The sequence below is a fragment of the Grampus griseus genome, assembly GCF_964374135.1.
Source record: "Grampus griseus genome assembly, chromosome: 1".
Lineage (NCBI taxonomy): Eukaryota > Metazoa > Chordata > Mammalia > Artiodactyla > Delphinidae > Grampus > Grampus griseus.
Window position 1 is genome coordinate 107,525,127 of NC_139017.1, and position 72,089 is coordinate 107,597,215.

General features: G+C 37.6%; 2 protein-coding genes across 2 annotated transcripts; one reads left to right on the forward strand and one right to left on the reverse strand.

Annotated features, from left to right (window-relative positions):
- Positions 1-9,657: 9,657 nt before the first annotated feature.
- LOC309829448 (HIG1 domain family member 1A, mitochondrial-like) lies at positions 9,658-9,951 on the forward strand (the record flags this gene model as incomplete). Its single annotated transcript, XM_082665346.1, has 1 exon — positions 9,658-9,951. Exon 1 carries the CDS (start codon positions 9,670-9,672, stop codon positions 9,949-9,951), a length of 282 nt encoding a protein of 93 aa, XP_082521472.1. The 5' UTR covers positions 9,658-9,669.
- A 20,451-nt stretch (positions 9,952-30,402) lies between these two features.
- On the reverse strand, positions 30,403-56,510 carry LOC309838251 (calcium-activated chloride channel regulator 4-like; the record flags this gene model as incomplete). Its single annotated transcript, XM_082679294.1, has 14 exons — positions 56,346-56,510; positions 53,284-53,424; positions 52,996-53,143; positions 49,553-49,661; positions 47,609-47,786; positions 47,042-47,260; positions 44,770-44,997; positions 41,291-41,468; positions 39,904-40,010; positions 36,913-37,128; positions 36,053-36,320; positions 32,391-32,561; positions 31,223-31,459; positions 30,403-30,800 (listed from the first exon to the last, which is right to left on the reverse strand). The coding sequence occupies exons 1-14, from the start codon at positions 56,502-56,504 to the stop codon at positions 30,403-30,405; spliced, it is 2,757 nt and encodes a 918-aa protein (XP_082535420.1). The 5' UTR covers positions 56,505-56,510.
- Positions 56,511-72,089: the final 15,579 nt, after the last annotated feature.

Genomic DNA, 72,089 nt, shown 5'->3' on the forward strand with positions numbered 1-72,089 from the left:
TCCTTTTTATGTGTTTTTGAATTGGGTTTGCTAATATTTTGGGAATTTTTGCAATCTATATTAATCAGGGATATTGGTCTGTAGTTTTCATTCCTTGTGGTGTCCTTATCTGTCTTTGGTGTCAGCATAATGCTGGCCTCATAGAGTGAGTTTGGAAGTATTCCCTCTTCCTCAATTTTTTGGAAGAATTTGAGAAGGATTGGTGTTAATTCTTCTTTGAATGTTTGGAAGAATTAATAAGTGAAGCCATCTGGTCCTGGAGTTTTCTGTGTTGGGAGGTTGATTACTGATTTAATCTCTTTACTAGTTATCATTCTGTTCAAATTTTCTATTTCTTCCTGATTCAGTCTTGGCAGGTTATGTGCTTTTAGAATTTTATCTAATTTGGTGGCATATAATTGTTCATAATAGTCTCTTTGAGCCTATGAATTTCTATAGTATCAGTTTTCATGTTTTCTTTTTCATTTCTAATTTTATATGTGTTTTCTCTCTCTTTTTTTCTCAGTCTAGCTAAAGGTTTGTCAATTTTATCTTTTTGAAGAACAAGCTCTTGCTTTTATTAATCCTTTCTATTGTTTTACTGGTCTCTATTTCATTTATTTCCATTCTGATCTTTATGACTTCCTTTTTTTCTGCTAATGTTGGGCTTAATTTGTTCTTCTTTTTCTTGTTCCTTGAAGTGTAAAGTTAGGTTGTTTATTTGAGATCTTTCTAATTCTTAATATTATATGTATTTATTGCTATAAACTTTCCTTTCAGAATTGCTTTTGCTGCATCTCATAATTTTGATATGTTTTATTTCCATTTTCATTTGTTTTGAGATAATTTTTTATTTCTCTATTGATTTCTTCTTTTACCCATTGGTTGTTCAGAAGGGTATTGTTTAATTTCCACATATTTGTGGGTTTTCCAGCTTTCCTCTTGTTGATAACTTCTAGTTTCATACCATTGTGGTCAGAAAATATAGTTGGTATGATTTCAGTCTTCTTAAATTTGCAAAGATTTGTTTTGTGTTCTATCACATGTTCTATCTTGACAATGTTCTGTGTGCATTCAAGGAGAATGTATCAATATATTCTACTGCTGTTGGGTGGAATGTTCTATATATGTCTGTTAAGTCCATTTGTTCTGGAGTATGGTTCAATTTCAATGTTTCTTTGTTCATTTTCTGTTTGGATGGTCTATTCACTGCTGACAGTGGGGTTTTGAAGTGTCCTACTATTGTATTGTCCTATTATTGTATTGTTGTCTCTTTCTCCCTTTAGATCTGTTAGTATTTTCTTAATATCTTTTAGTACTCTGATACTGGGTGCATATATATTTACAATTCTTGTATTTCATGATGTTTTGACCCTTTTATTATTGTATAATGACCTTCTTTGTTTCTTATTACCATTTTTGTCTTGAAGTCTATTTTGTCTGATATAACTTTGGCTATACTCACCTTCATTTTGCTTGCACTTTAAAAGATATCCTCTTTAATCTCTTCACTTTAAGCCTATAAGTATCTTTAGAGCTGAAATGAGTCTCTTGGAGGCAGCATATAGTTGGTCTTATTTTTTTATGCATCCAGCCACTCTGTGCCTTTTGATTGGTGAATTCAATCCACTTATATTTAGAGTGATTATTGATATGTAAGGACTTACTACTGTGATTATGTTGCTTGCTTCTGATTTTGTAAAATTGTGATATATCATGATGATTTAAAATATGTATGTTTTGTGAAAGAATTCCCCTCATCTAGTTAGTTAACACATCCATTACCTCATATACTTATCTTTTTGTGTGTGAGAAATTTATTGTACACTCTTAGCAAATTCCAATTACACAACAGTGTTATTTATTATATTTATAATGTTATATATTAGATCCTCAGACCCTATTCATTTTATAGCTGAAAATTTGTACCCTTCTACCTGCCTTTCCATATTTACCACACTTCCCACCCCCCCACCAGCTCCTGGCAACCACTTTTCTACTCTCTGTTTCTATGACTTTGACTTTTAAAAATTTAGATTCCATATATAAGTAATACCATGCAGTATTTGTCTTTCTCTGGCTGGCTTATTTCACTTAGCATAATGCCCTCAGGATCCATCTGTGTTGTCACAAATGACAGCATTTCATCCTTTCTCATGACTGAATAATATCCATTGTACATACCTTCCACATCTTCTTTATCCATTCATCTGTTGACACACACGTTGTTTATATATCTTGGTTATTATGAATAATGCTGCAATGAACATGGTGGTACATATATCTTTTTGAGTTAATGTTTTCATTTCCTTTGGATAAATACCCAGAAGTGGAATTGCTGGATCATATGACAATTCTATATTTAATTTTTTGAGGAAAATCCATACTGGTTCCATAGTGTCTGCACCACCCTCAACAGTTCACAAGGGCTCCCTTTTATCCATATCACTGCCAACACTTCTTATCCCTTGTCTTTTTGATGATAGCATTCTAACAGGTATGGGATGTTACCTTATTGTGGTTTTGATTTGCATTTCCCTGGTAGTTAGTGATGTTGAGCACTTTTTCACATACCTGTTGGTCATTCTTATGTCTTCTTTTGAAAATGTCTATTCAGTTCCTCTACTCATTTTTAAATTGAATTTTTTCTATTGATCTATATGGCTTATTTATATATTTATATATTTTGGATGTTAACCCCTTATCAAATATACGATTTACAAATATTTTCTCCCACTCAGTAGTTTTTTTTTGTTTTTTTCCACTCAGTTTGACCTTTCATTTTGCTGATGGTTTCCTTTGCTCTGCAGAGACTTTTTGGTTTGACATAGTTCCACTTGTTTATTTTTGCTTTTGCTGCCTTTGCTTTTGGTGTCAAATCCAAAATGTCACTACAAATACCAATATTAAAGAACTTCCTATATTTTATTCTGGTTTTATAGTTTCAAGTCTTAATTTAAGTCTTTAATTTATTTTGTGTTGATTTTTATGTATGGTGAAAGATAGTCATCCAGTTTCATTCTTTTGCATGTGGCTGTCCAGTTTTCCCAACACCATTTATTGAAGAGACTATCCTCTCCCCATTTTATATTCTTGGCCTCATTGTCATAAATTAATTGAACATATATCCATGGGTTTATTTGGGGTCCTTCTATTCATTGCTTTGATCTATGTGTCTGTTTTTATGCCAATGCCAAACTGTTTTGATTACTATAGCTTTGAATGTAGTTTGAAGTCAGAAAATGTGATGTCTCCAGATTTGTTCTTCTTTCTCAAGATTGCTTTGGTTATTTGGGGTCTTTTTGTGGTTCATACAAATTTTAGAGCTTTCCCCTCCTATTTCTGGTAAAAAAAAAATGCCACTGGAATTTTGATAGGGATTGTACTGAATTGCTTTGGGTAGTATGAACATTTTAACTATATTAATTCTTCCAGTCCATTAGCATGGAATATTTTTCCATTTATTTGTGTCTTCTTCAATTTCATCAATGTCTTATAGTTTTCAGTCTACTGTTGTTTTATATTGTAGTAGGTCTTGAAATCAGACAATGTGAGTCCTCCAACTTTCTTATTTTTCAGAAAAAAGAAATTGGTTACTCTAGTTACTTGCAATTTCCACATAAGTTTTAGGATTGTCTTCTCACTTTCTACCAAAAAACCTGGTGAGATTTTGTCAAACTTACTGGTAATTTTTAGGAAAATTATCATCTTAGCAATGTTGAGTCTTCTGGCATAAATATGATTTAGTGCTCTATTTATTTAGGTCTTCTCTAACTTCTCGTAGCATGTTTTGTAGTTTGCAGTGTACAAGTTTTTTTTACAGTTATATTATTTCTGTATTTCATATTTTGATATTGTTATAAATGGCATTTTAAAAATTTTTCAATTTTTTTGCTAGTGTATAGAAGTATGATTGATATTTTTGAAAATTGTTATTGTATAATGCAACCTTGCTAAAATCACATATTAGTTTTATAGCTGTTTTGTAGAAGAGGTTGGATTTTCCACATAGATGATCATGTCACTTGCAAACAAGGAGACTTTTACTTCTTTTCTAGTCTCAATGACTTTTATTTCTTTTCTCAGGTTATTGCACTACTGGAATCTCCAGAGGAATATTGAATAGAAGAGGGAAGGTTGATTTGAATTGCCAAATCAACATTACTATAAGTGAAAATCCATACTGATGTTTTTATAAACCTTCCAGATGATTTTAATATTTACCCAGTATGGAGATATATTAACATACACAAAATTTCATTACTGTTGAGATATACTAATCTGCTTCACTGTCTCCTCATGCACTTAGTTTCAGTTCCTTGGACATGCCAAGTTTATTACCATATTAGAAATAGGGGTAATGTTTGATATAAGGAGCCACAAGATGAGCAGGAATCACGCTCTGTTTCTTGCTTTTGTTTCTGTCATCATGTTAGCATCCATCTTCCAGACTGACCTTCCACAAATCAAGAACCTTGGCTGCTGACAGTTCTAGGCTCATGTCTTTCCAGCTTCACCACCTGAGAAAAAAAACTTATTATCACCTACCTCAGCTTAAACAAACATGGCAAGGGACTCCGGTTGCATTGGCTTAAGCCATGTGCTCACCCGCTGAACCAATCTGTGTGGCCAGGGTGTTAGGACTTTGTGACTGGCATGTCCAGTGTTAGGTGCCATGGCAAGGGAGGAAAGGTCCTAAATCACTTGTTTAGGCTACATGTTAGAGTAGGGAATGAGGCAAGAGGAGCAATGGTGCTCCATAAGGAAAGTGAGTGATAACAACATGGCCAAGTGTTAAATCACTGGGAACTTAGGCATTTCCTTGGTTTATGTCTTATACAGTTCTCAAGAGGTTCTTTCATGATGTTTCATGTATGAGATGTTAATACTTATTATTTTGAGGATATGAAGTAGAATAAGCTCAAAAGAAGTGTTATACTGTTCAGTACTCAGTCATGTCCATCCCTGCCAGGCCTTTCTTGTCAGCTTAACACACCTTCCTTGGTTGAGTGTACTGGCACTGCTGGACCTCTGCTGATGGTCTCTCTTTTAGCATCTTTTATAGGTTTCCCTACTCATGGAGGGCTAAGAACTTTGCTTCCACACAAGGAATATTTGAAATGTTAGATTCCGGAGGATATGCACACAATAGCACTTAATAAATATTTGTCGTATTGAATTGAACCTGAAGAAATGAATTTACCAATGGGAAGTAGATAATGAAGGAGGGGAAGAGGGAGTCCAAGGTAAGCCATAGGGGAGCTTTGCACAGGCAGGTAAGCTTGAACACAGTGTTCTAAAAATCACTTCAAGTAAATAGCTGCTTTAAACCTGCATGAACCTGCAAGAGATTTTCTATGACAGCAACCAGGTGAAGAGTTTATTAGCATCTCCCCTTCACTGGGCCACATTCTGTTGCCAAGAATACTGATGCTACCCTCCACTTGAACTGTAGTAAACAACAATTTACCACTCATATTTTAGGAATGTGAATGTTGCAACAACAAAATACTCATTGACAGACATTAATCACTTTCTGAGCCAAGAAGGATAAAACTACACAGAAATGGGCTTCCCTGGTGGCGCAGTGGTTGAGAATCCACCTGCCGATGCAGGGGACACGGGTTTGTGCCCCGGTCCGGGAAGATCCCACATGCCGCGGAGTGGCTGGGCCCGTGAGCCATGGCCGCTGAGCCCGCGCGTCCGGAGCCTGTACTCCGCAACGGGAGAGGCCACAACAGTGAGAGGCCCACGTACCATAAAAAAAAAACCCAAAAAACAAAACAAAAAAAAACTACACAGAAACAATAGAACCCAAATGACAGATGGGACTGAGGGGTGTTCAGGACCTCATTGAGACACCTGTGATCATGCTGTAGACAGGCTTTCCTAATTAATTTCTCAAAGTAAACTAAAGCAAGCACGTATAACCTTTGTATTCCCAGTGCCTAACACTGCATTGGCAGAGTTAAAAGCTGATTTGGTAATGAAGGCTTTCTTCTTACCTTCTGATTGTAATTAAATGACTAATTTGTCTTTTCCTTAACACCAGATTATAAATTCTGTGAGGGCCGGGATGACATTTGACTTGTTTACCCTCATTGCTCAAGATCCAGTGCACATAAGTAGATGCTTAGCAAATATTGTTGACATGAAAATGAAATGATAGGAAATCAGGAGAGAACAGAATGATTGAGCTTCTACTGTGTGCCACGCATTTTGATAGGTGCTTATGCATTACAGTAGGTACCTCACTTTTATTCCCCATGACAACTCTGGTAGATATAAATTAATATCATAATTTTACAGTTAAAACTGGGAAGGACAGGGCTTCCCTGGTGGCGCAGTGGTTGGGAGTCCGCCTGCGGATGCAGGGGGCGCGGGTTCGTGTCCCGGTCCGGGGGGATCCCGTGTGCCGCAGAGGGGCTGGGCCCGTGGGCCGTGGCCGTTGGGCCTGCGCGTCCGGAGCCTGTGCTCCGCAGTGGGAGAGGCTGCAGCGGTGAGAGGCCCGCGTACAGAAAAAAAAAAAAAAACTGGGAAGGACAACTTAGAGTGTTGAGTATTAACTATTTGCTGGGCCCTACGCTAGGAAATTTACATATATTATCCATATGTAGATCTTCAAAATACCCTGGAGTATTTTTCTCCATATCTTACAAATTTACAGAAAAAAACTGGCATGTAGTTAATAAAAATGATGCTAATATTTAGATCCATATCTTCTGATTACAAATTGAGTACAAATAATTAAATGTTCACTGAATGAATTAAGGGATTAGTAGTTCTTTTTAATTAATTTATTGATTCATAGATATTTATTTGCCCATAAAACTCTTATGAAAAGCAACTTTGCCAGTAGCACTTATTGTAAACAAAAATAATTTTAAGATCATTTTTCACCTGAAAAATCAAATTTGTGCTTGAAAATCTCTTCTAAAATTTACTTCATCCTCTACTTACAGCTTGTATCACATTTAAATTATCTCTGACATAATTATTAAATCATAATCCAAGAAAACTCTTCATAAGATCTTTAAGTAATACACTCAAGTATTTAAGAAGTCTCATTTTTATATATATCTTGTTGAAACTCATTTTATCTCCTTTTTTAATGGTAAATGCAATAAAAAGATTTTTAATATCTTATCCCTTATTTTACTGAATAGAATCCTGCCTTTATGTTCAGTGTTATTCTGTAAATAAATCTGGACTTTTAAAGACTAATTTTAATAGCAACAATACTATTTGTAACATACTTTTTCTTTTCTTGGCCTTAGGAAAATATTCTAATAATTTAACTATGAAATTACATACCCTTTCATTTCCCAGATCCACACCCTAAAGCCTTCCTTATTTTTTATTTATCTCACCAGTTAGCCTCCTTTAGTGACATTTACTGACAGCTCATTCCTTTTCCTACTTTTCTGTTATAAGATCTTACTTTTCAGTGGAGGTCACAGTTTTGAAAGCTGTGGCCACAAATGCTTTTATGGTCCTTTGGATGAGCTAAATCAAAAGGGCAATGAAAGGGACACATTTTGCAACCAGATGGCTCTGTAATACACAATTAATTTTCTAATTTCTGCATGAAAATTAAAAATATATAGTTTGATTACAGAATGTATTTCATATATATGCAAGCACTTAAAACCTTTCTAATTATGTATGCAAGGCCTAAACAAATCTCAAGAATTAATGTCAGATTCAGAGCAGAATCTTAAAATATTGCTAATCCATTTTAAAATGTAAATGAATTAGTCATTTGGAGAATGCAAATTAAAATGGCAAAATACCACTACATACCCATTAAAATAACTCAGTGAAACAGACAATTTTCTAGGAAAATACAAATTATCACAATAGAATCAGTCATAGGAAACCTGAATAGACCAAGAATTAACTTTTACTCAATTAATCAATAAGAAAAAGGTACTCCACTTGAGAAAATGAGTTAATGACATACTTTTTTGTCAGGTTGACAAAAATTTTAAAAGGACAGTAATATCTACTTTTGGTGATAGCTTAGGGAGGCAAATACTGTCATATATAGTTGATAATAAAAAGAGTTGCTAATACTTTCTTATGAATAAATTGCCAATGTTAATCAAAAAAGGGAAAATGTTTTTTCTTTTGGTCTCTGAAAATTTTCTTTTAGAAATTCTTCCTAACCAACTAAAGATGTAAATTAAGATTTTTCTATAGGCGTGTTAATCATAAAGAACATTATTTTAAAAGAGTGAAAAATTGGAAAGATTCTAGATTTCCTTGTATAAATTTTATTACATGAATATATGATCATAAAAATGAACTGATATTTCAATATGTTAATGATAGAGTGTTGAACTTAAAAGCTCTTATTATACTCTAAGGAATCAACAAAATACAACTACACACAACAATATAGAGGGTTCTCACAAAGATATTTCACTAAAAGAAGTCAATCACAAAAAAATATGTATTATATTATTCCACCTATATAAAGTACATAAACAGGTAAAAACAATTTATGCTGTTAGAAATCAAGATAATGTTTAACTTTTGGGGAGATAATGACTGGAGGAGAACAGAAAGGGGTCCCTGGGGATGATAGTAATGTTCTTTTCTGAATATTGGTCCTGATTGCATGGGTGTGTTGTGAAAATTCTTCTAGCAAATGACAGAAGCCAAGGTTTTCATGTACTAAGCTCTAAAGAGGAGCCAGAAAAGATATAAATAAGATATTATGTAACATAAATACTTTAAATAACCCTCCTTGGCCTGATTCTAAATCCTCATACAAAAGGATATTGATAAAATAACCAGTTCATTCTTCCCTTATCTCTTCATTCATTCAACAGTTAATTATTGAGAATTTCCTGTGTGCCAAGTCTGCTTCTAGTTAATAAAGTGAGGAAAACCATTAGGTCACTGGTCTCATGGAATTTATATTCCAGCTGGGAAGATAAACAATAAACATTGTAATATTCCATTGAAAATTAATATGTATCACTTAGTGTTAAAAGCTATACAGAGATTAATCCTTTGTCAGTTGCTTCATTTGCAAATATTTTCTCCCATTTTGAGGGTTGTCTTTTCATCTTGATTATGGTTTCCTTGGCTGTATAAAAGCTTTTAAGTTTCATTACGTCCATTTGTTTATTTTTATTTTTATTTTTATTTCCATTACGAGGTGGGTCAGAAAGGATCTTGCTGTGATTTATGTCATAAAGTGTTCTGCCTATGTTTTCCTCTCAGAGTTTTATAGTGTCTGGCCTTACATTTAGGTCTTTAATCCATTTTGAGTTTATTTTTGTGTATGGTGTTAGGGAATGTCCTAATTTCATTCTTTTACATGTAGCTGCCCAGTTTTCCCAGCACCACTTATTGAAGAGGCTGTCTTTTCTCCATTGTATGTTCTTGCCTCCTTTGTAAAGCAGCCCATGCAGCTCTTTATCAAAAAAAACCAAACAACCCAATCCGAAAATGGGCAGAAGATCTAAATAGACATTTCTCCAAAGAAGACATACAGATGGCCAAACAAATACATGAAAAGATGCTCAACATCACTAATCATTAGAGAAATGCAAATCAAAACCGTAATGAGGTATCACCTCACACCAATCAAAATGGCCATCATCAAAAAATCTAGAAAAGCAGAAGCCGGTTGGAACCTGCGACGTCTTGTAGTTGTCTGAAGATCCTTCAATCACTATGTCAAGCGACACAGATGATTCTCTTTCTTCATATGATGAAGATCACGGATTTGAACTTATCCGAAAAGCTAGAGAGGCATCATTTGTCCCCACTGGAATGGCAGGTTTTGCAACAATCGTTGCATATAGATTATATAAATTGAAGAGCAGGGGAAATACTAAAATGTCTGTTCACCTGATCCACATGTGCATGGCAGCCCAAGGCTTTGTTGTGGGAACAATGACTCTTGGTATGGGCGATTCCATGTATCGAGAATTCTGGGCAAAACCTAAACCTTAGAAGAGGAGACGTTGTCTTGGTCTCATTGGTGGTGCTTGCTTTAGTTAGACATCTCATATTGAGGTTATATGTTTATGTTGAAAATAAATTCTTTGGGTCGGGCAATAACATGGTAATTTGAATACTGGCTTCTTTTCTTGCAGGCTTGATTTGCCTGGTGACCAGGTTACTGGTGACTAGTTCACTAGCTAGGTCATTCAGGGGAGGCAGATTAGCACAAAAACATGTCATTTTTAAATGCTCTTGATAGTGGTACAATGTCCACCTTCTTAAACTCTTCTGATGAAATTAGTTTTAAAGAGGACAACATGCCAATCCTGATAATGCTCCCAGTTGCTGCAGAATATCATATGCTTTTGATGTAATATAGGAATCCTATTTACCCCAGTTAATTTAACTCTTTCTGACTGCCTTGTGGACTGAGTACTGTTTTAAGGGCTGGTTGGCTCTAGAGGAACCCTTTCAAAACAGTGCACAGAATACAACATTATAAACCTCCTGGCAACTATATGTGTGTTTTTAAGCCAAACCGAAAAAGCTGGTAAGAGAGCTGCTTTGAAGTAGTATTTATTTCAGAATCATAGTTGTAAACATGAGAATAACTTAACTGTAGATCCCCATTTAGCTCGTTTGTAATTGCAGAATTATATTTTGCTGCTGTTATATTAGAATAATTTTGTGTCATTTTGAAATAGAAATATGAATTTTAAGTGCTAATGCAAGGGTAAACGAAAAACACTTTTTAAATGTGTGCAGTATGTTTATTTTCTCTATAAGAATCATAAATGTTTAACTAAATAAATTGCCTATAATGGAAGTGATTTATGAGCAAGCTGGTTTGGTCAGACGTTATACAAACTTTGGTATACTACAGAATGCTTTGTTGTACTTGTGAAATTCTCTTGTCTAACCTGAGTTTACATTCCATGATGATAACATGGTAAATGTAGTGTTATTAAAGTAAGTGAACACATCAAAAAAAAATCTAGAAACAATAAATGCTGGAGAGGTTGTGGAGAAAAGGGGACCCTCCTGCACTGTTGGTGGGAATGTAAATTGATACAGCCACTATGGAGAACAGTATGGAGGTTCCTTAAAAAACTAAAAATAGAACTACCATATGACCCAACAATCCCACTACTGGGCATATACCCTGAGAAAACCATAATTCATAAAAGAGTCATGCACCCCATTGTTCATTGCAGCACTATTTACAATAGCGAGGACATGGAAGCAACCTAAGTGCCCATCGACAGATGAATGGATAAAGAAGATGTGGCACATATATACAATGGAATATTACTCAGCCATAAAAAGGAACAAAATTGAGTTATTTGTAGTGAGGTGGTAGGACCTAGAGTATGTCATACGGAGTGAAGTAAGTCAGAAAGAGAAAAACAAATACTGTGTGCTAACGCATATATATGGAATCTAAAAAATAAGCACTGATGAACCTAGTGGCAGGGCAGGAATAAAGACACAGATGTAGAGAATGGACTTGAGGACACGGGGCGGGGGGAGGGGAAGCTGGGATGAAGTGACAGAGTAGCACTGACATATATACACTACCAAATGTAAAATGGATGGCTAGTGGGAAGCTGCTGCATAGCACAGGCAGATCAGCTCCATGCTTTGTGACGATTTAGAGGAATGGGATAGGGAGGGTGGGAGGGAGACTCAATAGGGAAGGGATAAGGGGATATGTGTATACATATAGCTGATTCAATTTGTTGTACAGCAGAAACTAACACAACATTGTAAAGCAATTATACTCCAATAAAGATGTTAAAAAAAAGATTTGGTACAAAAATGAAGAAAATAAGTAAAAGCTATACAGAGAATTTTAAAATGAAAGATAGGATGGTGACTGAGTTGCTGCTTAGGACTGGGTTGAGAGAGATGGCCTAGCCAAAGAGATATTTAAACAGAGATGTGCAAAGAAAGAGCCAGTGATGAGAAATCAGGTATAAGGAACAGCATTTCAAAGAAAAAATGACTTCTGCATTTGACCTCAGGCAGCTGGGTGGGTCAGTGTTGCTGTTTATGTAGGAGTATGGGAAGGGCGGCCAGCTGATATAGGAGAGTGGAGAGGGGCTGCATTTCTCAAGTGTGAAATACGTTTTTTGCTACTTTTGAATGAGTCTGGGCCTTAAAATATTTGAAATTAATTTGAAGGACTAAAGTAAAATCCTGGTCAGGTGTAAACAGGGTCATAAAAGCAGCTGGGGTTGGAGGAAGGTATTAGGCAGAACTATATTTATATCAACAATTTGAATGAACCTAAATAGAAGATGAAGGCTAGTTGGGAGATTCATTAAGAGAAAATGTTAAGTCAAAGTTTGTTATTCCATTAACAATGAGGATATAATTCAAGATACTTTTATTAGATGGGGTGACTTAGCATTACTGTCCAGAGGTATAACATTGTCTTCCTATAGTGTAAACTTATAGAGTAAGGTGGTTACTGGTTTCTCTTATTGTACTTTTGTCAGCTCTGGGATTGATTCATTACAACTGATACTCTGGATAAGACAGATTCCATGCTTTCCTTTAACAAATATTTTCTGAGCATAGTGATAGGTATAGAGGATATAATGTTAATAAGAGATTGTTTTCTGCCCTCAAAACGATCACCATCTGGAAAGAAATAAGGGAGAATTAAATTGTCAATTAAGACATAAAATGTTAAGTGTTATCCCGGGGGCGAGAATGAGGTGATGTGAGAGGAATTTAACCCAGTCAGAAGGGGGATTGGAGAAGTTAGGGAATGCTTCCCAGGGGAGTGATATCTATTCTAAGACTCATCAGATGAGCATGAGTCATTCATGTGACAGCAGAATGTGGAAGTGGATGGGTGATGGAGAGGGGGATGGAGATGTAGCCTGGGGATACAGAGAAGGTGGATGGAGCTCAGTATATAGAAGTACAGTGTGAGGTGTGAGAACTGTGACTGGAGTGGTAAACCAGAGGTGGAACATGAAAGACATTATCAATCATATAATGGGGCTTGAACTTCACACTGAGTACAAAGGAGAGTCGTTAGAAGGTTTTAAATAGGACAGTAAAAGCATCCGATTGGTACTTTAGAAAGACTCTGGCTCTTATGGTGAAGAATGGTTGAAACAGGGCTGCGTTGCTAGCACATATGTTGTGTGAATTAGAAAAACAACTTGTGAATTAGAAAAATGTGTTCCCTCTGGGCAGAGAAATGATCAAATAGTGCCCCCTCGACTTTAGTCTTGGGAGTTGAGTTTGGACTGTATTTCACCCCTACTCTCCTTGCCCCTGATGAGGCTGGGTGCTTTCAAACAGAGCACAACCTACACAATGGTTCACAGTGGCTCTGTTTGCAAAGGGTTACGTAGGAATCCAAGTGAGTGATGCTGGGGACATGAACTAAGGATAGAGACAGCTGGAGGACTTTTCGAGATGTTCAAAATTGACAGGATTTGGTAACTGGTTGCAAGAGGGTAAGGAAAGGGAGTGGAAGAGTTTCTGTATGTGTATGTGTGTTCAAATATTCATTACTTCATCCTTCCCTCACTTCTCTTTTTTTCTCTTCCCAGGATGCAGTCCTGTCTCCAAAGAACTCACTGTACAGTTGAGGGGTGTTAGGGAGGTGTATGTCAGATATGTAAAGAAGTAAATGCATTTGGAAGTTAGATTCTGTATGAAGAGTGGAGAGTTGGACACAAAAGAAAGAGTGCTCTATTCTGCTTGAGAGTGGGGGAGACAGTCAGGAAAGGCAGTAGGGGTGGGATTTTGAAAGGGGGGCATATGGTCAGAAGGCAGAAAAGGGAGGATGAATATGGTAGGATTAGAAATGGAGAAGGATGAAAGGGGTATGGTGTTCCTGATAAAGACCCAAAGACATAAAACAGTGTGTACTTTTGGGAAAACTGAAAGTCCTTGACTGATTAGATGTGTGACAACAGTGAGATGGTACAGTAAGAGATAGGGAAGTGGAAGCAAGGGCCTCAGGGTGGCAGGCCTGGCACTCATTCATTTGACACATATTTTGGTCCTTTTGTCCTTGGTGCCTGGAAAAAGTGATGTAGAGTCATAGTCTCTGCCTTTGTGGCATTAGTCTTTATTTTTAAAATAGTTTAAGAGCTATTTTTGTTTTACACATTACTTTGGGGGCAATGTGGCAGACATATTGGGGAGGGTAGAATGAAGACACAGAGTTTATTTTTGTGTATAGTGTTAAAGAATGTTCTAATTTCATTTTTTTACTTGTAGCTGTCCACTTTTCCCACCATTTATTGATGAGACTGTCTTTCCTCCATTGTATAGTCTTGCCTCCTTTGTTATAGACCAATTGACCATAGGTGTGTGGATTTATTTCTGGGTTTTCTATCCTGTTCCATTGATCTATATTTGTTTTAGGTTAACACCATACACAAAAACAAACTCAAAATGGATTAAAGACCTAAAAGTAGAACCAGACACTACAAAAATCTTAGAGGAAAACATAGGCAGAATATTCTTTGGCATAAATTGCAGCAATATCTTTTTCGAGCTGTCTCCTAGAGTAATGGAAATTAAAAAAACAAAACAAAACGGGACCTAATTAAACTCAAAAGCGTTTGCACAGTAAAGGAAACCATAAACAGAAAAAAGACAACCCACAGAATGGGAGAAAATATTTGCAAACAACGCAACTCACAATCAATTAATTCCAAAATTTACCAACAAACAGTTCATGCAGCTCAGTAGCAAAAAAGAACTCAATTTAAAAAAATGGGCAGAATGGGGGAGACCTTCAAGATGGCGGAGGAGTAAGACGTGGAGATCAACTTCCTCCCCACAAATACATCAGAAATACATCTACATGTGGAACACCTCCTACCGAACACCTACTGAACACTGGCAGAAGATCTCAGACTTCCCAAAAGGCAAGAAACTCCCCATGTACCTGGGTAGGGCAAAAGAAAGAAAAACCAGAGACAAAAGAATAGGGACAGGACCTGCACCTCTGGGAGGGAGCTGTGAAGGAGGAAAAGTTTCCACACACTAGGAAGCCCCTTCACAGGTGGATATGGGGGGTGGTGGGGTGAAACTTCAGAGCCACAGAGGAAAGCACAGCAACAAGGGTGCAGAGGGCAAAGCGGAGAGATTCCCACGCAGAGGATCAGTGCCGACCAGCACTCACCAGCCCAAGAGGCTTGTCTGCTCACCTGCCGGGGGGGGGGGGGGTGGGGGCTGGGAGCTGAGGCTCGGGCTTCGGAGGTCGGATCCCAGGGAGAGGACTGGGGTTGGCTGCGTGAACACAGCCTGAAGGGGGCTAGTGCACCACGGCTAGCTGGGAGGAGTCCGAGAGCAAGTCTGGACCTGCCTAAGAGGGAAGAGATATTTAGGGGTGTGCAAGGAGAGGGTATTCAGAGCACCACCCAAACGAGCTCCAGAGACGGGTGCGAGCCACGGCTATCAGCGCGGACGTCAGAGACGGGCCTGAAACGCTAAGGCTGCTGCTGCAGCCACCAAAAAGCCTGTGTGCAAGCACAGGTCACTATCCACACTTCCCGTCCCAGGAGGCTGTGCAGCCCTCCACTGCCAATGTCCTGTGATACAGGGACAACTTCCCCGGGAGAACACACGGCAGGGACTCAGGCGCTTGCAACGTCACACCGGCCTCTGCCGCTGCAGGCTCGCCCCACGTTCCGTACCTCTCCCTTCCCCCGGCCTGAGTGAGCTGGAGCCCTTGAATCAGCTACTACTTTAACTCTGTCCTGTCTGGGTGGGGAACAGATGGCCTCAGGCGACCTACATGCAGAGGCGTGGCCAAATCCAAAGGTGAACCCCGGGAGCTGTGCGAACAAAGAAGAGAAAGGGAAATTTCCCCCAGCAGTCTCAGGAGCAACGGATTAAATCTCCACAATCAACTTGGTGTATCCTGCATCTCTGGAATACCTGAATAGACAACAAATCATCCCAAAATTGAGGTGGTAGACTTTGGGAGCTACTGTAGAGTTGGGGTTTGCTTTCTGCATCTAATTTTGTTTCTGGTTTTATGTTTATCGTAGTTTAGTATTTAGAGTTTATTATCATCAGTAGGTTTGTTAATTGATTTGGTTGCTCTCTTTCTCCTTTTTTTAAATATATATATATATATATTTTTTTCCTTTTTCTCTTTTTGTGAGTGTGTATGTGTATGCTTCTTTGTGTGATTTTGTCTGTATAGCTTTGCTTTTACCATTAGTCTTAGGGTTCTGTCTATCTGTTTTTCTTTGTTTTTTTTGTTTTTTTTTTCATATAGTTTTTAGTGCTTGTTATCATTGGTAGATTTGTTTTCTGGTTTATTTGCTCTCTTCTTTCCTTTTTTTATTATTAAAAATTTTTTTAAATAATTTTTAAAAGCTTTATTTCATGTTTTTCTTTCTTTCTTTCTTTTTTTCTCCCTTTTCTTCTGAGCCAATGTGGCTGACAGGGCCTTGGGGCTCTGGCCGGGTGTCAGGCCTGTGCCTTTGAAGTGGGAGAGCCGAGTTCAGAACACTGGTCCACCAGAGACCTCCCGGCTCCACATAATATCAAATGGCAAAAGCTATCCCAGAGATCTCCATCTCAATGCTAAGGCCCAGCTCCTCTCAATGACCAACAAGCTACAGTGCTGGAACTCTATGCCAAAAAACTAGCAAAACAGGAACACAACCCCACCCATTAGCAGAGAGGCTGCCTAAAATCATAATAAGGTCACAGACACCACAAAACACACCACAGGATGCCATCCTGCCCACCAGAAAGACAATATCCAACCTCATCCACCAGAGCACAGGCACCAGTCCCCTCCACCAAGAAGCCTACACAACCCACAGAACCAACCTTAGCCACTAGGGGCAGACACCAAAAACAATGGGCAATACGAACCTGCAGCCTGAGAAAAGGAGACCCCAAACACAGTAAGTTAAACAAAATGAGAAGACAGAGAAACACACAGCAGATGAAGGAGCAAGGTAAAAACCCACCAGACCTAACAAATGAAGAGGAAATAGGCATCTACCTGAAAAAGAATTCAGAGTAATGATAGTAAAGATGTTCCAAAATCTTGGAAATAGAATGGAGAAAATACAAGAAACATTTAACAAGGACCTAGAAGAACTAAAGAGCAAACAAACAATGATGAACAACACAATAAATGAAATGAAAAGTTCTCTAGAAGGAATCAATAGCAGAATAACTGAGGCAGAAGAATGGATAAGTGACCTGGAAGATAAAATAGTGGACATAACTAAAGCAGAGCAGAATATAGAAAAAAGAATGAAAAGACTTGAGGACAGTCTCAGAGACCTCTGGGACAATATTAAATGCACCAACATTCGAATTATACGGTCCCAGAAGAAGTAGAGAAAAAGAAAGGGATGAGAAAATATTTGAAGAGATTATAGTTGAAAACTTCCCTAATATGGGAAAGGAAATAGTCAATCAAGTCCAGGAAGTGCAGAGAGTCCCATACAGGATAAATCCAAGGAGACATATGCCAAGACACATATTAATCAAACTACCAAAAATTAAATACAAAGAAAAAATGTTAAAAGTACCAAGGGAAAAAAACAAATAACATACAAGGGAATCCCCGTAAGGTTAACAGCTGATCTTTCAGCAGAAAATCTGCAAGCCAGAAGGGAGTGACAGGACATATTTAAAGGGAAAATCCTACAATCAAGATTACTCTACCCAGCAAGGATCTCATTCAAATTTGACAGAGAAATTAAAACCTTTACAGACAAGCAAAAGCTAAGAGAATTCAGCACCACCAAACCAGCTTTACAACAAAGGCTAAAGGAACTTTTCTAGGTAGGAAACACAAGAAAAGGAAAAGACCCACCATAAAAAACCCAAAACAATTAAGAAAATGGTAATAGGAACATACATATGGATAACTATCTGAAAGTAAATGGATTAAATGCTCCAACCAATACGCACAGACTGGCTGAATGGGTACAAAAACAAGACCCATATATCTGCTGTCTATAAGAGACCCACTTCAGACCTAGGGACACATACAGACTGAAAGTAAGGGGATGGAAAAAAATATTCCATGTAAATGGAAATCAAAAGAAAGCTGGAGTAGCAATACTCATATCAGACAAAATAGACTTTAGAATAAAGACTATTGTAAGAGACAAAGAACGACATTACATAATGACCAAGGGATCAATCCAAGAAGAAGATATAACAATTGTAAATATTTATGTACCCAACATAGGAGCACCTCAATACATAAGGCAAATGCTAAGAGCCATAAAAGGGAAATTGACAGTAACACAATCATAGTAGGGGACTTTAATACCCCACTTTCGCCAATGGACAGATCATCCAAAATGAAAATGAATAAAGAAAAACAATCTTTAAATGATACATTAAACAAGGTGAACTTAATTGATATTTATAGGATATTCCATCCAAAAGCAACAGAATACAGTTTCTACTCTTATGCTAATGGAATATTCTCCAGGATAGATCATATCTTGGGTCACAAATTAAGCATTGGAAAATTTAAGAATATTGAAATCATATCAAGTATCATTTCTGCCACAACGCTATGAGACTAGATATCAATTGCAGGATAAAAAATCTGTAAAAAATAAAAAACACATGGAGGCTAAACAATACACTACTAAATAACCAAGAGATCACTGAGGAAATCAAAGAGGAAATCAAACAATTCCTAGAAACAAATGACAATGAAAACACAATGACCAAAAACCTATAGGATACAGCAAAAACAGTTTCAAGAGGGAAGTTTATAGCAATACACTCCTATGTCAAGAAACAAGAAACATCTCAAATAAACAACTTAACCGTACACCTAAAGCAATTAGGGAAAGAAGAACAAAAAAACCCTAAAGTTAACAGAAGGGAAGAAATCATAAAGAACAGATCAGAAATAAATGAAAGCAAAAAGGAGACCCCAAACACAGTAAGATAAGCAAAATGAGAAGACAGAAAAACACACAGCAGATGAAGGAGCAAGATAAAAACCCACCAGGGTTTCCCTGGTGGTGCAGTGGTTGAGAGTCCGCCTGCCGATGCAGGGGACACGGGTTCGTGCCCCGGTCCGGGAAGATCCCACATGCCGCGGAGCGGCTAGGCCCGTGAGCCATGGCTGCTGAGCCTGCGCGTCGGAGCCTGTGCTCCGCGATGGGAGAGGCCACAACAGTGAGAGGCCCACATAACGCAAAAAAAAAAAAACAAAAAAAAAAAAAAACAAAACCACCAGACCTAACAAATGAAGAGGAAATAGGCAGTCTACCTGAAAAAGAATTCAGAATAATGAAAGTAAAGATGATCCAAAATCTTGGAATTAGAATAGACAAAATGCAAGAAACATTTAACAAGGACCTAGAAGAACTAAAGATGAAACAAACAATGATAAACAACACAATAAATGAAATGAAAAATACTCTAGATGGGATCAATAGCAGAATAACTGAGGCAGAAGAACGGATAAGTGACCTGGAAGATAAAATAGTGGAAATAACTACTGCAGAGCAGAATAAAGAAAAAAGAATGAAAAGAACTGAGGACAGTCTCAGAGACCTCTGGGACAACATTAAACGCACCAACATTCGAATTATAGGGGTTCCAGAAGAAGAAGAGAAAAAGAAAGGGACTGAGAAAATATTTGAAGAGATTATAGTTGAAAACTTCCCTAATATGGGAAAGGAAATAGTTAATCAAGTCCAGGAAGCACAGAGAGTCCCATACAGGATATATCCAAGGAGAAATACGCCAAGACACATATTAATCAAACTACCAAAAATTAAATACAAAGAAAACATATTAAAAGCAGCAAGGGAAAAACAACAAATAACACACAAGGGAATCCCCATAAGGTTAACAGCTGATCTCTCAGCAGAAACTCTGCAAGCCAGAAGGGACTGGCAGGACATACTGAAAGTGATGAAGGAGAAAAACCTGCAGCCAAGACTACTCTACCCAGCAAGGATCTAATTCAGATTTGATGGAGAAATTAAAATCTTTACCAACAAGCAAAAGCTGAGAGAGCTCAGCACCATGAAACCAGCTTTATAACAAATGCTAAAGGAACTTCTCTAGGCAAGAAACACAAGAGAAGGAAAAAACCTATAATAAAGAACCCAAAACAATTTAGAAAATGGGAATAGGAATATACATATCGATAATTACCTTAAATGTAAATGGACTAAATGCTCCCACCAAAAGACACAGACTGGCTGAATGGATACAAAAACAAGACCCATATATATGCTGTCTACGAGAGACCCATTTCAGACCTAGAGACACATACAGACTGAAAGTAAGGGGATGGAAAAAGGTATTCCATGCAAATGGAAACCAAAAGAGAGCTGGAGTAGTAATTCTGTTATCAGACAAACTAGACTTTAAAATAAAGACTACTAGAAGAGACAAAGAAGGACACTACATAATGATCAAGGGATCGATCCAAGAAGAAGATATAACAATTGTAAATATTTATGCACCCAACATAGGAGCACCTCAATACATAAGGCAAATACTAACAGCCATAAAAGGGGTAATCAACAGTAACACATTCATAGTAGGGGACTTTAACACCCCATATTCACCAATGGACAGATGATCCAAAATGAAAATAAATAAGGAAACACAAGCTTTAAATGATACATTAAACAAGGCAGACTTAATTGATATATATAGGACACTCCATTTAAAAACAACAGAATACACATTTTACTCAAGTGCTCATGGAACATTCTCCAGGATAGATCATATCTTGGGTCACAAATCAAGCCTTGGTAAATTTAAGAAAACTGAAATTGTATCAAGTTCTTTTCCGACCACAACACCATGAGACTAGATATCAATTACAGGAAAATATCTGTAAAAAAAATACAAACACATGGAGGCTAAATAATACACTACTTAATAACGAAGTGATCACTGAAGAAATCAAAGAGGAAATAAAAAAAATACCTAGAAACAAGTAACAATGGAGACATGACGACCCAAAACCTATGGGATGCAGCAAAAACAGTTCTAAGAGGGAAGTTTATAGCAATACAAACCCACCTTAAGAAACTGGAAACATCTCGAATAAACAACCTAACCTTGCAACTAAAGCAATTAGAGAAAGAAGAACAAAAAAACCCCCAAAGTTAGCAGAAGGAAAAAAATCAGATCAGAAATAAATGAAAAAGAAGTGAAGGAAACAATAGCAAAGATCAATAAAACTAAAAGCTGGTTCTTTGAGAAGATAAACAAAACAGATAAACCTTTGGCCAGACTCATCAAGGAAAAAAAGAAGACTCAAATCAATAGAATTAGAAATGAAAAAGAAGAAGTAACAACTGACACTGCAGAAATTCAAAAGATCATGAGAGATTACTGCAAGCAACTCTATCCCAATAAAATGACAACCTGGAAGAAATGGACGAATTCTTAGAAATGCACAACCTGCCAAGACTGAATCAGGAAGAAATAGAAAATATGAACGGACGAATCACAAGCACTGAAATTGAAACTGTGATTAAAAATCTTCCAACAAACCAAAGCCCAGTACCAGATGGACTCACAGGTGAATTCTATCAAACATTTAGAGAAAAGCTAACACCTGTCCTTCTCAAACTCTTCCAAAATATAGCAGAGGGAGGAACACTCCCAAATTTTTTCTACGAGGCCACCATCACCTTGATACCAAAATCAGACAGGATGTAACAAAGAAAGAAAACTACAGGCCAATATCACTGATGAACATAGATGCAAAAATCCTCAACAAAATACTAACAAACAGAATCCAACAGCACATTAAAAGGATCATACACCATGATCAAGTGGGGTTTATTCCAGCAATGCAAGGATTCTTCAATATATGCAAATCAATCAATGTGATAAACCATATTAACAAATTTAAGGAGAAAAACCACATGATCATCTCGATAGGTGCAGAGAAAGCTTTTGACAAAATTCAACACCCATTTATGATAAAAACCTGCAGAAAGTAGGCATAGAGGGAACTTTCCTGAACATGATAAAGGCCATATATGACAAACCCACAGCCAACGTCATCCTCAATGGTGAAAAACTGAAAGCATTTCCACTAAGATCAGGAACAAGACAAGGTTGCCCACTCTCACCACTCTTATTCAACATCGTTTTGGAAGTTTTAGCCAAAGCAATCAGAGAAGAAAAGGAAATAAAAGGAATCCAAATCAGAAAAGAAGTAAAGCTGTCACTTTTTGCAGATGACATGATACTATACATAGAGAATCCTAAAGATGCTACCAGAAAACTACTAGAGCTAATCAATGAATTTGGTAAAGTACCAGGATACAAAATTAATGCACAGAAATCTCTGGCATTCCTATACACTAATGATGAAAAATCTGAAAGTGAAATCAAGAAAACACTCCCATTTACCATTGCAACAAAAAGAATAAAATATCTAGGAATAAACCCACCTAAGGAGACAAAAGACCTGTATGCAGAAAATTATAAGACACTGATGAAAGAGATTACAGATGATACAGATAGATGGAGAGATATACCATGTTCTTGGATTGGAAGAATCAACATTGTGAAAATGACTCTACTACCCAAAGCAATCTACAGATTCAATGCAATCCCTATCAAACTACCACTGGCATTTTTTCACAGAACTAGAACAAAAAATTTCAAAATTTGTATGGAAACACAAAAGACCCCGAGTAGCCAAAGCAATCTTGAGAAAGAAAAACAGAGCTGGAGGAATCAGGCTCCCTGACTTCAGACTATACTACAAAGCCACAGTAATCAAGACAGTATGGTACTGGCACAAAAACAGAAAGATAGATCAATGGAACAGGATAGAAAGCCCAGAGATAAACCCATGCACATATGGTCACCTTATCTTTGATAAAGGAGGCAGGGATGTACAGTGGAGAAAGGACAGCCTCTTCAATAAGTGGTGCTGGGAAAACTGGACAGGTACATGTAAAAGTATGAGATTAGATCACTCCCTAACACCATACACAAAAATAAGCTCAAAATGGATTAAAGACCTAAATGTAAGGCCAGAAACTATCAAACTCTTAGAGGAAAACATAGGCAGGACACTCTATGACATAAATCACAGCAAGATCCTTTTTGACCCACTTCCTAGAGAAATGAAAATAAAAACAAAAATAAACAAATGGGACCTAATGAAACTTAAAAGCTTTTGCACAGCAAAGGAAACCATAAACAAGACCAAAACACAACCCTCAGAATGGAGAAAATATTTGCAAATGAAGCAACTGACAAAGGACTAATTTCCAAAATTTACAAGCAGCTCATGCAGCTCAATAACAAAAAAACAAACAACCCAATCCAAAAATGGGTGGAAGACCTAAATAGACATTTCTCCAAAGAAGATATACAGACTGCCAACAAAGACATGAAAAATGCTCAACATCATTAATCATTAGGGAAATGCAAATCCAAACTACAATGAGATATCATGTCACACCCCTCAGAATGGCCATCATCAAAAAATCTAGAAACAATAAATGCTGGAGAGGGTGTGGAGAAAAGGGAACACTCTTGCACTGCTGGTGGGAATGTGAATTGGTACAGCCACTATGGAGAACAGTATGGAGGTTCCTTAAAAAACTACAAATAGAACTACCATATGACCCAGCAATTCCACTACTGGGCATATACCCTGAGAAAACCATAATTCAGAAAGAGTCATGTTCCAAAATGTTCATTGCAGCTCTATTTACAGTAGCCCGGAGATGGAAACAACCTAAGTGCCCATTATCGGATGAATGGATAAAGAAGATGTGGCACATATATACAATGGAATATTACTCAGCCATAAAAAGAAACAAAATTGAGCTATTTGTAATGAGGTGGATAGACCTAGAGTATGTCATACAGAGTGAAGTAAGTCAGAAAGAGAGAGACAAATACCGTATGCTAACACATATATATGGAATTTAAGTAAAAAAAATGTCTTGAAGAACCTAGGGGTAAGACAGGAATAAAGACACAGACCTACTGGAGAACGGACTTGAGGATATGGGGAGGGGTAAGGGTGAGCTGTGACAAAGTGAGAGAGAGGCATGGACATATATACACTACCAAACATAAGGTAGATAGCTAGTGGGAAGCAGCCGCATAGCACAGGTATATCAGCTTGGTGCTTTGTGACCACCTGGAGGGGTGGGATAGGGAGGGTGGGAGGGAGGGAGATGCAAGAGGGAAGAAATATGGGAACATTATTTATATGTATAACTGATTCACTTTGTTGTAAAGCAGAAACTAACACACCATTGTAAAGCAATTATACCCCAATAAAGATGTTAAAAAAAAAGAAACAAACGAAAAAGAAATGAAGGAAATGATAGCAAAGATCAATAAAACCAGAAGCTGGTTCTTTGAGAAGATAAACAAAATTGATAAACCATTAGCCAGACTCATCAAGAAAAAGAGGGAGAAGACTCAAACCAACAGAAGTAGAAATGAAAAAGGAGAAATAACAATTGACCCTGCAGAAATACAAAGGATCATGAGAGACTACTACAAGCAACTATATGCCAATAAAATGGACAACCTGGAAGAAATGGACAAATTCTTAGAAAAGCCTAACCTTCTGAGACTGAACCAGGAAGAAATAGCAATTATAAACAGACCAATCACAAGCACTGAAATTGAGACTGTGATAAAAAATCTTCGAACAAACAAAAGTCTAGGACCAGACAGCTTCACAGGCAAATTTGTTAAAACATTTAGAGAAGAGCTAGCACCTATCCTTCTCAAACTCTTCCAAAATATAGCAGAGGGAGGAATACCCCAAACTCATTCTATGAGGCGACCATCACCCTGATACCAAAACCAGACAAAGATGTCACAAAGAAAGAAAACTGCAGGCCAATATCACTGATGAATATAGATGCAAAAATGCTCAACAAAATACTAGCAAACAGAATACAGCAGCACATTAAAAGGATCATACACCATGATCAAGTGGAGTTTATTCCAGAAATGCAAGGATTCTTCAATGTATGCAAATCAATCAATGTGATAAACCATATTAACAAATTGAAGGAGAAAAAACATATGATCATCTCAATAGATGCAGAAAAAGTTTTTGACCAAGTTCAACACCCATTTATGATAAAAACCTTCCAGAAAGTAGGCATGGGGGTAACTTACCTCAACATAATAAAGGCCTTATATGACAAACCCACAGCCAACATCGTTCTCAATGGTGAAAAACTGAAACCATTTCCTCTAAGATCAGGAACAAGACAAGGTTTTGAATGACTGAATGAAATTTCAGACCACTTTGAAAACTTTTAAATATTTATGTCTTGTGATTTGTTTAATATCTGTCTTTCTGCTAGAGTCTAACCTCCATGAGGACTTAGAGCAGTATTTTCATTCACCATTCTATCCACAGCACTTAGCTGCAAAGTGTTGATAAATAGTAGGAGTTTAATATCCTGACTAACTGACTGATGTACAGTTGGCACTCAGTGCTCAGATCCCTGAGTTTGGGGTACAACAGTACAAAGCTTCTCAGCATGAAAGCTGCTATGAATTGAACACTAAGTATGTGCAGGAATGAGGCCAAGGATCTGTCATTATCTAATGAGATTTATACAACACTTGGACTGGGTATTAGTATACCATTTTTACAGGTGAGAAAACTAAGGCATAATGTCTGTTATTTACCAGTGTTGCTATTTACCAATGTCTAATTACAAAGAATTGTGTAAAAGTTTTAATTTTTATCAGTTCAGTATATAGAGTTTAAAAAATAAAATAGTTCTATAACATTTCCAAAAAAACTTTACAATTGTACTACAAATTAAGTCTCTTTGCACCACATATTACTTTTCCCAATTTCTACTCCTTCTCTACACTCTACTTCCAAGTTAAGATTCTTGAAAGAATTGTGTACACACAGTTTTTCTATTTATTCACTACCCATTTTTTTCTTTAGCAAGATTTCTCTTATTAAGGTCACTAATAACTGTATTGCTATATTCATTAGCCACATTTCAGCAGTAACCAGAAACGGTTGACTGCTCCTTCCTTCTTGAATCATTCTTTTCTTGATCTCACACACTTGAGTTTTCTCATTTGTTGCTGCACATGGCATTGGTTCATTCTTTTTTATGGCTGAGTAGTATTCCATTGTATATATGTACCACATCTTTTTTATCCATTCATCTGTTGATGGACAGTTAGGTTGTTTCCATGTCTTGACTATTGTGAAAAGTGCTGCTATGAACATAGGGGTGCACGTGTCTTTTTGAATTATAGTTTTGTCTGGATATATGGGTAGGGCCCCACTTCTAAAGCTTTTTTCCCTCTGGCCTGGTTTATTTTCCAGGAATTATAATAGGAGTTCTGGACATTACATCAGTATTTTATAAACACCTAGGCAGGGCAGTATAAAATTGTTTTCTTTTTATATGTATTGTTTTACTTTTTATAAAATAGAACAGAAGGGGATCAAATAAAAAGGACATATCTTCACCTATTGCCATAGGTGCTCATTGGAGATGACTGCTCTTTGGTACATCAGCCTAGTAAATTTAGGCGTGCATTAATGTGTATGTGTATGTATCTGTAGCTCTACATTTGTTTTTTACACAAATGGATCGTTTCACACACACTGTTCTATCCTTTGGGTTTTTTACACTTATTAATGTATCTTGGAGATTTTTCCCTGTTGGACATCTAGATCTACTACACTCCTGTTAGGATGACCAGATGCTGTTCTAAGGGGTAGATGTCAGTGCTTTATTTGAGTCCTTCACTGACAGACGTTTAATTTGATTGTGGTTGTTATATATGATGCTATAATAAACATCTTTGGACATGCACACACACACACACACACACACACACACAAAAGCTGTCTCTATTTTTTTTTCATGGCAGTTCCTTCTCTTCTATTCAATATCAAAACTATTTTTATCATTTGGAAATTGGTAAGGTCTCTTAAACTGTTTTCACTTGGGTTTATTACTGAGTCAGCAAACAAGCAGTATAAAAGGCTTACAAGATATGGATGTAAGTGGATAAATGGGCACAGTTTAACATGCCTCCACAGTTCCTCATGAGAGTGGGCCAGAAGTTCTGTAGTCAATGCAGCCAATATGGAGGAAGTAATCTACCAGGTCACAGGAGCTCATAGCTTCCTGTTTGCTTACATTTTTATTATTACGTTAGGGACAGGGTCCACTTACTACGGCATAAGGAAATTCCTTGCTGTGCAACAAGTCATCATTACATGCTTCCATGTTTGAATTGGCTTTGCTGAAGCAACTTGGAAAAAATAGAAATACATTTCACAGAAACTGTGAGGTTTTGGGTTAGAGCTGGTGAAAAGAGATATTTGATTTAAATTGGGAAGGCAGATGTAAGACAGCTGCCATAACTGCCTGAAGGAAGGGTTGATAGGAGGCAGTAAGAAACATGGAGATGGGCTGGTGTCCTTACTCTTCCCTACTCCATGTCTAGCGCTTCTTCTTGAATGCTGGCTTTGCTGACCTATCATGATGATCCTAGACCCATAACAAGATACTTGGCAACAATCTCACAGAGCTTGTAGATATGCAGAGGCAACAAACTTCCATAGACTTCTACCCTCATGGTCCCACTCTAGTTCCTGGCCTTACTTAGCTTCCAACATCCAACACCAAAAGCTAACTCCAGTATTTCAGGGAGGCTTGTTAGTAACTTTTTTCGATTCTCTGGTTCTTTCTTCAGTTCTTTACTGTCCCAGTTAACCCCTATAATAAATTCTCAATTCTGCAATGTTCACAGTGGTTCTGATTCCCAGATGGAACACTGACTAATACGGTTACTGGTTGTTTCAGTAATCTGGAGCTATGGACCAAACCATTTTAAAACTTGGCAGCTTAAAACAACCACCAGCTTATCTCCTCCATAATTCTATTGGTTTACTGGGCTTAAATGGGAGGTTCTTTTGCTGGTCATGTTTGGAGCCTAATAACTGCAAATAAGATCATCTTGAGGCTTGACTGGGAAGCAGGGATAGTGAGGCCTCTTTCATTCTCAGTATAGTCTTGGAACCTCTGCAGGGGTCTCTCTGTCACTGTAGCTGAATTTTGTAAATGACATCTCAGAGTTCCCAAGAACACAAAAATACCCATCATTTCTGCTGCTTTCTATTAATTAAATAAGTCAATGGGGCCATCCCATACCCTAATGTGGGAGGCAGCTACATAAGCCCATGAACAATAGGAGTTGTGGATCTTTAGAAATCCTTCTGGAGACTAGCTACCATACTTTACTGTTAGACCTGCAGCAGGCCTGGCTCACTTCACAGTTACTTTGAGCTATGCTCTTCTGAGTCCCACTTCATGCTAGTGTCATAGTGTACGTTCATCAGACACTGTGGTTTGGGTCTCACCGTTTACACATGCTCTGTTAGGTCACTCTGACCTGCAACACCAGCCAACACCAAGGAGCATGAGTAAGAGCATGGGAAAATGGTTCCCTCAGTCCTGGCTGAGCAGCTGAGATTGTAAATGTATATCACCCCTCAGTCCTAAAGCTTGGATAGACCCCTACAGGCAGATGTTTAGTTCGGGACACTGACAACTGCCCACCTCTAGGGGCAGCAACTAGTTGGATGGCTGCTGGTGTGAATTTTTTTTTTTTGGCAACTTTTTATTTTATTTATTTATTTTTAACATCTTTATTGGAGTATAATTCCTTTACAATGTTGTGTTAGTTTCTGCTGTATAACAAAGTGAATCAGCTATATGTATACATATATCCCCTCCCTCTGTGTCTCCCTTCCACCCGCCCTATCCCACCCCTCTAGATGGTCACTGCTGAACCTAGGGGCAGGGCAGGAATAAAGACACAGATGTAAAGAATGGACTTGTGGACACGGGGAGGGGGAAGGGTAAGCTGGGACGAAGTGAGAGAGTGGCATTGACATATACACACTACCAAATGTAAAATAGATAGCTAGTGGGAAGCAACTGCATAGCACAGGGAGATCAGCTTGGTGTGGGGGTTTTTTTCCCTTCAGGAATCCTACAGTCATTTGAATCTCTGGGGTTGATAAGGGGCTGTTCTTCCCCACTTAGGGCTGCCTCTCTTCCTTTACTGGGATAGCTTAGATTTTTTTTCCTGTAGCTAGATTCCCTGCCAGAGGTGATGGCCCCAAAGTTTAATAACTACATCAACTATTAGATCATGAATGATGCTATAGGACTGTACTGGAAATCCCATGCAGAGCCTTTATACTGCAGGTGTTCTCACTAGTTTATCCTGGACTATAGGGGCATGCAAAAGCACATTTGCATGGTGCTTCATGCTTAGAAGGTCCCTGTTTAATGCTTTGCTGTTGCCATCTTGAAATCCTCATTAATTTTTGAACAGGGGCTCCTCATTTTCATTTTTTACTGAGTCCTATAAATTTTGTAGCTTATTCAGACTACAACAATGGTAATCATTCAGTTATTTTTCTGATTCTTACTAATTCACAATTAGCTGTTTGCTGCAGTCCTGGAAATAAGTCTAAACCAAGGCCCGACCTGGAAGGGGAAAGCCTTCAACTGAGACCCATCTGAGCAAATCTATTGCACCAGAGCATCAGGGACAGTACTAACCAGACTAGCAGGCTTTACCTCCAGAGTTATGGGGTTGGTGGGTGGGAAGGACACAGGGAAAGTCTGGCTGTTGTGTATTATTTCTGTCACTATCATAGAATTTCAGGCTTTTATTCCCCTCCCAGTAAAAGGCCTATTGTCCTACACTTACCCTTTCCTACATTTTCTCCATGTTCACCTGTACGTGCATAGCTTTTAGCAATGCCTGAGTAGGTGCCAGCGCACTAGAGGAACTAATTGTGCTAATAGACCTTCTGCCTCAATAGCACAGTCCCCAAATGCCCTACTACACAGCTCATTTTCCAATGAATGCTATGAGAGTAAAACCAGCATTCCCATTTATCAGGTGTTTCCCACTTATTTCCTCTTCCCTACCTTCTTTAATATTATCTTCCATATCAATGAAGTGCAGTAAACATGTCCTTATTTATATTGTATATAGTAGTATATAATTGAAGACCTTCAGTGAATACAATAAAATCAATTTATACCGAAAAATACTGAGACCAAATTCATTTTTCTCAAATATTGTTTATTTGCCTTCTTACACTTGCATTTTGACCACCCAATAGACAGTTTTAACTTCTTGATGAAATTTGAATTTTTATAGAGAACTTTTGTGTCAGATAATATACAGCCAGGTATGAATATGAAAAAGAATCTTTATCACCTTTTGTGATAAAACAATGAATAAATAAAATTATTTAATTTAATACTGATTCACAATTTTTCAGACACCTCTTCATGTTTATATGTAGTCAAACTATCCCTTCCAAAACTCTTAAAATTATTTGTATGAGTTCATGATCACACATGATAAATTTAAAAATTGAGAAACATCCTTTACTTTTGTCATTGATGTTTTTTAAAACCCTGTTCTAGGTCTGCTAGAATTTCTTTTCCTGCTTAAGACACAAATGGTGATACTCAAAATCAGACTGACAATTATCACAGTGCCAACCACTAACACCACCAAAGTAGAAATGCTGAGTCCGGACTTAGGGTCCTCTGGTGGAGGAACAAACAAAGCTACTTGTGCAATGTTAGATACCCTTGATGTCAGATTGCTTTTATCCATACTTTGAATGGCAATGAATATGTGGCTTGCATTTTCTTCTAAGATATTTCCTGGTTTGAATGTAAAGTTTTCCTTGGAGTTGACCTCATTTGGTAACAGATCAGTAGTGTTTACTTGCAGCGCATCATCAAAATTATCCCTTAGATCCAGGATACTTCCGCTTATTCTTATGATATACTTTTGAACTAAGAAAAAAATGTTACATATAGTTTAGAAACTAGAGCATACCATATTAAATTTCTTTTTATTCATTCTCCTCAAAGATGTCATTTAGTCATGCCAAGCTTATACTCATATCCAAAGCCTTATTTATTTTTCCATAAAAGCTGAATTCTGATTTTTAAACTCTGCCAAATGCTACCTTCTTTATGAAAAGTGATAGCAGGTTAAAATGTGTCATATTTGATGATTCAAAACACGAGATTATAAAATTAATACTTTGCTGAGCAATTAATTGTAAATTGTTTTCCTCTCACACAACCTTACACCCTTTTGCAACTTTTGCAAAAGGCAACTTTTTTGCAAAGATTTTTTTGCAAAAAGCAACTTTCACTTTTGCAACAAGCAACTTTCACTTAATCAACACTGCATGACACTTCGTCCTTACCTCTTCCAACATCAAAATCATCTCCTGGTGCTGTCCATGTTAGACTGATCTCATCCTCATCTGATGTGGCCTTAAGGTCTGTGATTTGACTTGGTGGGAAGACGTCAGTCAAGTAGGGAGGACTTGGAACGTTTGAAACCACAAATGCACCTCCAGATGCTGTTCTGGTGAAACTCTCCAAGTTTGTCTGAGTGTTCTCATCAATTTCAGGTCTTGGTGGATTCCCTTTAATGTTCCCTGCATTAAAAAGTCCTGGTATTTAATGGGCAAATCTGCACTAATATTTTCAGAACTCAACAAATTGTATTTCCTATCCCACATCTTTCCCTTTTTTTTCCCATATACACAGTTACATTTTACTAATTTTGGTGACAAAGTCATAAGCATGCAATTGGTGGAAGAATTCTTTCATTAGTATCCTGACCAGAGTATTGTAGGGTAGAACTGGATAAATAAATGGCTTTGGCATAAAGGCTGCACTGAATGGTAATATTGTTATATAATTCAACACATGCCTTAAAAAAAAAGGAAATGCTTTATTTCTCAAATTATCTTCAAGATGGGAATAAACCTGGGGAAATTACTACTGGTTCCCTCCCAACCACTTGTGCCAGGTTCCTTACTTCCTCCCCGTTGCAAGTGTTAGGGTTATATTCCAATTGCCAACAGAAAGCCCCTAAAAGTCACAAGTGACAAAACAAAGGAAAGCTAACAAAAATGCATTTTTAATCCTTATCGTCACCTTCCTCTACACATTTTTCCTTTTGACTCAGTAAAAACTTTCCAAATAAATGTTTACTCACATATCTTTTAACAGCATATGTAATCGGAAGGATAAATTCTACCACTGGTTTGTACTTAGGTACATAACCCATTAGCCTGTTTGCTTCATCCTGAACTGAAAATGTGGCATATTATTGTTGATATAGGTAAGATGCTCCAAACTAATATAATAATGGGTGACATTTATCAAGATGCCAGACACTGTACCAAACCTTACGTTAATTTGGAGGCACACTGTCGTATGACTGAGAACTTCATTCCAGAAATGGGAAAAGCTGTACTCTGAAGTTGTAAACTATTTGCAGCCTTAACCATATCAACTCACAATTATTCAAGCCGTCACTGGGTTTCAGTGACGGCTTGAATAATATTATGAGGTACTCACCATCCACTACCCAGCCTGGTATATATGCAGCTCTATTCAGTGGATGCCATAAGTTTCGCATGACAGCATTTTCTCCTCCATGAGCCCGTACTTTCAAGCTATATCTGCCATTTTCTTTATAAGTTGTAAAATATCTGGAGTAGACTCCATCATTCTTAAAAGAATCAGCACCTTATTATAGAAGTGAAAGAATAAATTACTACTGTAAAGAAAAAGAGAAATTTATGCATTTTCTAAACCAAGCATATGGCCTTTATAAGCATATTGCCTTGATTGGGCTCCCTATTCTGTGATTGACCCCTTGGGGAATATTTCCATTTTGCTCTGCCAACTAGTATCATGTTGAATTGATATCCTTGTGTTACTCTGTGTGTGTGTGTGTGTGTGTGTGTGTATACACACAAGGATCCCCACTAAAGAAAAATTGTCTTTGCATAAGATTTAATTATCACTCCAGTCACATACAAATTACCTATTTTGACTTATCTTCAAACACTCCTTTTTATTTTTATTTTATTTTTTATGTCAAGATTTCCTTAGCTAATTTATTAATTTTAAAAGATTTTTTTTACATCTTTATTGGAGTATAATTGCTTTACAATGTTGTGTTAGTTTCCGCTATATAAAAAAGTGAATCAGCTATATGAATACGTATATCCCCATATCCCTTCCCTCTTGTGCGTCCCTCCCACCCTCCCTATCCCACCCCTCTAGGTGGTCACAAAGCACCGAGTTGATCTCCCTGTGCTATGCGACTGCTTCCCACTAGCTATCTATTTTACATTTGGTAGTGTATATATGTCCATGCTACTCTCTCACTTCATCCCAGCTTACACTTCCCCCTGCCTGTGCCCTCAAGTCCATTCTCTACATCTGCATCTTTATTCCTGTCCTAACCCCTAGGTTTTTCAGAACCATTATTTTCCCTTTAGATTCCATATATATGTGTTAGCATACGGTATTTGTTTTTCTCTTTCTGACCTACTTCACTCTGTATGACAGAGTCTAGGTCCATCCACCTCGCTACAAATAACTCAATTTCGTTTCTTTTTATGGCTGAGTAATATTCCATTGTATATATGTGCCACATCTTCTTTATCCATTCATCTGTCGATGGACACTTAGGTTGCTTCCATGTCCTGGCTATTGTAAATAGTGCTGCAAAGAATGTTGGGGTGCATGTGTCCTTTTGAATTATGGTTTTCTCAGGGTATATGCCCAGTAGTGGAATTGCTGGGTCATGTGGTGGTTCTATTTTTAGTTTTTTAAGGAACCCCCATACTGTTCTCCATAGTGGCTGTATCAATTTACGTTCCCACCAACAGTGCAAGAGGGTTCTCTTTTCTCCACACTCTCTCCAGCATTTATTGTTTGTAGTTTTTGGGTTTTTTTTGGTTTTTTTTGTGGTATGCGGGCCTCTCACTGCTGTGGCCTCTCCCGTTGTGGAGCACAGGCTCCGGACGCTCAGGCCCAGCGGCCATGGCCCACGAACCCACCCGCCCCACGGCACGTGGGATCCTCCCGGACCGGGGCACGAACCTGCGGCTCCCGCATCAGCAGGCGGACTCTCAACCACTGCGCCACCTGGGAAGCCCTGTTTGTAGATTTTTTGATGGCCATTCTGACCAGTGTGAGGTGATACCTCATTGTGGTTTTGATTTGCATTTCTCTAACAATTAGTGATGTTGAGTATCCTTTCATGTGTTTGTTGGCAATCTGTATATCTTCTTTGGAGAAATGTCTATTTAGGTCTTCCACCCATTTTTGGATTGGGTTGTTTGGTTTTTTTGATATTGAGCTGCATGAGCTGCTTGTATAATTTTGGAGATTAATCCTTTGTCAGTTGCTTCGTTTGCAAATATTTTCTCCCATTCTGAGGGTTATCTTTTCATCTTGTTTATGGTTTCCTTTGCTGTGGAAAAGCTTTTAAGTTTCAGTAGATCTCATTTGTTTATTTTTGTTTTTATTTCCATTACTCTAGGAGGTGGGTCAAAAAGGATCTTGTTGTGACTTATGTCATAGAGTGTTCTGCCTATGTTTTCCTCTAAGAGTTTTATAGTGTCCGGCCTTACACTTAGGTCTTTAATACATTTTGAGTTTATTTTTGTATATGGTGTTAGGAAGTATTCTAATTTCATTCTTTATCATGTAGCTGTCCAGTTTTCCCAGCACCACTTATTGAAGAGGCTGTCCTTTCTCCGTTGTATATTCTTGCCTCCTTTATCAACGATAAGGTGACCATATGTGCGTGGGTTTATCTCTAGGCTCTTCTTTTTATTTTTAATCCTTACCTCTTACACTATGATCCATTAACTTTCTGGTCTAACAGTGGAAAATCCATCTATTATTAGAACAAACATTTGGGGGAGCTCAGGAATACTGTATCATAAGGATACTTCTTCATATCACCGGTACTAGAGTTATTTGTTAAATTGCAAACACATTTCTCAGGGAGGTTGTGACTCTAGGAGAGAGGTTCTTAAAATGAGGTCCTTGGACCAACAGCATCTGCATTTCTCTGGATCATATTAGGAATGCAAATTTCTTAATTTGCATTCCTAGGGAAGGCTCCAACATTCGTATTCTGTTTTAACAAGCCCTTCAGGTGATTCCCTTTCATGCTGAAGTTTGAGAACCCCTGCTCTAAGTCATTGTTAATCACCAATACCTTCTTAGGTAAAGGTGTCCCAAATTAGTTAAGTAGTCATTGGGTTTTATCTGAGAAATGAAACAAGATACACGAGTTTTAATGTAGCATGGAAGGGGTTGGGGAAAAGGAAAGAGTCACTGGACAGTTTAGGAAAATATTATCATATTAGATGAAAACACTGAGGTGAACCAGGGAACAATTTTGCCTTCTAGATTTTTCACAGGGCCAACTCTAGTTGATGGTAGGATTATAAACTGACTGATTTAATTACACTGAAAAGAAGTTGATAGAAAATTCTGACAATTTAGAAGTTTACTGATGCGGTAATTTCTTTACTAAATGATCTGTCAAAAGAAGTTTCAGTTCCCAGAATAATTCAGAGTCTGGGAAAAAGGTCTTTAAGTACCACTCACCCACATAGACCAAGGAGATAGAGCATGACCAACACTCTATTTTGTTTTCTCCCAGTCAGATCTGGTATCTGATGATGCTCCAGTGATGTTCCCTCCTCTGTTATGGCAGATCTACCTTCCCTTGTGCCTCAGTTCCTGAGAGCATATGTGAACTTTTATCTAGCTGTTGGGAATTACTCTTGCCTGTCACCCTCTCCCTGCCAAGGGCCCAAATTCTACTTAATTTCATACTACTGCTTGAGTTTCACTGTCTCTCACCAGCCTTTCTTGATTATATGCCCCTTAGAAACACTTATTAAGAATTCTTGATTCAGTCCTCAATCTCTCCAATGAGACTTTCCTATCTGTTGGTAAACATTGGTTGTCTAGATGACAAACAATGACAGTAAATAAAATTCATTGAGTGTTTACCATGTGTAAGACACTTGCAAATCACTCTGTAGATGTTACCTGGATAGAATTTCATGCTGGTCCAGCTGTTCTTCCAAAATCTGCATCAATTCTTCTGGTGCCTATCCCTCTGCCCCACACTGCCACAGGGACATAACATATCCTGAGTTATGAAAATATAGACTTGTTCAGAGAAACCTGTGAATTACCTGCACCATTATCCAAAAGTTCCAAAACTTCTGTTTTCCCAGTATTCGATTCAATGAAAGCAGTCACATTGGCTCCAAGAATGGGTATATACCCTTGTAGAATTTCTGCATAAACAATCATTGGGCTGGGGAAGCTGTTTGTATCTTTATTCATTTTAGCACTCACTGTGATTGGAGGCACAGAAGAATTTGCCGCTCGAGAATTTACTGTTATAGTTAATGTCTCCCCTTTTGCATTTGCTTGAAGACTGTAAGTCCAAACACCCACCTAAAAATTCAATGGAAATGGAGTAAGTGTCCAAGAGCAAGTTATTTTCTGTTTCCATTATCTAACTCTAAAATAAATTGTATAAGTGTGTTGCAGAATAAACAGGGTTTTGAGAATTTGGGGGGTTTTGAGGGTAAAATGATGAGAGTTGAGGCAGTTTGGATAGGACATCCTGACTATTGTAATGCCTGATGTCCAAAATTTATGAAATCTCTGTAAAAATAAGCTTTGGAAAGTTTGCCTTGACCTTATCCTTTGATCTCAAAGTCCACAGATTCTATGATCTGGTAGTACTAAGAAATGGCTCTGTAGCTATCTACACAGCAAGCTGCACAGACTCTTACTACATTGCCTCCTCAAAGTTATTCTTAGCCTACCTAATTTTTTCCCTTCTCTTCCTTCCTCCTAATGTGTAAGTTCTTTCTTTTTCCTATCACTAAAAGTTTCAGGACCATACAGGCATAGAAAGTACATTCTATTTTATCTTAATTTTGAAATGATACAAGTATTGGCACCCATATTTATGATATTAAACAATGTATTTTCACCTGTAGAATAAATTTGCGAGGAAGTCCAAAAGTTAATTGTTTACCTTTGTAGTTCCTGGAATACTGAGATAGGCCATTTTGGAAGGTGAATCCACTATGAAATTTCCCACTGAGTTTCCAGTGGGATCCAAGAGAGAAATAACGGGAAGCTGTTGGTTCCATGTGATGAGAAAGAATGTGTCCTTTCCCACAGTGCTATCAATTATTACAGTGCCGTTCATCCAGTCAGTACTGTCGAGTTTTAATCCCTTACTTTCAAGCTGTTTAAATATATCAAAGAATTAATGACTGGAGAAGAGGGTAATTTTATGCTGTTTTACATATTTTAAAATTTCTGCCCTGAGAACAAACTTAAATATGGCATACCACCTTAGGCTTGTGATCTCTCTGAAAGCTGATTGGGATGTGACTGTTGTCAGTCAGAAAGTGTGGAAATATAGGGACTGAGGAAAACACAGGGTATAATAAAAGCATTAGAGCAGGAGAATGGGGTTTACAGCTGGAGATATGGCCCTGTTATTATTTTCCCAGTTGTCTTGGCAAACACCTACCCTAGGATTTAGCGTTAAAGGGTACATCTACCTCTGAGAAGATTAGCTGTGTGTGTGTGTGTGTGTGTGTATGTGTGTGTGTGTGTTGCCCTCAGTTTACCATTTTCTTGATAACCTAAAATAAAATAATGCTGGTGGCTAGAGTGTTTGAGTAGAGGAGACACAGTAAGTGGTGGAGTTCAAGAGAGAAAATCAGAACTAGCAAATAATGAGACAAAGAGGGATATTTTTCTGATGTGAAGTCTTGAAATAATTTTTCACACACTATAGAGCATTAACATTGGACAGTAATCATGCCCAACAAGAGTGGAAAGAGGGCAAACTGATGTCTATGAAGTCTGAAATCCTGAGGAGAGAAGAAGTGAAAGATAGGACCTTTCTCTAAGAGGGGCTTAAAGGAAAGTTTTTCAAGTCTTTGTGGACAACTCTCAGTCAAGGAGAGCCAACTTTATCCACTGCCCAAGAAGGTACTTCCTTCATATATGTCATTTCAGGAATGATGGGAAATGTCACTTCTACTCCATCACAGTCCTAAACCGCAGATACCTTCACACCAACACTGATAGAAGGATATGAATTCTACCATTGAAACACGATGGCCATGACAAATATCTTAGTCCTATGTTAAATGGACATGTCTTTGAGAGGACAAATATTATTGAGTTAAATTTGAATGTAAATAACTTTTTAAGCCTCCCCATCAGGAAAGTCTAGGAAAGTTATTAGACCTTGCCTACATAGTAGTAGTATGGCAAAATAACTAATTAAAGAGAGGGATGCAAACTTTTCTCTGTATTCTAGCTCCACCATCCAAATCCAAGTTTCCATCCACTCAGATAACATACCTCTAGCTTGTCACTATTTTCTCCCAAGATTTACCCATCATGTATGTCAATCCAGATTAACCATTCAAAAATTTGTTTTCTTTTTGTTATTCCTCTATTTAAGAACCTATAGGCATTTCAAGTGAGGGGAACAAAACTTTACTCCTCCCCCTTTCATACTGTTTAAAAAGTCCATCCCCCAAACTTTGAGCACCTCCTGCACGCAAATGTCTCATTTGCAGCTGATTTCCCAATTTCTGCTCTTATATTTTAAAGTTCTTTTGGTATATTCCACTCTGATATACCATCATCCACACAGAACAAGCATAAAATGATATCCTCAAAATTAGTTCTCTCACCTTATTTGTCAATTTTAGACAATTGTGTCACCATTCTCTGTCAACAAGACTGAAACCCTCAGGAATGAGCTTTATTCTCCTTCAGTTTATTTTTTGTACACTGCCAAGCTAGATATCAGACCTGTTCTTAATTTGGGTTCAGGCTGAACTGCAAAACAGATCTCCAAACCAATCTGCAATATTATCCTAACCTTACATCCTATACTTCTGTCCTCCTCATTGTTGGAGAGTAGAGGAAAATAGGTTTAGATGAATATGTCAAGTTTTAAAGTAGGCAATGAGGTGAATTGGAAGATGGTAGATGGATGACTTGGCGTAAAGTGACATGATATAGACTTAGTGGGAATGGATGTGGAGAGAAACAGAATTTTGTAAATTATATTTTGAAGTAAACAGGCTCTGTTAACATTTTTCATGGGGCATGAACAAAGAAGAATCAATTTATTCCAAGTTTTTAAATGTAAGTAACAGAAAACGGTGGTGTTATTGAAACACAGAAGAGAAGCAGAGTTGAGGCAAACAAAGAGAAGAGAGGTGAATAACATAAAAAGACAGTGAAAAAAGTGCTTTAAGAGGTAAGAGAAGCCCTAGACTTGTAGATATGCTCTGATTATTCACTCTCTTTCTCCTGACAAATTTATTTCCAAGATATAATCCTTCCATTTCCAATCCACATTCTTGAGTTCATTTATCTAAATTAAATATATTTCATAGCAGTGAAGGTTGGGTAAATCTTGGAAGCATGAGGGTTTTTTGTTTTGTTTTGTTTTGTTTTTTTTTTTTGCAGTACGCGGGCCTCTCACTGTTGTGGCCTCTCCCGTTGTGGAGCACAGGCTCCAGGCGCGCAGGCCCAGCGGCCATGGCTCACGGGCCCAGCCGCTCCGCGGCATGTGGGATCTTCCCAGACCGGGACACGAACCTGCGTCCCCTGCATCGGCAGGCGGACTCTCAAACACTGTGCCACCAGGGAAGCCCATGAGGTATTTTTAATGCATTCATATAAAAACGGATGCTATACTATTAGACAAAGTCTATTTTTGATGGAAAATTTAACAGCATTAGGTTTTGATGTTATCCCTTGACCAAACCCCATGGGAAAAGGAAAAAAAATACACCTGCTATTTCAATACTTCAACACTTAATTTGGTCATATCTAAAGGATAATTTCTATTTCAGATTGATTTTTTTAATTAAAATTTTATTTGAGAAAGATATAGAACTCAAAACTTATAACAACCAAATTATTTGTCTTGGTTATGGCTAAACGCAGACATAAAAACCCAAGGACTGGGAACTCTGACCTGAAGAGATTGCTGGGAGGCATCGGTGTTTCCTGATGCAAGGGCCGCGAAAGCATCAATGAGGCCATTGTTCTGGGCTTCATCTGAAGCATAAAAATGTTTTCCTCCTAAGGTGTAAATACATTAAATCGGTTGCTTTCCAGAAAATAAATATTTTCACATTTTAGTGATTAATTAGATATCGGGTAAACAAAGCCATAGTTTCAGTTTGTATTGTTAAAATAGACCAAAATCAGATAGGTGTAATGCTTAACTCTGAAATGTTAACTTAAAAATGTCATAACTGGGAGGTAAGCTACCTTTAAACCCCACTTATAGAAATCTTCCTGGCTTAAATGCATGAAATAATCAAAGAATATGAAAAATGTTACAATTTCATGTACTAAAGCTCACAGAGTTCACATAACCTTTTAGGAGAATTATTCACTTTAATTATCATTTAAGATACAGTTCTAACAATGTAAGCTTTCAAGTTTTCCAGCCAGAGTGGATCAGAATCAGAATATTAGAAAAGTTAAAGAACTTTCATATTGAGATATTCTGACAATAGTTGGCAATGAGGAGATTAAAAAAAATGGTAAACAATAGAGACAAGTCCAAAAAAGGCACTACTTTGGGGGGAATACTTGGGACAGAAATATTTTACAATGGCCGTAAAAGTACTTTGAAATGATGGGAGTTTGTACAATTAAGCATTAAAGAGCAAGTATATGTTTGGTAGCCTTAGAGGTCAATTCAATGCAATAATTGATATTCATAACGTTATAAATTGTGTTCTCTACTATGTTTAAGAAGACACTGAAAACATGTAGTCCATTTTCATTACATGTCTCTGTATCTAAGATAATAGCTATTGTATATTTAATCAGAAACCTGTTATTATATTTATACAGCCTGAGCTATTCCTTAACCTCCAGTCTAGACTCTGGTCTCATGTATTTCCCACTGTCCCTCAATGTGGCTTGCATTGTCATCCCAACATGATTTTTTTCCCTCTCATCACTTTTTCTTCCAGAGAAAGCAAACAACTTGATAAATGTCCAGCTCCAATGTCACCTTGTCTCTCATGCCTTCTTTCCCTGACTCTGTTCAACCCTGGGAAAATCAATGGCTCCCTCTGTCCACATAGTGCTTGACTCCTATGTATGTCTCCTGTTATGGAAGAATGTTATCTGATTATGCTATCTGATTACTACTTTTATTTGTCTCTCCTGCCAGCATGACTGTGAGCACCTTGAGATCAGGTCTGGTGTTAAACCAGAGTTAATCTGGTCCCAGGCTCCTAGCACAGCACCTGCACAGCAGGAGCTTAAGAGAAGTTGTCGAATTGTCAGCCTCTACATTTATGCATTGTTATCAAAGGACTAGAATGTATGTCATATTTTACCTGTTACATTGCTCATCTCTATGACTGCTTGATCGGCATTTGGTCCCAGAGCAATAAAGTGAATTATGGCCCCACTTTGTTTCACTTCATCAATACAGGTGTTTGCAGAGCTATCCTCCCCATCAGTCAGCAGCACTATTTCAGATCCATCTATTTGGGAGTAATTATTTCCAATTACCTACAAATATAATCAGAGCATTATTACAGGTGTTCCTAGATCAAATGGACATAGAAAATAAAGTGTGCAGAAAAGAGGAGATAGCTTCTTTTTTAAAATCATAGGATCTGCAGTCAACAACTGCTAGGGGAACTTAAACATGACTTTATGTTTCTGTCCACCTACTGTAGGGAATGTTTGCTCAGATGAAGTTTGTGTGGGAGCAGGGGTGTGGAAAATCCTGCTTGGGTTAAATGACTATGACATCTCAGTCTGGGGAACTCAGGACAAGTAGACACCAAAAATATAATGGCAGAATGTGGCATTAAATATTCTTCTGTTTTCTTTGACCAGCATATCCTCTGACAGGCTTCGGTGTATAAAGTCTGTTGTATATGCAGCTAGATGCATTAAGAGTTTACCTCAACATTTTAAAAAAGTTAATGACTCCAAATTAGGGAACCCTCAGTATGCTTATAAAGAAAAGATATGGAAAGTTCTAAGCAGGTCAAGGTTAGAGATCTTGTTATATAGTTTTGATTTTACCTCTCATAGTCACAAGCACAAAACTAAGCGTATTGGTGGTGTAAGAGAATACATGACTTATTGAGATTGTGTTCTATTTGTGGCTTGAACCAACTGAGAGTTTTGAATCTAGACACCTGTAAGAAAGGATAAAGAGAATTTATCCCAGGATAGCAACCGTATTTCATCTTTGACAGCTTTGTTGGTAATGGCTTCTTGACACACCATTTTGAGAAATTGAGTCCAGTCCAAGAGGGAAAAAATGACAGGTTATCAGTGGCTTTCATGAACTTGCAGTGGAGATGTGTGTAGATTTACAAAGGAGGGTTTAGAATGTAGAAATTCTTAATAATGCTGGTGTCAGGGGACAAAGTGACCAGTCTCATTTCAAATTTTGCATGTTTTGAGGCAAAGAATGACTATTATGTACGTTTTATAATATATGTGAAATATGGCGTGATATGCAGGAACCAAACTAAAATATAGGAAATGCGTTGATACATTATAGCATTTATACAGCATCCCCACCACATTCCCCCTACACAGTCGAGAACAAATGAAGATTCAGACATTAAGCATGGTTCTCTGTCCTTCACATCTCCCTTTCTTGTATTAGTTTATTCACTGTACTGGTTCCTGGGGATTCAGCAGGAACTACATGGTTTTTTGCATTCATGGAAAGAATTAAATTTAAAGATATTTATTGAGATTTGGGTGATAAGCTGAGGAAATATAGAGAAGAGTGACAAATACACAACTAATATATTCAGTAAAGAGAAACAATATAATAGTGCTACCATTTACTGAAATTTGCTAAGTGTTAAATGTGTTTTACACATTGTGTAATTTAATCCAACTCCAAACTCCCAACCTGTCCCTAGATTACTACCCTACTACCACTCTTACTCCCTACATTTTATTTTAAATCAGGCAACCAGAGTCATCTTCCTAAAACATGAATTAATTATCAGTCTCTGATACTTGAAAGCCTTCTGTTGTGTTTAAAATACAAACCTCTTATATTTTTTGAGGGTTTGAAGGATCTAACCATTGTCTACCTGGCAATCATATTTCATACCCCTTCATTTGCCAAATTCCAGTGCCAATAGCTTCTATCATTTCTTAGAATAATTTAGTTTTTTTCACCTCTTTCCCAAGGGACTTTGCCCTTTTCTTTCCGCCTGAACCACTGGCTCCTTCTCATCTTTCAAATCTTAGCTTAACCATCACACTTCAGAAAGCACCTCAATGGCCTCTCTACCTGAAGTAGGCTGTGCTCCTCTTTTCCCTGTTACTTAATCACATTACCTTTGTTTGGTCCCTTCACAACACTATCTCCACAACCTTCAATTATTGTTTTTAAAATAAATTAATTGATTGATTTATCTATGTATTATCTGTTCCCCACTGAATTAACATGCAAGATTTGCTTCTTACATAAATAAATATGTGTTGAATTAATTAAAATATGTTATGTTTACTCCCTGCTCCCTACAATATGTTGAATAAATTAAACATGAACAACCCTACGTGCTAGCTTTCATTACCCTATTGATGAGGTAATTGAAGGCTAGTGAGGTGAAGCGTCAGGCTTAGGGTCAGAAAGCTGATAAGTGATCATTGGAGTTTGAACCCAGACTTCGTGGTAGAAAGCTATGCTAAAAATGCTATTCTATTTATAAAAGAGGGATATTCAATAGAGTTGGGAGTAGCAGGAAAAGCTACATAAAGGAGCAAGGATTTTGAAGAATTGGTACAATTTTAACATGCAAAGATGGAAAAGAAGCACTTTAGGCAGAGGAATTACATGGGCAAATATATGGAGGCTGTTAGTATATAGTGGGCTTGGAGAACAATGTGTACAGTAAGTTGGTTGGAGCATAGAGCATTGGGAAGGGAGAACTGAGAAAATACTGGCAAGAGAGGTGAGGGCAGGTTTATCAGAGGCTGAGAAGCTTTTAAATAACATCAGACTGAGAAAATCAGACTTAATTTTATAGACTGTGAGGGGACAGGATTTCTAAGCAGGAAAATGACACAAATGATATTAATTGTGAGTTCAAGATGACCATTTGTATAAAAATAAGGTTCATAATAATAATTATTGTGAATTATATGTTCACTATGTAATATAATAAATATTGTTCTAAGTATGAACATGTATCATTTTGCTCATAATAATCCTATGAGATAGGCATTCTTATTTTCTGTATTTTATAGATAAGGCATTGAGAATCCAAAGAGACTGAAAACTTTGCCTAGATCACATGGCTTGTAAGTAGCAGAGCCAGTACTCTGATGTCAAAACTCATGTTCTGACCAGTATTCCTTACCCTAAGTATGACTAACAGTTCCTGCTACATCTGGAACTTTGACAGATAAACATTAGTTTCCCTAACTGAACGTCACAGAAACTAAAATGAAGATTGGCCTGAAGTGGAATCATACCATCTGACTTTCTTCTTTGCCTTAAAATTTGATGACTCTTGCTGCTCAAGAACTCTTATTTATTTAATTAACATTAATTGAGCATTGACTACTGCATGGTAATAAGACAAAGTCTCTGACCTCATTGGGCTTATACTCCAGTGGAATTTTAATGGTCATTTATTTACCCATTACTTTACTCATTGATTTACTGATCCATTAAAATATGGACAAGTGATTTTTTCTATGTGATTAGTTCTATGCTTCTTAGAATTAGTTATGTTAAAATTAGGGAGCAAGTATGTGAAGCAGCACTTAACATAAAAATGTCCTAATAATAAACAAACTATATTTGAAGTACAATTTTCACCTGAAATCCTGATTTAATTCCGCTGCAGATGGAAGTTCCTCCACTAGCAGCTGTAGGTAAACTCGCCAAGAGCTGTCTTCTTTCATTGCTGCTTATTATTTGGATTAGATTACTTTTGATGTAGGCAGTATTGTCAAAGTGCACCATCCCCACCCAGGATCCATTTTCAACGGTCTGAAGCAGGAACTGTTTTGCTGCTTGATTCATTCGATCTAGGCGATTAGAACCCTGAATAAAAAAGGTTAGGAAAAACAACCAAGTAATTTTTGACTGTAAAATAATAGCAGATCACATAAAATGAGTGAATAGAATTTGTTTTTAAAGATTTTATGTCAATAGTAGTTGATGTTATAAAAGAAAACATTTTTTCAATTGATAAAATTAAAAAATACAGTTTTATTATGTAATACATATATATAGTATAGTAAGGAACCCAGGCTTTTAACCAGAGCTGATTCTTGGCTTCTAAGAACCTAAATTAGAGGTGTAGAGTAGGGTGGGCGTTGGGCTGGAACTGGGGGGTGATGACATCTTAGAGACTGCTTAATTACTCCTGGGATCCTCTGTTCCAGTTGTATCAAGATGAAACTCCTCCCCAGGTCCCACAGTTTCAAACCAGACTATCATGGACTCCAGCTAGAAACTGAAATCTCTCCATCCACTGGCCACCAGACTACCCAAAAGATGAAACTTACTCTAAATCCTGAGAGACCCCATTCCTACCCCACCCATTTCCTCTTCTGCTCCTAACCTCTCCCCACCACATTTCCACTAGGGATTAACTGGAATTGGTTCTTTGGTAACCCGTTAGGACTCATATCCTTATTTCCTAGGTGAATACCCAGGATATATACCTTTCCATGCATTTGTCTTTTTTCAGTCCCTCAATACCAATTGACCTGTGGTACTTCTTCCTAACACATGCCCAAATTTCCCTCTGAACTCCCCGGAACGAAATAATGGTGAAGAACTTTTTCTACATCCCCATCTTAGCAGGTTTTCTCTACCACTTTGCTTTACCTTTAAACGTGGCTCTACCTGCACCCTGTCTAGGGGAGGCTGCTCATCTTCTTCCAATTAAGAACCTCATCTCTCCCCAGCAACACTTCCTAGAACACTTCTGTGTACTGGTATCTACCACTCTGATGCTCTTTCAGAAACCCTGTGCTATTGTGGATTATTTCACCCAGCTGTATCATCCTCTGCCCTTTCCACTACCACCCAACCCCCATTTGTTGAATACATTATTCCTGATCTTCAGCATGCTCTGTTCTGCCTCAAATGTGTCATCCTTCTGGGTACCTTATCACATTACATCTGCTCATTTGTAGTCCATTCATTTCAACAATTATTTATTGAGTGCCTACATGTGATAAACCCTATTCTAGACAAAAGGGATACAAAGATGAATAAGACTGCTTCAAGTCCTAGGGAGCCTGGTTCCTAGAGAACATGATTTCAAGCCCTAGAGCAGTTCACAGTATAGTAGGAGAGAAATGTGTAATTTCAATATAATATATAGTAAAAGAGGTTTGTACAGGTAATTGTGGAAGATCTGCTGAAGGGCCCTTAGCCCAGCCTGGAAGACTGGCCCATGTCCTGGACAAAGTGGGTACCTACATCAAATTTTGAAGGGTAAGGTAAGTATGAGTTAACTCATGATGCGGAAGAGAGAGAATTTTGTCTCTTCAAGTATGAACTGTTCAAGGATATGGATCTCTATTCCTAAAGCCTAGTACCATTCACTTAATGAGGGTAGAAGGAATGAATGGCTGAATCTGGTCCTATCTTCTTTATGGTGATGCTTTTTGTCTGTGTCTTTGAGCATAAGGAGGTCATTCATATAGGTGATGCAAATAAAATAAAGCCATGTTAAGAATTCTCCTGGTTGATCTTTCACTCTCTCCTCATTCCTGTCAAGTATTTACAGTAGATAGAGGGAGCAAGGTTAGGAAACTTTTACATATTTCAGTCTCTAGTTCTGATCTTCTAACAAAAGCTTTACTAAAGGACCCAAAAGTCCTCCTCCATAAACTCTCCATTTTCTGGAAAAAAACAGTTTCTTGGATTAGGTCCTTCTAACTCTATTGCCATCCTTCTCTTTCATTATAATGTTCATTGCCCCTCTTGAGGTCAAGATCACAGGAAGTGATGGTACTTATGCCACCGTGCAGTTTAGAAGAATCCAGGTGCAGGTAGCAGTCAGAGTGTCCTTAAGCATTCAGTCACTGCCCTGTCCCTACATCCAGGAAAAATGGGTGCATGAACTTACAGCCATGCTTCCAGACTTATCAAGGACTAAGCACACAATTCTTTCACTGATCTTTAGCAATGAGAAGACAGGCGGAGGGGGTGGTGCCACCATAACCACTGTGTTTCTAAAATCCTCAGAACTGCTGATCACCTCCCATGTGCTTCTGAAATTGCACATTTTGTTTTGTAGGCTTGGAGCTTCAAGGTTATGGGTTTTGTTATTACAGAATTCAGCGACCTAAAAGGTTAACAAAATGAAAAGAAATTTTATATATGATGAATTAATTTTTTTATATGATGCATTTAAAAACTCAACTACAAATCTGAAAAGTATTAAAAACCTCCTCTCTAAAAATGTTGTTTATTGAATGAAATATGATTCAGGGAGGAAACATATAATAGTAAGGCAGATTTTCAATAATAATAATAATAATAGGTGACACTAGATGAGTACTTACTATGTGCCAGCCAATGTTCGAAGAGCTCTATAATAATACATCTAATCCCTGAACAGATATTTTATAAACATGATAACAAGTCCTCTGATTATAAATATACAGTCTGAAGTAATGATTGGTATACTTACAGAATCAATACCTTGCATAAACATTATGGATGTCTTTTCAGTTTGATATTTATCAGGGAAGAACTGACAATCTTTTTCATACAGTTTTGTCTTGGAATCAATTTTGCATCCCTTAGCTACACAGCTGTTTCCTTGACACTTATACACTCTGTTTATACCAGTAATGCCTGTGGAACACCTGAAAATGTGTGACAGTTAGTCTTTGAGGCAACCTAATCATTAAAATTTTTATAAAACCTCAAGTGGTCTTCTTATCAAGGTTTTCAATAATGATCTTTATCAAGGTTTTTATTCTTATTTGAATACCACATACATCCTATTTTGACAGCAAAGTTTCAGGGTTCCTACCAGAGCACTTATCTGTTTTTCAAGAAATTTTTGAGGGAAATTTTAAGTAGGATCTCCAGTCTATGCAAAGGGTGAGTTCTCTTCTGGAATTAAATCTCCTGCTCTCCTGCTTATACTAGTGGCTGTAGGCTCCCCTTTTCCAAACATCTCTCCTAGTACCCTTGTGATGGTAAATGCACTGCAGGCATCTGGAAAAGGCATCTTATGAAATCATTTACTCTTGGTACCACTTTAGCCTAAGGCTGTTTGTGTATTTCTTATTCAAAGAAATTATCCTCAAGAGAATGAAATGTCGCATAGCTACAAGTATTTTGATTATTCAAGGAATATTTTTATCCAAAGTGAAATGTGGCTAGAAGGAAAGACTGGGATACTGCCAAGGACAGTAAAGAATAGTAGAGGGATTTTAGACATATGTTTTATTGCATGGAATTTGCCATAAGTGGTAGTGATTGTAACAAATATGCTGGAATGTGAAATGTAGCTGATCTTTTCAGTATATTCCAGTTCAAATTTAAAAAGCAAAGACTAGATTTTATTTAGTAATTCAGGGAGTCTTCTAAATATGTCTGTGCCTCTATTGCCCCAAAACTCAGCAAACATAATGGTGTTATCTATGTTAACAACCATGATGAATAGTATGCATAGACTTAGACATTTAGGGGAATATGATATAAACAAATGTAATCACATAATAGTCTTTAAAATACTCATCCTAAAACTTGGTGCTATGGTGCTGAGGAAGGACCTACTCTGAAATCTGTACATTTTTGATAAGTCCCCTCCCCCAGCAGGGCATCTAAGATCGATTAAGCTGATGATGCCCAATTTTACATTGATTACCCCACCCATTCTGCTCTCTTGATCTCAGAATCAAGAGGATTGTCCATTATTAACTGTGATGTTAGATTTGTATTTTAACATGAACGTTATAAATTCCAGGAAATTTCTGTTTGGCTCTTTGAAGCTGGTTGATTTCCTACTCAGCCGCATTTACCACTACTTATTTTTTTCATTCTTTTGTAGAGTAAATAATTTTGACCTCCTAGCACATAGTACAACCCTTTACAGAGAGCACTCACTTCAGCAAAAATGAGTTCTGGCAGCTATGGTAGAGAGGTATAAAAATATGTCAACTTGACTACCAAATGCTCTTGAAGTTATGTGTATTTTAAATGAACAACCAGCTTCAGGACTTCCCTGGTGGCACAGTGGTTAAGACTCTGCGCTCCCAATGCAGGGGCCCTGGGTTCCAACCCTTGTCAGGTAACTAGATCCCATATGCATGCCACAGCTAAGAGTTTGCATGCCACAACTAAGGAGCCAGCAAGATGCAGCTAAGGAGCCCGCCTGCCGCAACTAAGACCCAGCACAACCAAATAAATAAATAAGTTTTTTAAATGAATAAATAAATAAATGGACAATCAGCTTCTTTGAGATACATTTTCTTAAAAAACCAAAAAGCACTGTTTTGTGATATAGTATCTGTTACCTGCATTGGGACAAAAATGAAAGAAAGGCTTTTGAAAGAAATCAGTCAAAGGAAAATGAGAAGTTACTGCCTGCAGTAATTTAAGACAGTTTAAATAGTCATGCCTTGTTGCTTCAATTTTCTTTGTGTTAGCTCTGTAGAAAGGCTCATCATCATTGTACTCATCAAACACTCCCCAGCGGTGATGGGCCCACTCATGAACAAACAGTCTACCTGTGGGAAAATATTTCAAATACATGATTATATTTCAAGTGACATAATCCATCCCTCATATATTTTAAGAAAATTTTTTAAAATCCAGAAATTTTAGGCTTTGAATAATTGCTAACATTTATATTTTTGTTTATAAAAAGAATACTGAATTACATTTCATTTTATTAATTATATAGTTTTTAGCATATTATTTTTTATTCCACATTTGTTAAGTCAACGAAACATTTATTATGTGTGTGCCTTGGGCAGAACAGATTGAACTTTGAGTTTTGGTTCTTGGGGGGCAAAATGTCGTAGATATTACAGTGGTTTTTGGCTCTACAAAACTCACTCCTACCAACAACATAAACATACGTATAACACATCTGTGGTATTAAAATTTCACGAAGGTACAATTAGTTTAAAAATGTCTATATATGCTCCGTAGGAGATTGATAATGAAAGAAAAAGATTGAAAAACACTGCTATAGACAAAATATAATTTGGGCGGGTGTCTAAATAAGGTGATTAATTTATAGTACTTAGCACATATAAGCATTAATGAAATGAAAACATTATTTTTAATTATATATATTCAGCACTATACTAAATTCTAGGAAATATACATATAAGTAAGATATAATCCTTGACTAGGATAAGGTTAGAGAGAGGGAGTCAGAATTAAAATTTTTCTTCCCTAAGAATTTCAGGGTGAATAGAAGAATAAAGAATTTCATCCTTGAAATGCAGGATGAAAAAATAAGTACATTTTTTGTTTTAGCAATATTAGGAAAAACTTCAGCATAAATAGATATGGAGAAGTAGAAGTTGGAAATATAGTCTGGTCCAATACAATGTGTGTTTCTCCAATTCAGATTACCTCGTGAGATCTGAAAATCAGAGGACACTGTCAGTATTATGAAGAAGTCATGTTTCTTCTTTAAGTCATTGCTACTCAAAATGTGTTCCTTGCACCAGCAGTGTCAGCATCACATGGGAGCTGACAAGAAATGCAGAATCTTGCGTCTACTCTAGACCTATTGACTCAGAATCTGCTTATTAACAAGATCCCTAAATTATTCCTCTACACATTAAAGTTTAAAACACTGTTTTTAGGTTCCTAGGCAAATGGGGCCAGATGAGTGAACATGAATTATATACATCCTTCAGTGTGGGAGGAAAAAGCTCTCATATCAGCTACAGTGCTTGGAATTTGGTGAATTTTAAGAAAATTTAAATCTGCCTGAACCTGTGGTTCCTTTTTTTAGAAGAGTCCACTCTCAGACTGGCTTTCTTTTCAGCTTATGACTGGTTGCCTGGCTCCCATGCCCTCCTCAGTTTGCTGAAAGAAGAGAATTCAGGTGATCTGACCACACATACAAAAAGGTAACTATGTGAGGAGATGATATGTTAATTAGCTCAACTGTAGTAATCATTTCACTATGTACATGTATAGCAAATCATCATGTTGTACATCTTAATTATATATAATTTTTATTTAAAAAGCAACACCTCTGACTTAGAATTCCATTCCTATCTCAATCATTGTCTCAGTTCCTACTAGCCCTGTTCTCACTTCCAACAGCATTTCTGTGTGTGTGTGTGTCTATGTGTCTGTGTGTCTCTGTACTTTAAATATCTTCTGTGGAGGCAGCTTGCAACCACACTGAACTGCTGCTTGGATGGTCCAAAAGATCTTTCCAGGGACCTATTGTTTTTGTTATCATTTTTATTACAAATACATATATTTTGAGGAGTTTCTTCTTCATCTTATTTCCCCCCAAAAGCCTTGTTGTTTTTAAGGCATTGTTTTGCAGAATGTGAGTTTTCCCACAAACACATGTATCACATTATGGCAGAAACACTTGTCTAAGAAGGAAGGGGGGAAACTGTCAGTTATGGGATAAGGGCTGAGGTGAGGGGTATGGGAAAAGAATAAGAACTCCGGTAGGGACATTGGCTTTAGACACTGAAGAAAATCTTCCTCTTCTAAGACAGGTGGAAGTGGAGGAAAATGAAGGTGGACATGAGTTTGGGAGTAGAAAGGAAGAAGGAAGGGACCTCTACTTTCTCAATCAAGGCATCCGTTAACTCATGAGGTGTAAAACACTGGCTAGTGATCTTAAGAAAAGTGGTAGAAGTTTAGAACAGCTGCTATGGGGAATGAGAAAGCGAGAGGAGAGAAGGCAAGTCCAATCATTGTTGAGTAGATTTGAGGACTTCACTGAGCTTGGAGAATGTGTTTTTTTAAAATATACCAATTAGGTTTATAATTTCCTTTCACAATCTTGGAAACATATTAACAAGAGTCAAAAAAAATGACTGGAAATTCAGTACAGACAATTGGCAAGTTGAATAAAACATAAGGATAAGAATGGTGAGGGAGTTGTGCTCTTTATACTTGTAGCTGACATGACTGACTTTGCTGGATATGTCAGGTAGAAAAGAAAGTATATCTAGAAGGGCACAAAGGATTAGAGGTGGCAAGTACAACAAACATGGTCAGACTAAGGTATGGGGGAGAGGTAAGATTGGGATGGGATAGGATGATGGAGCTTTTAGGATTGGGTCCAGGCAATGTTGAGGACCATGACTAGCTGACTGTTTGACAGAGATAAGAGACTTAATGAATGTTCGCTGAAGGGGCAGTGGAAGAGGAAGAAGTGGTTCTGGGTTGTGCAGATTCAGGAAGGCTTTCATTGAGTAGTGACGTATGAGTTGGACTCTCCTTTGACAATAATTTTCGTTTTCGTCTGAAAAATATTGTGCTTTAGTTCATTTGAAACAATGATCTTAACTCTTAGATTGAACCAGATGAAATTGCCATTTTCATAGGTAAAAACGATCACTTATAGACAAGTTCATCTGGTTCAAAGAATGGATTGAATAATAGTATCAGCAACTAACAGCCTGTGAACGTTTTCTCTTGGCCAGGAACTGTCATCTTGGCCCTTTTCAGCTTGCCACGAATCTGCCTTCCATGGAGGTGGCAGGTGATTGATTAATATCCAGCAGTGGAGAACTGAAAAATAAAAACCTAAAAAGTGTTCCTAAAGCAAAACATTTACTATGGCCATCCCATGTTCAAATTTCTGTAGAGACCATACTGAGTACAATTACAAGGATGATCTAGTTTAATATTCCCAACATTTCTATAAGATAGGAGCTCCTCTACTCACCATTTTTTAGGAAATAAGCACAGAGAGGCTGGGTTGTTTGCCAAGGTCACCCATAGCTGTAGGGGAGTCAGGATTTGACCCTAGGGACTCTGGCTCCAAGGCTTGTATACTGAACATGGATATAAAGCTGCATGTTGGAATCATGGCAAAACATTTGTTTCAACCAAAATTCCTACCTGATGGTCCAAATTCATTTTGTTTTTTTCCAAGTACAAAGTCAGGGGTGAAGTGAATGTATTCTCCTTTTTCTTCACAGCCTGTGAACTGCTTGGTATATGGTTCATCTCTACCTGGGAGGGTAGGTGGTGAGACTAAAACATCAGCCTGAAAATGTTTAAAAAGGTGTTTACAACGTCAGAATAAGAATGATAACATTTGTGTGAAAAACTCTGAAATGATTAATTTAGGTCAAAATTGACAAGCAGCAGAGAAAATATTTTTAAGAGACACTTTTTGAGTCTTACATGTTTGTAACTTTCATGCTTTGGCCTCTTGTACTGAATGATGTTCTTCCAATTCTCTGGAATTAATATTGATACATTTTTGAAAAAAAATCTTTTTTCTGTGGCTTCAAACAGATAAGTAGATGCTGCAGTCACCATGTCCTATTATTATAAGAAAAAAGAGAAGTGAGGATGGCCAAGGTAGAGAAGACTAAACGAACAGGCATTCATCACAGACAATTCTCACCTTTAGTCATTAATACAAAAAGCAACTGACTGGTGAGTAGGGTTTCTGATTCAAAATTTGAAATTTGTCACCTGTCAATCCAAAACTGTGGCTTAATTCTGCACATTTAACAGCTTTCAGTCTTCTATAATCCTACATCAAAAGTCAAATACTTATGTTTGGCATTACAAGAATTGTCTAATATGATAAAGGGCATGGACTTTGGAAGCATCTAGACTTGGTTCCAATACTAGCTTAATACTCTGGCTTAGACCTTGGCTAGTTTATATGACTGCTTTGAATCTCAGTCTCCTTGTCTCCTTAATATACTATTACAACCTATCTTTAAGGTTGCCACAAACATGAAATTAGTTATAAACTACACATAGGCAGTCATAAAACTCACTGATATCATTACTATTATAATTCCTAGTAGGGAACAGCCTTACCTGATGCAAGCTGTGGAAAACAGTTCATGGTGATGGCCCATAGAAGAGATTTTCACTATATTCCCACCTCCCAGCAGAGGCAGCTGGGTTGGGAGCACAGCGAGTGGAGTAGTGGAAAAATTCATAGGAGAGGCAGAGCTTTTTGATCATAGGCAGAGCTTCTTGCTCTGCCATCAGGCTGAAAATAATATCACCTTATATTGTTTAGTATCCTGAACCCCAAAATGTTATGATTAATGAGAGAAATTGTTCCTCCAAAGAGCTTATTATCTAGTGGAGTAAATAGATGGATTAAATGTTCATTGGTAATCTATTCTGCATGATCAAATCCACTGAATAACTGAGGAATACCGGGTGCTGGATGACGGTGTCAACCTCTTCATGTTGCTGGCAACACCACAGTCTACAGTATTGTTTATGTCAAAGTAGATCCTCCTCTCAATTCTTCCTGACCTAACATAAGACCACAATAAAATTATTCTTCTTCAGGAATTTCAGGACATTCTTTCCTGTTCTCTGGAAGAACTGGAAGAATTAAACTGACGAGGCTCAGGACAGGGATCAGCCAGAAGCCCGAGTGCAGAGGACTGAGACCCAGATGACCAGCTCTTGTTAGGAAGAGGGCTTCAGAGAGCTCCCAAAGTAGGTTGGAGGTTACTTCTCAATTGATGATAATTATATTTTTCCAAGTGTTCAGGCCAAAACCGCTGGAGTTTTTTTTGTCTCCTACTTTCCCTCCACCCCTCCTCTACTCCACACACCTATCAACAAATTTCTCTATGACACTCTTAGAATTTGTCCAGAATCACACCACAGTAATGATCTCTACCACAATATCCCTGCCTCTATTCAACATTACTTCTCACCCTTGAAGCCTTCTGTGACTTCTATTTTTACCTCCTCCCCTCCCCTACCCCACACAACTAAACCATCAGCAAATTTGCTTATGATAACCTCACAGACAAAGAACATGTTCAGAATCACACCACATTAATGATCTCTACCACAATATCCCTGTTCCAAGTTACCAGCACTTCTCACTTGCAACAGCTTCCGACCCAGTGTCCCTCTGTACCTCTATGCTGCAACAGAGCTTATACAGGATGAAGGGACAAAGGAAAGCCCTCTACAGTGTTTCCTCAAACTGCCGACAGAGTGACTCCAGAACAAGCACAAGAGAACACACCTCTTCTCTTCTATGGATTCTGATTTCACTCAGAGTAAAAGCCCAAATCTTTCTGATGGTCTGGGCCCTGCTACCTCTCCACCTTCAGCTCTCCCCCACCCTTCTTCCTGCTCATTCACAGTTGTTTCCTTGGCCACATCAGACATGCTGTCACCTCCAAGCCACTGCACCTGCTGTTCCCTCCCCTAGGTTTTCAACTGGCTCTTCCAGGCCTCCGCCCCGATGTAACATCAACAGTGAGACCTTCCCTGACTACCCTGCATGAAACAGTAACCCACATTCTCTCCCTACCCCAGCCCCACCAACACTGCCTATCCCCCTTTGCTGATTTATTGTACTGCATAGCAACTTACTACCGTTGGCCTGCTCTACGTTGACATGTTTTTATTATCTATATCATCTGAAAAGGATATATACTGCAGGAGATCAGGAGCTTTAAAAAATTTCACTGCTCTCTCTCCTGGCATGCTATAAGCAAGCATTCAATAAATAACTGTTTAAAGAACAGACAAGTCCAAGTGATTGTCTTCCCAGTTCAGTTCACCCTGCTGCTGCTTCTCACCAGAAGGATGGGAGGTAATTTTCCCTTTTCGGTTCGTAACATTTGATAGCAACGGACTTAAAACAAAGATTCTCTTTCTTTGATCCCCTTTTCTTTCCTCCAAAGCAAAGATTCTCTTTCTTTGATCCCCTTTTCTTTCCCTCCTGCAGTGTGAAAAGAGATTGTGTTTGTCAAAATAAATGGCACAGGGACTATAAACACTCCCTGTGCTCCAGACATTTTCTGAGGCTGAATTTAAGCAGTAAAGATGTACTGCAGTGAAGTTGTGTGCTGAGGACCACCCTGCAAACTGTGTTTGAGAGACATTAATGAGTTGTATGTAGGCCTGGAAATATGCTTAATATTCAGAAAACGTTATAGTATATCTGAAATAAAAGTAAACTTTCATCCAAAAAAAGAACAGATAAATCCAGTTGCTAATTTACAGATTAAGAAACTGAGGATCAGGGAGACCCCATGCCTTGTCTTTGGTCTTATGGTGAGACACGGTAGAATGCTGTCTAGAACCTTCAATTTCCACTGCCCATTGCAGCATTGTTTTTTACTTCACCATGCTGCTTTTAAACTTCCTAGAATGCTGAGACGTTTCCATTGCAATTATTAACTACTATATATTTTTTCTCATCAGTTCAAACAGAAGAAATCCCATTTCTTTCTTACCTTTATCTGTTGAATTAGTGTTTCATCTTCTGGCACAGCAGGGTCTATAGCAATGATAATGCCCTCGTAGCCATTGTTATCCAGCCGAACAAGGGAAGTATTGGACCCCTGCAGCAGGTATAGGGCCAAGAAGAAGACAAAACTTCTGAATAACCCCATTGTTCCTCTTGAGTTGTTCCCAGCCCCAATGTTGTTCAAGAAGCTTTTCTGTCACCTTTAATCTCTCTCTCTATATATATACTCTTAAACATTGTCAACGTTGGCTGATTATGCAACATTGACTGTATAAAGGTCAAAGTTACATATGTGGGAAAATATTTGGCTTCAGTTTACACAATCGTTTTATTGTATATTATTGTAAAAATCTGAATCATAGAAGAGTTCAGATATTTTAATAAAATACATTGCACATATTCCTTTGGGGACATATTTTCTATACTTTCTAATTCTAGCTAATTTCCTCTGTATAGACATATATTTTGTATTTTCTGAAGAGTGCAATGTGAAAATAAACAAAATTTCATAATGATATTAATAGAAACAATACTGCTAATTTTGTTATTCAGTTTTGCAGAGTGATTTAATTATTATTTACTAACAGTATAAATAATAGAAGAGAATGTAAGATTACTAAATGTAAATAATGCCAAATTAGGTAAGATGGCTTTGAACCCTAATTTAAATATTTTTAAGACTGATAAATTAAGGCAGATTCGATAAAGTTATTAGAGTAAATCTTCAAAAATCCTGTCCAGTAAAGAATGAGTAGAATTTGTTTTTAATCAAGTATATCAAAAAAGAATGGTATGTGTTGGTTATTATTGAGGCAGAGTGAATCATATTAATAGCTAATATTTATTCGGTACTTACCAGGGCAGAGATTCTCTCACTTAATCCTCACTGCAACTCTGTAACATAAGTACGAATATTATCTTCATTTTATACTTGGGGAAACTTAGGCACACAGTTTCAGTAACTCGCCAAGATTACATAGCTAGTAAATGGCAGACTCAGTATTTGAACCCAATAGTTTTACTCCAGAGCCCATAGATTTTATCACTTCACAATAAGGCAATATTGTTTTATAAGGCAAATAAAATAATACGGTTTGGTGATTTGTTTTGTTTTGTTTTGGGTTTTTTTTTGGTACGCGGGCCTCTCACTGTTGTGGCCTCTCCCGTTGCGGAGTACAAGCTCCGGACGCGCAGGCTTAGCGACCATGGCTCACAGGCCCAGCAGCTCCGCGGCATGTGGGATCTTCCTGGACCAGGGCACGAACCCGTGTCCCCTGCATCGGCAGGCGGACTCTCAACCACTGCGCCACCAAGGAAGCCCACCCAATAAGGTTTTTTAAAAATGGAAAAAGGGGGTCAGGATTGGAGTTATAATATTGACTTAAGAATGTCTAATCCTAAAGGAAAGGAGCTGGGACTCATCAGAAACCCAAAAGAGAACTAAAAATAAAATAGTAAAAAATATCTTTAAATTAAGAGCTTAAGTAGTAGGATACCTATGTTGCATTCTGAACAAGCAAGAGATTTTATCAAGGTAGAAATTTTATCATTTAACATTCCATCCCAAATTCTCCTCTTCTCTGGGAATTTAGGTGAACAATGCTGAATTCCCCAGGGAGAGTCAGACTTCTGATTACCATGGTGACACAGAGGTCTCCTGTCATGGGACTTTTAAATCTTGGGTCAATCACATGGTAAGACAGTAACAGCCAGGTTTTTTCCTTAAGAGAAGAGGATTTGGATTGTTATTATTGAGGCAGGCATATAGTCTGATTTCACTTTTGATTTCCTGGAAGGAATGATATTTGTAATATCTTCATTTAAAAAAAAATGAAAAGAGCTTCTTTCTGAGTTGTAAAGCTGAGTTACTTACCCTTATGTAATGTCCTGAAGGCAAAATTGTATTTCTATTAATATGAGTTATTCACTATTAACACAGAACTTAGGGTATAAATAGGTTGGAATTCCTCCTTTGATACTGTTTCTTCCTCCTTTTTTGGATCTCCCTATCCACAGTGTGTGTATTCTGTTCTAGATTCCTTGTGCTAAGCACACATTGTGCTCTAGAGCCAGATCTGGAAACCAGTCTCTCTTTCCCCACTACTAGTGCCCAATTTATGTGAGGTTGTGGTTCCCTCTGTACCTAGTTAGGTAAGTATCTGCTTTGCAGACAGTGTTTTGGGGATAGTGGAGGAAGTATCCTTCTGAGTTCAGACTTGGAGAGAAGTATTAGAAATCGCAGCTGTGGCTTCAGGTCAAGTCATATTTCTTAGTCCAGTTTCACTACTGATCTAGCCAATATTTTGATTATCTGTCTGACTCCTATCTATTAGTTCCAACCTCTGAAAAGGAAATGGCTGGGTTTTTCTTTGTGTGTGTGTGTGTGTGTGTGTGTGACTTTAAAGCCCCAAACATTAAATAGGGAACAATATAAAATCACATATTTGTATATGTTCTTGGAACATCCCTCCATTAAGGGGTTCTTATTGGCCCTTCTTCCTACTTAGTGACTAGCTTTCCCCTTTCTTTCCTCACTCTCCGCTTCTCACTCATTCCTTTCAAGATTATAAATTCCTGGAACTCCAAATACTTTTTCTCTATTCTACAAAGTAGTATATTAGCTCTCTCCTGCTCCTGCTCCCAAACTTGTACATTTAAACCTGTTAAAGGGAGATATTTATGGTTATAAAGAGCTATGTAATCTTACATAAACAAAAGGAAGTCTGCCTTGCTACAGGTTCTCCACGTGGGGATGGACAGTCAGAGATGATTTCATTTTCTCTCATTGTGAGAGAAACTATGCCCTGTTCAACTAATCTCTTTACAGTGCTAACCATATGATATAAAGCCCTCAATTCTTTGAAAATTTTTTTATCTCATAATAAGCAGTTTGGTAGCCTTCTTACAGAATTCTTAGCCACCAGATTTTCCAGCTCCAATTCCTCTTGCACATCACCAAATTATCTCATGTACAATGCCATCTTTCGCTTCTCTAATTCTTCAAGAGAGTATCATTACCTTCAGGTTGGCACGATCCTTTACTTGCTATTCAGAATGCATCACAATCTGGTCAATTTATATCAATAGTTTCCATTTTATCTTCCAGTACTGCCTAGAATAAATCTTTCCCTCTAATCCATAAGATCTACTCATATTTTGTGAAAAATTACTTTTACTTTCTATTATGATATCCTTGACCACATTCATTTTTCGAATAACTCAATATCTAGCTCAAATTCTGCTTCCTATGAAGGTTTCCCTGACCAATCCCTCCTGTCATTTCCCTTCTCTGAACTTCTGTACGCTTTGAATAGTAACACGGTTTCCTACACAGGAAATCCTCCAAATTTCAGAATTTAGGGGTTGAGGTTTTGAATATCCTCATAATGGAATTTTAGTGCTGGAAGGTACCTGAGACACCATCTAGTTCAACCACTCATATTATGGAGGACAATACATGTCCTAGAAAGGTAAGTGACTTAGTGACAAAACTCCAACCAGAACATCTGATTTTTGCCCAGTGTGACCTCTTCTCATGGCTTCCTGCTTGCGAACACTGAACCAGTCTTTCCTTACTCTCCCTGGCTGCTGCTGCTGTTGCTATTTGTTACACCAGCTATACTCTGAGCTCAAGGTACCCATTTCTTTTTAGAAGTCATAAAGTTAGCAGATGCTACAGAAATATTGTAACATATGACTCCTAAATTAAAGAATTTCTCGTTGTGTAATCAGAAGAATTGGAAGAGCCATAAGGAGAAAAAAATCCTTTGAACAAAATTGCTTTAAACAGAAAGTTTGTCCAAAGAATTTTATGCCAGGAGCAAGTACTCACAGATTCATCTATACATGGATCTCTAGAATGGATCTCTATAATCCATTCTTTTATATATATGGAATCCTATAAGGATCAGGGAGAACTAATATTTACTGAGCACCCATGTCAGATACTCTTATTGTTACTTTACATTATTAACTCATTTAGTCTTCATGATCACACTTTTTAAATTTTTATTTATTTTTATTTTTAAAAAAATTTTATTGGAGTATAGTTGATTTAAAATATTGTGTTAGTTTCTGCTGTACAGCAAAGTGAGTCATGAGATAGGTATTATCTTCCTCCTTCTACAAATGGTGAAACAGAGACCAGAGGTGTTAATATAGCATGATGTCTACATCATGCTATGGGTAGTTATATTTTGCCTGGTTGGTTACACATTGGGGTATGGTAGTGGACACTGTTAGTGCTCTACTCCGACTTCCTCATATCTCTTTACTATTCCTGTATGCCTCTTCTCTCTGTGTCAGGGAACTTTCTCAGTGGCTCACACTGGCAACTCTTCTCTGGAGGATAGCACTCAGGCTACATGAGCTGCTTTGTCTGTTTATGCAAAAGCCAGTGGTAGCTTACATCATACCAGGTGGTCCTTAGTCAATGACTGACAAGTGCAGGGTTGTGAAATCTTAGTGCCTTTGCTTCAGGTTGGGACAAGTTCTGAAGTGTAACTTATACATTAGAGCTCCCTGTGGGAATCAACCTGAAACAACCACCAAGGAACTCTACCTGTAATCAACACCCCACTTGGCGTCTTTTCTTTCCTTGTTCTGGTTTCTCTCCTCCCTTGCCATTTTTTCTTTGAGAACTTCCATAATAAATTGCTTGTGCATAAATCCTTGTCTGAGGGTTTGCTTTTGGTGAATCCATTCTAAGATACAGTGTCATGTCTTAAATTCTCAAATAATATTTATTAAGCGCTTACTATATGCCAAGCATTATGTGACATTCTTTAAATCTGTTAACTCATTGAATCCTCACAAGAACCCCATGAGTAGATACCATTTCTCATTTTACAAATGAGAAAACTGAGCCTTAATAGCTTCCTCAAAGTCACCCTGCCAGTAAGTGTCAGAACCAAGCTGAAACCCTGGTCTGACCCCAAGCCATATTCATAACCCCTATGCTGTACTCCTCGAGGACACATCATTTCACCTGGTAAGGAAGCCAACTCATAGTCAACGCCACCATCTGTGGAAGAATACAAAAACAAATGATAAAAATTCTAGTGCAAAAACCAAATTATCACATATTTTATCATTTTCTTTTCCTAATCAAGAAGATCTAGATTTCTGTAACTGGGGAGAGCAAGAAATCTTGTATGGGCAAAAAATAACATGTCATATAGTCTTTAGACTAGTCCCTTGAATATTTATGGAGTATGATTTGTGATAAGCTCAGAAGGTAAAAAAAGTGCTTTCCCTTAAGGAATCCACAGTTTAGTGAAGGAGACTGACCTATGAAGGTCGATAATACAACCTGATAAATGCTGTAATAAAAGTATATGATAACAAGGAGGAAGGAGGAAAGAATTCTGAGTCAGGATTTGAGATGGAGTTAGGGAATGACTCATTTAACATGAGTCTTAAAGAATAGATAGGATTTTAATGTTTTATTTTATCTCATTTTAATTTAATTTAATTTTACTTTATTATTTTACAATGGAAGAATGAAAGCCAGAATTTTGTTTGAAATAGAGGCCAAAATCACAGAGGTAGAAAATGGCCTATATCTCTACTTCTAATTAAAATTCTAATACAAAGACCTAGATCCCATGTACTTGCTCTGGTGGAAAGAACAGTAGTGCTTTTTCTCTGATTGATTGAGAGTCTCTTTAAAATGACACGGAATTATTTTACAATTAGAATATTCACTTTCAAGCAGTGATCGCTTATATTCATAGCTATTCATAGCTATATAAAACGTGATTCTGAAATGGAGGTTTCAAAATTTCAAATGTTTCTAATATGGAGATGCGAACTTGGAAAAATTAATGGCCACGCTAGGTAAAAGAGAGTGATTTCCAGCCTGTGGATTAAGACCCTCAGGGGACTCAAGTTTATTGAAATGGGCGTTCAAATTCATATGCATATATGCATTCCTTTTCCAAGCTACAGACACTAGAGCTCTTATCTGGTGGGGCAGTGATAAGACAAAGCGGTTAAGAATATAAGGGTTTGGAGTTGTACTGTCGGAGTTCAAACCCCAGCTGTATCATTAAGTGGATGAACTTGGATAAACTACTTGACCTCTCTGTGCCTCAGTTTCCTCATCAGTTGAGTGAGGATAATAGTAAACCTGCCTTGAAGAATAGTTATGACTTAAATGAATTAAATATATATACATATGGGACATTTAGAACACTGACACATGGTAAAAATATATCAGTTATTATTATGTATGTGAGTTGGGAAAGCACATCACTGACATTCTTTTGACATTAAAAAAATAATCTTACTGGACTATTTCTGAAAAAGTTGGGGATCACTAGTCTACAGTAGATCCTTGCCTATTCAAAGAAGCTTATCTCAGTGGATTACCAGGTACTTTGCTCCTCCTCCCGTTCCCTTTCCTGGTAGCTTTTTTCTCCCTACTTCACACATTAGTATCTCTAGCCTATATGTATTCATTAGAAGTGTTTTCAGTTATAAAACTTAATAATAGTGGCTTAACAGAATATGGATTTATTTGCCTTACTAGACAGTCACTGGTGTAGTCGCTTACTGGTGGCATAAAGGACACAGGCTCTTTCTAAATTTCTTCTCTACCAACTTTGGATGTGTGACTTTTTACTCGTGATCATGAGAGGTTGCTGCACCTACAGGTCCCATTTTTATGCTGTAAGTAGAGGAATGTGGTAGCCCCTACACTATCTGCTCTTGTATCAGAAAAGCAAAAGTTTTACCAGAAGTCCCTGAGATTTCAGTTTCCATCTAATTTGCCAGATGTTCTGATTGTGTGTACATCATGCTATTAAAAATGTGGATATGGGCTACCTGTATTGACATCACCTGGCAGCTTGTTAGAAATTGCAGAATCTCAGGCACTATCCCAGACCTACTGAATCAGAATCTGCTTTTAAACAAGGTTCCCAGAAGACACATGTGCACATTAAATTTTTTTTAACATCTTTATTGGAGTATAATTGCTTTACAGTGGTATGTTAGTTTCTGCTGTATCACAAAGTGAATCAGCTATACATATACATATATCCCCGTATCCCCCCTCTTGCGTCTCCCTCCCACCCTCCCTATCTGACCCCTCTAAGTGGTCACAAAGCACTGAGCTGATCTCCCTGTGATATGCGGCTGCTTCCCACTAGCTATCTATTTTAAATTTGTTAGTGTATATATGTCCATGCCACTCTCTCACTTCATCCCAGCTTACCCTTCCCCTCCTCTAAATTTTGAGAAGCACTAGTTTTCATCATATTAACCATAGTTAGCACATTTTGACTCTATGTATATGACTTGGATGCAAATGCATTATTATTAATTACCTCTCTGATAAAGGTGTTGGCCCCGGCACTCACATAATCCTTCATGCTAAACCTAGTTTCTTTGCATTTCCTTGGTCGCCATGGCCTTGGTTCCTGGTACAGAGTCAGATTTTCCATTAGTGTCTTATTAGGCTTTTAAATATTCTTGTAAAACCTGTTCAGTTGCTTCTCTTGTCCCTGCCACCTGGGGCAGTGATTGTTGGAAGGGGAGGTTTCTCTTTCAGTGAACTACTTGCTCAGCTAATTATTGGTTGCGTTGCTTGTTTTTCTTCTTTTTACTTCTTCAGAGTTATTATTGAGCTCCTTATTTAGTGAGATGTGTAGTTTTGTGCATTGGGTTTTTCCTCTATATAAAGTGCAAAAATTTAACCTGTTCCTGTATATTTTGAAATATTTTATTCAGAAAGTTGTCAAAGAACAGATCAATTTTAATATTCTTTTAGGAAAAGTGCTTTTCACTTTTATTGACATGAGTCAATAAAACATCTGTTTCATTCCTTTTTAAAAGTAAACTTCCAAGGAGAAAAACCATATGATCATCTCAATAGATGCAGAGAAAGCTTTTGACAAAATTCAACACCCATTTATGATAAAAAACCCTGCAGAAAGTAGGCATAGAGGGAACTTTCCTCAACATAATAAAGGCCATATATGACAAACCCACAGCCAACATCGTCCTCAATGGTGAAAAACTGAAAGCATTTCCACTAAGATCAGGAACAAGACAAGGTTGCCCACTCTCACCACTCTTATTCAACATCGTTTTGGAAGTTTTAGCCACAGCAATCAGAGAAGAAAAGGAAATAAAAGGAATCCAAATCGGAAAAGAAGAAGTAAAGCTGTCACTGTTTGCAGATGACATGATACTATACATAGAGAATCCTAAAGATGCTACCAGAAAACTACTAGAGCTAATCAATGAATTTGGTAAAGTACCAGGATACAAAATTAATGCACAGAAATCTCTGGCATTCCTATACACTAATGATGAAAAATCTGAAAGTGAAATCAAGAAAACACTCCCATTTACCATTGCAACAAAAAGAATAAAATATCTAGGAATAAACCCACCTAAGGAGACAAAAGACCTGTATGCAGAAAATTATAAGACACTGATGAAAGAAATTAAAGATGATACAAATAGATGGAGAGATATACCATGTTCTTGGATTGGAAGAATCAACATTGTGAAAATGTCTCTACTACCCAAAGCAATCTACAGATTCAATGCAATCCCTATCAAACTACCACGGGCATTTTTCACAGAACTAGAACAAAAAATTTCACAATTTGTATGGAAACACAAAAGAGCCCGAATAGCCAAAGCAATCTTGAGAACGAAAAACGGACCTGGAGGAATCAGGCTTCCTGACTTCAGACTATACTACAAAGCTACAGTAATCAAGACAGTATGGTACTGGCACAAAAACAGAAAGATAGATCAATGGAACAGGATAGAAAGCGCAGAGATAAACCCACGCACATATGGTCACCTTATCTTTGATAAAGGAGGCAGGAATGTACAGTGGAGAAAGGACAGCCTCTTCAATAAGTGGTGCTGGGAAAACTGGACAGGTACATGTAAAAGTATGAGATTAGATCACTCCCTAACACCATACACAAAAATAAGCTCAAAATGGATTAAAGACCTAAATGTAAGGCCAGAAACTATCAAACTCTTAGAGGAAAATATAGGCAGGACACTCTATGACATAAATCACAGCAAGATCCTTTTTGACCCACCTCCTAGAGAAATGGAAATAAAAACAAAAATAAACAAATGGGACCTAATGAAACTTAAAAGCTTTTGCACAGCAAAGGAAACCATAAACAAGACCAAAACACAACCATCAGAATGGGAGAAAATATTTGCAAATGAAGCAACTGACAAAGGATTAATCTCCAAAATTTATAAGCAGCTCATGCAACTTAATAACCAAAAAACAAACAACCCAGTCCAAAAATGGGCAGAAGACCTAAATAGACATTTCTCCAAAGAAGATATACAGACTGCCAACAAACATATGAAAGAATGCTCAACATCACTAATCATTAGAGAAATACAAATCAAAACTACAATGAGATATCTCACACCAGTCAGAATGGCCATCATCAAAAACTCTAGAAACAATAAATGCTGGAGAGGGTGTGGAGAAAAGGGAACCCTCTTACACTGTTGGTGGGAATGTAAATTGATACAGCCACTGTGGAGAACAGTATGGAGGTTCCTTAAAAAACTACAAATAAAACTACCTTATGACCCAGCAATCCCACTATTGGGCATATACCCTGAGAAAACCATAATTCAAAAAGAGTCATGTACCAAAATGTTCATTGCTGCTCTATTTACAGTAGCCCGGAGATGGAAACAACCTACGTGTCCATCATCAGATGAATGGATAAAGAAGATGTGGCACATATATACAATGGGATATTACTCAGCCATAAAAAGAAAAGAAATTGAGCTATTTGTAATGAGGTGGATAGACCTAGAGTGTGTCATACAGAGTGAAGTAAGTCAGAAAGAGAGAGACAAATACTGTATGCTAACACATATATATGGAATTTAAGAAAAAAAAATGTCATGAAGAACTTAGGGGTAAGACAGGAATAAAGACACAGACCTACTAGAGAACGGACTTGAGGATATGGGGAGGGAGAAGGGTAAGCTGTGACAAAGCGAGAGAGAGGCATGGACGTATATATACTACCAAACGTAAGGTAGATAGCTAGTGGGAAGCAGCCGCATAGCACAGGGAGATCAGCTCGGTGCTTTGTGATCACCTGAAGGGGTGGGATAGTGAAGGTGGGAGGGAGAGAGACGCAAGAGGGAAGAGATATGGGAACATATGTATATATATAACTGATTCATTTTGTTGTAAAGCAGAAACTAACACATCATTGTAAAGCAATTTTACTCCAATAAAGATGTTAAAAAAAAAAAAAAGATGTGGCACATATATACAATGGAATATTACTCAGCCATAAAAAGAAACGAAATTGAGCTATTTGTAATGAGGTGGATTGACCTAGAGTCTGTCATACAGAGTGAAGTAAGTCAGAAAGAGAAAGTCTAGTACTGTATGCTAAAACATATATATGGAATTTAAGGGAAAAAAATGTCATGAAGAACCTAGGGGTAAGACAGAAATAAAGACACAGACCTACTAGAGAATGGACTTGAGGATATGGGGAGGGGGAAGGGTGAGCTGTGACAAAGCGAGAGTGTGGCATGGACATATATACACTACCAAATGTGAAATAGATAGCTAGTGGGAAGAAGCCGCATAGCATAGGGAGATCAACTTGGTGCTTTGTGACCACCTAGAGGGGTGGATTAGGGAGGGTGGGAGGGAGGGAGACGCAAGAGGGAAGAGATATGGGAACATATGTATATGTATAACTGATTTACTTTGTTATAAAGCAGAGACTAACACACCATTGTAAAGCAATTATACTCCAATAAAGATGTAAAAAAAATACAAAATAAATTAAAAAAAATAAAAGTAAACTTCCTTGGGAAGGTGATTAAAGGGAATATATCTGTGAGGGAAAAACTTCATAAAGTTATGATGACAACAGCATAATACAAAATGTTTTAAAATTTGCCCCAACATTTTTAAAAAATGCAGTTTTTAAGTAATATGTTTCTTCATTAACATGCTGGTGACTCTTGGGTAGGGTTGCCTGAAGAGCTGGATAAACAGAATGAAGGTATAAGCAGAATAGGTCAAAATGAACTCTACATTTAAAGAGAGGACAAAGACTAATTTAGAATTAACACAGTAGGAAAAAATTTTGTGTATTAGCCACAAAATTTCAACTATTTCAGCACCTCTGTATCATTATGCATAAATGCAGAGAATATTATCCTGTAGGAAGTGTCCCTCATCTATGTTTTCAAAGAAATTTTCCTTCAATTTAGGGCTCAAGAATAGTATGCGATATAGAAAGGATTTAGAGTGACCAGAAAGATAAATGCTGGTCAAGAAACTCGAGGAACTTCACAATGAGACATCACTTCACACCCATTGGGATAACTATCATCAAAAAAAAAAAAAAACAGAAAATAACTGTTGGTGAAGATGTGGAGGAATTGGAACCCTTGTGCATTGCTGGTGGGAATGAAAAAAGGTACAGTTGCTATGAAAAACAGTATGATGGCTCTTCAAAAAAAATTAAGCATAGGATTGTCATGAGATCCTGCAATTCTACTTCTAGGTATACACCAAAGAGAATTGAGAGCAGGCACTGGAAGCGATATTTGTAAACCCATGTTCATAGCAGCATGACTCACAATAGCCAAAAGTGGAAGCAACTCATGTGTCCATCAATGGATGAATGGCTAAACAAAATGTGCTATATCCATACAACAGAATAATATTATCCAGCTTTAAAAAGGAAAGCAATTTTGACATGTGCCACAACAAGGATGAACCTTGAAAACATTATGCTGAGTGAAATAAACCAGTCCCAAAAGGACAAATACTGACTGAGTCCACTTATGTGAGGTATCTAGAATAGTCAAATTCATAGATTGGTGATTACCAAGGCCTGGGGGGAGATTGGAGGGGAAATAATTGTTTAATGGATATGGAGTTTCAGTTTGGGAAGAAGTAAAAGTGCTGGATATGGATAGTGGTGATAGTTGCACAACAATGTGCATGTACTTAATACAGCAGAACCATACACCTAAAGTGGTTAAAATTGTAAATTTTACGTTATGTATATTTTACCACAATAAAAAATCAGGAACTTAAGAGGATGAAAGTTTAACATCTTTCTATTATTTTACATGTTTAAATTAATAACTTTAGCACTTAGCACAGTATTCTTTCCTTTATTAGGTAGCTTGACTGAAACTGGGGTTGCCTGTAGTTCAACAAACATTTGTTCAGTCCCTACTGACTATAAACTCTCACTGTGGTAGGCCGTAGGGATATAAAAACAAATTAAATATAGTCCTTGGCTTTAGTGAAGGCACAGATTAGCATGGGAGACAGACATGGAGATCGATGATTGCAATTTGGTTCAATGCAATACCTAACAGAAATATATATGACATTGTGGTTGAGAGCGTAGGTTCTAGAACCAGACTTCCTGAGTTTGAATACTGGGTTGATCACTTTTACCAGTAGTATGATTTTAAACAGGTTGCTAAATCTCTTTCCTCATCTGTAGAATAGGAATAATAATGACTCTTGGCTCATAGTTGTTGTGAAGATTAAATGAGTTCATATTATAAAGCACCTAAAATAGTGCCTGGAACATGGTGAATTCTTTTTATATTTATCCAGCATTGTCATCATGTAAAGAGCAGTAGTAGTAGTGGAATATAAGGTAGATATTTTGTCTTTTTATTCACTGCTGAATCTCCAGTGCCAGGAAATTATCCGACACATAGTAAGTGCTTAAGAAATTTTTTTTATTTTACAAATGAGGAAAGTGAGGCTCAGAAATAGTACAGAGAAGAGAGTTTGAGGCCAATGGGGTAGGTGATTAGAGAAAACTTCAAGGGGAAGCAATGCCTCAATAGGGCTTTGTCAGATGACTCTGCTTTCCTGATAACAACGTGGGGGAGCGGGACAGGCATTCCTGACAGGGGAAACAGTATTGTAGCCATGCAGGTGAACTAGCACTGACTGTCTGGGGAACAATGATAAGTCTGTTGTCATCAGATTGTGAAGGATAAAGTGAGGAATGGCCTGAGAGGATGCTGGAAAAATAGAGAAGTTTATTTTTGAAATTTATTTAGTTATTACTCTATACCTGGTACTCTGACATGTGTCAGGATTGCATAGCAACCATGACACAGTTCTAGTGTTCAGGAGCTTATGTGAAAGACTGAAATGCCATAAAATAAGGATTAGGCTTTATGGGGTCAACTGTGGAGTTGCTGAAGAACCTTGAAAAGCTTTTAAGAAAAGACATGACCTAGTTAGACTGTACAGATAGATAGAACTCTGGCAGCATATAGAGGATAAACTGGGAAGGGGCTGGAGGGCTCCTGCTGCTGGTGTTGCTTGGAAGACAACTAGTGATGAAGTTCTGTTCTAATCCAGACAAGAGAGTATACTGCCAAAACTAAGGTGATATTGGTAGGAATAGAGAGGAAGGATATGAATTTAAGAGGGAATACAGGATATAGTCTCTAGAACTTGGTGACTGAGGGTGAAAAGAGAGAGAGAAAATCAGATGACTCCCAGTTTTCTGACTTGGCTATCTTGGTGGAGAGTTGAGACCCCCTATTCCCACTCATTCAGGAAGAAAATAAGAAAAAAAGTGGGTTGGGGAATGGGAAGCAGAAAGAAATTTAGTAATTCAGTTTTGGACAAATTGAGTTTGAGGTATCAAAGAACATCTAGATAGAAAAGACCTGTAAAGAACTACACACACACACACACACACACACACACACACACACACAACCAGATACATAAATGTGTGTGTGTGTGCGTGCACGCATGCATACCTTGGTACTTGGGGAGAGCTCTTAGAATCAGAGATCTGGGAGTAATCAGCTTATAGCACAGCATACGTATCTTAAAATCAAATCACTCTTGTCCCACTGTGTTAGTTTCCTCTTTCTGTTGTAAGAAATTGCTTCAAGCTTAGTGATTTAAAACCACACAAATTCATTTTCTTATGATTCTGGAAGTCAGAAGTCTGAGGTGGGTCATTTGGGCTAAGGTGTTGACAGGGTTGGTTTCTTCTGGAGGCTCTAGAGGAGAAGCTGTTTCCTTGCCTTTTCTGGTTTCTAGAGGCCACCTGCATTCCTTGGCTCTTAACCTCTTCCTCTATCTTCAAAGCAATAAATATAGTATCTTCAAGTCTTTCTCTCTGTCTCTCTGTTTCTGACTTCTGTTTCCATCATCACATCTTCTCTGACTCTCCTGCCTTCCTGTTTCCCTTACAAGGACCATTTTTATTACACTGGACACACCTGAAAACCAGGATAATCTCTCCACCTCAAGGTCCTTAAGTAAATCACAACTGCAAAGTCCCTTTTGCCATGGAAGGTAACACATTCACAGTTGTGAACACTAGGACATGGACATGTTTGGGAGGCAATTATTCTGTCTTCCACATTCACTTTTATTTGTAGGGTTTAAATTCAAATTCAGTTTATTCACTTTTAGTGTTTGAATGCCTCTGCAATTTGTCATGATTGTTGCCTCCCTAGCTCTCCAAACGTGATCTGATCTTTGTCCCACCTCAAGTAAGACCAAAAAACCTTTCTTGACCTTCTAGTCCAAAGACATGTCTCTCCTCTGAACTCCTACACTCCTACACTGTTGCCTACCTTGCTCTCCAAACTTGATCTGATCTTTGTCCCACCTCAAGTAAGGCCAAAAATCCTTCCTTGACCTTCTAGTCCAAACAAATATCTCTCCTCTGAACTCCTACACTGCTTCTATTTGTCGTATTCATTTGTATTAATCATTCACTCATGTGAAGTCTCGGTTCCATTAAAGAGAAATTTACCTCAGATTGACTTAAGGAATTAAGTGGAATTTATTGACTCAGGGAATCCAAAAAAGGACTAGACAAGAAGTTATGGGAAGGTCAAGATGCAGCTAGTTTTCAGGAAGAGCCAAAACCAGGGACTTGAACATTCTGTCTCCTTCCTTTGTTTCTACTTCTCTCAGAGACACTTTCATTCTCTCCTATGGAGGATGATCTTGTCCATATGGAAAAATACAGGGCCAAGAACAGGAACCAAGTTTTATACTTTAAGGCTTTTCTCATCAGACACACAAACCAAGACAGACTTAAGAGAAGAAATGTTGCTTAAACTCCCTTCAAGAGTTGTGAAAAGACACAGAAGAATCAAGATGCTGGAATAGGAGGATGTGGAATTTGTCTCTCCTCACAAGTATATCAAGAATACATCTACAAATGAAAAATTCTCACATAGCACTTGCTGAATATTAGTGGAAGACTTGAGACACCGAAAAGGACAGGAAAAATCCCCACCCAACTGGGTAGGATGAAAGAAAGAAAAAAGAAAACAGAAATTAAAAAAGGGACCAACGCTAGAGGAAACCTGAAGGTATCCATCTTGACACCAAAACCCAGCTCTACCCAACTGCCTACAGGATCCTGTGCTGGACACCTCACACCAAACAACCAGCAAGAAAGGAACACAGCTCCACCCATCAGCAGAAAGGTTGCCTAAAATCGTAATAAACTCACAGACACCCCAAAGCACACCACCTGATATGGCCCTACCCTTCAGAGGGAAAAGACTTTGATAAAGAACTCAGAGTGATATAGTAAAGATGATCCAAGATCTCGGAAACAGAATGGAGGCATGGATCGAGAAGATCCAAGAAATGTTTAACAGAGACCTAGAAAAACTAAAGAACAAACAATCATTGATTGTTCACATTAACATT